This window comes from Protopterus annectens, chromosome 11.part0, assembly GCF_019279795.1.
Source record: "Protopterus annectens isolate FY-2018-M chromosome 11.part0, PAN1.0, whole genome shotgun sequence".
Classification (NCBI taxonomy): domain Eukaryota; kingdom Metazoa; phylum Chordata; order Ceratodontiformes; family Protopteridae; genus Protopterus; species Protopterus annectens.
Genome location: NC_056745.1, coordinates 1,483,459,167 through 1,483,531,255, shown reverse-complemented (window position 1 = coordinate 1,483,531,255; position 72,089 = coordinate 1,483,459,167).

Below are 72,089 nucleotides of genomic sequence, written 5' to 3'. Positions count from 1 at the left end.
CCTGAAAGAAATCTTTTCCAGTCTGCATAGATTTTGCCTTATCCTCCAACTTCTTTAGTACCTCCTCAGCCTTATTACCAAAAAGATTGCCCTTGTGCAAAGGAACATCCAGCAATTTAGATTTAACTGGTTCAGAAAGTGCTGCTCCCTGAGCCAAGCATGTCTTCTAATTACAGAACCAGTGGCTACTGCTCTGCAGGAAGCTTCCAGTGTCAAAACCACAATTAAGTGAATGCTTATTAACTAAAGTGGCAGAATTCAGTAAATCTTTGTTCTCCATCATGGAAGAAATATCTCCAAGTTTAGCCTTAATAGCCTCCAAAGTATGCTGCTAATACTTAAGCATGTGAAAAAGACAATTCACGAATCTAATGGCAAGAGTTGCAGAGGTATAGACTTTTTTACCCCACCTGTCCAAGTCCAAGGCCCTAGATTCCTTATCAGAAGGCACAGGGTTTTTAGCTGTAGTAGCCTTAACACTGTTGGGGCCTTGAGAAATAATTTCTGGATCAGCAGTAGGGTTTTTAAAAAGGAATTGATGAGAATCAGGAACCCTGTAATACCTATCCGTTTTTTCTGGGGGCAGAAGGAACAGAATTAGGAGTTAAAGAATTTTCCATGAAAACATTATCCACAACTTCCAAAACTGGAAGTATAGCCAGAGGCTTATGCTGTTGCAAGTCTAAAAATTCCCTGATTCTTTTCTTAGACTGTGGAAAATCCTGACATTCCCATTTAAAATGCTCCCTAAGAGTATTCAAAGTACCCCCAAAGGAAAAATCTTCTGGAGGGGAGGCAGAAGGGATAAGAGTCCTCAACATCAGATTCCTCAAAGCCAGAAAAAAGTTGAGAATTTCCTTCTTCACCAGCAGACATACTGGAAATTTCAGAATTTGAGACAGACAGAAAACATCAGGCGATAATTCCCTAGCCCTTTTTGAAGGAGGGGATGAGAGCCCCTAATCAGGGAAAGATCACCAGCCATCTTTACCAACTAGGACTGAGGTACAGGAGGGGAGGCCAACGCCTGCTTGTGAGTAGGTTTGCAGCTGGAAGGTTTACTAGCAATCTCGAGGGACTCGGGGAGGCCTAGCAACTGCAGAAGTCTGAACTAAGGTAGTTGGTCTGGTTCTGGTCTCATGTCAAAAAGAAGAGGCATCAGAAGCCGGTGCCTGCAAAGTGGCTCTGGACCCATCTGAGGCGGCGACAGGCAGAGGGTTTGAAGACGAAATAGCAGCCTGTGGCATGGAGGACTTTGTAAAGGTCTCGGCAGAGGCCTGTGGTTGAAAATCTGCGGACTGCAGGGGCTGCGAAAGCGCCTCACTGACTACCGCTGTGCTGACGACCAATTTCACCGGCGCATCATCAGAAGATTTAACCCTAGGCCTGTCGTGGTCCTTGTCTTTGCGTTCCCTAGGTATATCCGAAGTCGGGAGACCAGAAGACGCCATACCGACACTTAGGCCAGACACCGAAATGCTTATACAAAATCTTAGCTTTATGGCGTATGGTACGCGGGTTAAAGGAAGCACAGAGATCGCAGTTAGGGACATCATGCTCAAGGCCCAAACAAGTTATACAATAGGAATGGAAATCACGTTGCAGAATCTGTTTTCCACAGGCAAGACAGTTATTAACTTTATCTGACATTCGTTAAAGCAAGAAAAGAGGATCCCCAACAGGGTAATTATCTGAAGGCGTCTTCAACTTGGTAGACGGAAAATAAAACGAAGGTAAACTGCCGACCGGCACTAGTACAAATTCCATCTTCTCTGGGCTCTGCGGCAAGAAAAACTGAGGAAATGGCGTTGGCTGCCACCCTTTATACCTGACGTACTGGCATCAGTTTTACAACTGCTGCAGCTGACGTCATATACCAATGACTCTGGTATTCGGGCCGACTGAGGGCTACCGGGAGTCAGATAACCCATATGTGAGGATTGCAACAGTGAAACACTAAGAACATCATAGTCTTTTTAATAACAAGTGGTACATGTTTATCAAATCTCAAGCTGGTATTGATGGTGACATATAGTAGTTTGGTTTGAGAAACTGGTTTGATTAAGGTGTTGTTGGATGAAATGATCCTAAAGGGATGAGTTAAGGTCTTTGGACTTGCAGTTGTAATTGGAGAAGAGCATTAATTTGGTTTTATTTTGATTTAGAATAAGTTGGTAGCTGGAGAGGTAGGATTCAATGGCTAAGAAGGATTTTTGGATAATTTCTTGTAGTTGTGGGAGGGAGAGTGCAGCACAGATGTGTGTAGAGTCTTCTGCATATTGGATGACAGTGGTGTGAGGATAGTAGCGGTGTGAAGCTTGTTGGTAAAGATAGTAAACAGGAGTAGACCTGGAATTGAACCTTGTGGGACACCAACTGTAATGAGTAAAAGAGAGGTGAGATCATTTTGCCACTTCACAGCTTCTTGGTGGTCGGAGAGAGAGTTGTGAATCCAAGAGAGGGCTGCTTGTCATAGGTTAAGGGATGAGATCATTGAGGAGTTTTTGGTGGGACACTGTGTCGAATGCCTTGGACGTATCTAGAAAGATAGAGGAAACAAGTCCATCATTGTTGATTTATTGTGTTAGTGAAACTTAAGAGGGCAGTTGTGGTGCTGTGTCTGGGTTGAAAGCCATGTTAGGAATTGATTAGCAGGTTGTTAGAAGATGGTCCAATAATTGGAAGTGGATGCATTTTTCCAGAATTTTTGATAGGGGTGATAGAATAGATACTGGTTTGTAATTAGAGAGTTCTATTGAGGAGCCAGCTGTGTGTGTAATGGAATTATGTGTGAAACTTTCAATAGCGTGGGAATGTATTGTTCTGTGATAGATCTGTTGATCAGAATTGAGGCAGGATAGCAGATGGTGTCAGCTGCTAGCTTGAGGTATTCATTTGGTAGTGGTCAGCAGCGAGGCACATGGGCTTTAGCTTGTTTAACAGTTTTTATTGTATTTGTTTGGACAGGTTTTAGCGAGAGGCAGGTGGAGGTAGCATCAGTTCCAGGTGGAATGACTAGTGGAGCATTAGTATTAGTTTTTACTAGAGACAGTATGGCGTGGTAAAGAAAGAGTTGAATCGGGTAGCTAGACTACCATTAGAATTAGTGGGAGTTGGAGTTGAAGCTTGGCCTGGATATAGAAGATGTTTAATAATACCTCAAAAACTTTATTTTAGCATTTATTCTATTTTTTGTGAGAAAACTTTTATAAATTTTGTTCAAAGATTGGGATAAGTGCATGTAGTGCTTGTTACAGTGTTTTAGGGTGAAAAAACTACCTTTTTGATACTTTTTAACCAACTACTTCTGTTAGTTTTACCCAGACTTCAGGCTATCTGCTCAGCTTTACTGTGGAAAAACGTACCACTTTCTCAGTCCTTCCTTCTTCTAGCTAGAAAAAGAAGAAAATTTTGGGACAGCCTTTGCCCCTTCAGCAGGCTGCTAAAGTGCGTCAGCTACAGATGAGTGACTCTGCAATGACCGTTTCTTATTCCTCAGACCATTCATCATCTTCCTTGGTTTCCACCCCAAGAAACCCCTACGGCTTAACAGAAACTAACACTGGGATCCACAGGAGGGCAAAAGAAAAGGCACCATGACACTCTAGATTATAAAACAATCAGAAAGATAATGACTGACAACTGGGTAATGATTACGGAGAATAAACAACTGGAAAAAGTCCTAGGACCTCATCCTTGGTTTGTATTTAAGAGAGAGCCAGAAACATTAGGGACTGAGTAGAGTGCAAATTTAGACTGGAGGAGGAACACTTACCCTTTGGGCCCCCTTTTTGCACTTACTGCAAATACATGAGCAACAAAGACTTCTTTTGTTCAGTACACAGGAGAAAAAAAAACTTGTTCTGGTGATTAGAGCACTGCTTTTGTGACATACCCTGCACAGTGTATTGTTTTTATGTAGGGAGAACTGTGAATAAATTCAAAATCTGGGTAGCACACCACTTGTCTGACATCAGATTCCAGATCCTTGGAAACCAACTCGTGAAGCACTACCATGATTTCCCAGACCGTTGAGGTTTCCACTTCCACATCCTGGACAAGCTTGTTATGGGTCCACTCAACACAAAAATGCCTTCCTTGACAAAATGGAGTTAAGCTGGCAGATCAGGCTGGACGTCCACCACCACCATGGTCTAAACTCAAGCATTTCCATTAAAAGTGTACTTGCACTCAGGAAACTAAACCATAAATCATACAGCTAAAAAAACCTGCACTGTTTAACCAGGATTTGGACAAATGCTAATTGCTGCTGTTAATATAAAGAAAAAAATAATCAAGAAATTAGATTTGTAAATCCCAGCATCCACCTTCCTATGGTTTATCTGGTGAACTAGTGATATGGGAAACAAGCCACTCAGTTTATTTTATTTGTTCTGTGATCGCTACTTGTGTACATATCCAAACAGCAACTGTCGTGTTTGAAAATGCTTTTTATCTCATGATGTGCAAAGAGAGAACAGCAACTTTCAGTTATTAGAATTTTTATTTTCTGCTCCTTATTTGGGACTTGGGCTTTCCTTTTGGTGTTAGGGGTAACAAAAATGGTGGGGGGACAAAAACTAGCCTGCTAGTTTGATTGACAGCCAATGCCCATACTGATTACATTAGCCTCTTATATCATCTAATCCCACCTTAGGCCCCGTGGCACCACCCACCTCTCTCAGGGGACTGTCCTTCCACCTGATCCAATTTCCAGTCCTTTATCTAGCCAGGCACAGAGCTACCGAACTTTTTTTTTCACTAAATTCACCATTTGGAAAGAGGAAGAATCTAAAAAGAAGAGCCCTGACTTCACCACCTAAATTTGAAGAGAGAGAATCTGAATCGAAGATCCCTCAGTAACTCCTAGACTCAGGAAGAAGATTGACAAGTGAAGACCCCAGACTGGAGTACCATAAATCCATGTTCAGAGTCCAGGAGCATTTTCCCCCTCACTGCAGCTACCCCCAGCAACCAGGTATAGATACTCTAGCCACTTAACTTGCATTTAAAATGTCTGTAATCTGCAGTACAATGAAACGTATCTCAGGACATCACTCTGCACTGCTATATTCTTTACACCATAGGCACAATTTGGTTATGATCAAAGATCTGAGATTCTTATGTTTATTAAAGGTTTTTTATACTTTCCAGTTTACCACTTGGTGGATTTGTATTCAATGGACACAAAGCCTACACAAAAGGTTCTGAGGTCTCTTACTTTACCTATTTTTCTCCTAATTGTGCACGTCCATGAACTCTGTAAAATGGGTGCTGTGACTTGTTTCCACTGTTAGCTATTTCTCTGGATGTTTGTACTTTTCAAAAATGGGATTCACCTAGTGTAGCTTTAAGTGACTATGTCCTCTGCATATAAAAAGGTCTGTTGTCATCAGGAAGAAGAAGAATATGGGGGCTGGTCACATCAATAATATGAGCCTGTTATAAGCAGGCACTGTAAACTTTTTTATAAGCTTTTCATATTGTATTTCAGGAGATGAGCACTTCGTAAAAGTGGGCACAGCCTCTCATATTACACGTGATAGACCATATATAAAAACAGTTCTGTAATTAAGCTTTCAAAATTGGCTGCTAAGGATGTGAGCCCCACAGATACAGACAGTCTTACATATGTTACAAAACCAAATAATAAAAGTCTGGTGATAACCTCGTAAAAGCAGACGTTAATGATAAAGGTGGAAACCACTCCATTAGATGGACCTGATGAAGCTCAGGCAGAATAGTTTTCTTAAATATAGTTTTGTAGTGGTAGCTCATGGTGTCTTGTCATGTTTTGTTTGTTAAAAAGTTAAAAATAAAAGTTTTAACTAAGAATGAGGTTCCAAAGGCTTTGGGATTGGCTCCTTCTTTTTCCATCTCAGATTTTCTTACAATCAGCTCCCCTGGGCCCTCCCACCATTGTCTGTAATTGTCTTTAAATAACCGACCTGTTGAATGTAATGTATTAGAACAAGAACACTCATCCATCTATCTACATAACTGAATAAACTACTGGAAACTTCAACAAGGCATCTTTATTCCTTCCACAGGGAGGGTAGCATAGAGAGAAGCTCCTAGATCTGCTAGCTAAAAGTGGTTTTATCTGGACTAATCCTTTGTACTCTGTTTCTTGTCAGTCCTGTTATCCTCTGGGTCACAGGTGGGATATCAGACTTCTCTCGAGCCCTCTGGATTACCTCTGTCTTTGGTTTCCTCTGATTTAGTCCCTTCAGCCATTGTGGCACGGGGGTTAGACATGTATTCTGCAGCTGTTGAGAGTGTACTTGGAGGGCATGGGGAAACCACTCTTGTCTGACTTGGAGGAAGAAGTGGGGAATGCTTCTCTGCCCTACCAGACTTGGATACTTGCTCCCCAGGGTGATTTCCCTGACAATAAGTCTGCTTCTGTGGAATTTCCTGTTAAAAGCAGCAGAAAGTTAAACATTTATCTTCCTGTGTGTAGGTTGCTTTTGACAGGAATGATTTATGGGGCTTAGAGCAGGGCTTAGTTCAGGCTGTTAACCCTTCTTGTTCCAGGTTAACTGTTGAGATAAAAAGGAATTCTTCTTTGAGGATTCCCAGTGTGATGAGCCTGGAAATGATTATGAGGGAAGAGCTTGTTTTTTCTCCTCCTCAGGAAATGGATTCTGATTTTCAGGAGAGTATTTTTTATCATAGTCACTTAGAAAATTTTCTTTTTCTGAAACCATATCTAAAGTGAACCAACAGTTTCATTGTGAACATAATGACATTCATGTTTCCGTGAAAAAAATGGAATTTCCCTCATCCTATTCATGTTCCTTCTGTTGTGTCAGCTTTGGAAGATGTTTTTATTTCACCTGGCAGTTTTGTAAAGTTTCTCAGTATTACAAAACCTTATATGTTAAGTTGTCAATCTCGCCTTCATTCTTGCTTGATGGGTTCGGAGCCGATCCTCGGCTCCGACTCGGCACTTGCTTTAGCTCAAGAACTCCTTTTACCAGCTCGAGGCAGCCCCATATCCCATGATGCAAGGCAGTAAGTACCCAGATCTCGTTTGCCGCTTCGCTTAGGAGGTCTTCTTTTTACCAGCTCCTGGTAAGTTGTTCACTTTTGTGATTTTTCAAGCCCCTTTTTTAGTCTAAAACTAATTTTTTCATAGTTTAAATTTAATTTCTATCCCTTTCTGACAGAAATTCCCTGTCTCTCTTAATTTTTGTTAGTCAATTCCCTATCCCATCCCCCCCCTGTTAGGGTGTGTGTGTTGGTGTTTTATAGAATACCTCTTGGTATTTTGTTTAATTTAATTTAATTTGACTGGTGTGTGTGTATTGTGTCTTCGGCACCATGTCAAAGGAGAGGGTTTCAGGTTTTAAGAAGTGTGACTCGTGCTGTCAGAAGATGTCTCTGACAGACGGTCACACTTCTTGCCTGTATTGTCTGGGCCCTCTTCACCTGCAGGACTCCTGTGCTATTTGTCACTCCTTCAGCCAGAGAGTCCTGCAGGAGAGACGAATAAGTTGATTCTTAGGGGCCTTCTGCCGGAGGGCTCTCCGCCAAGTCGGCTCCACCAAAATCAACAAAACCTGCCAAGGCCCAGGCTTCTGTATCTAAGCCTGCGGCCTCGGCTCTGACTCGTACTGAGTCGAGATCGGCTCCGCTGGAGCCGATTCTGATTGACAAAGCTTTCGGCACCGATGGCTATCGGTGCCGAATCTGTATTGTCCACTTCGATGTCGGGGCCGGTCGGGTTCGGCACCCATGTGGCACAGGCATCGGTGTCGGCCCGATCGGCTCCGACACCGTTATTTGGTGGCTGTATCGGCTCGGCTGGAGCCGATACATCGAGACGCTCTGTCAGCTCCGAAGTCGGCTCCGACAGGATCTGTAGTATCGGCTCCGATGGCTCATTCCAGGAAGAGGTCGAGGTGTCCTTCCCTTGGGCCGATACTTTCGCCCGGCTTCACCTCTTCTATCGAACGGAGCCATCGGAGCCGATCTTCAAGGTCATCCAGGTTGTCAGATCATGACCTAGAGAGAGTGGTCAGTAGATTACTCAAGTCACAGGTACTGGCCCAAATGTTACACAGCCCGTCTCAGCAGACGACTGTTGGTCCACACCCCGTTACAGTTCCTCCTTCAACTCTACCCCAGAGCTTGGAGTTGGAGTCTTCGGGCATGGTTACTGCTACGGCTGGAGGACGGATCCCCCTTCCTGTTCCTTCAGCCTCTACTCTTATCTCCTCTTCCTTAGAGGGATTCGTGGTCGGGCTTCCATGGTCTCCTCCGAGGGGTGAGTGGCATCGGACCCTTGTCCGAGCCCGCTCTTCCCCTTGGAGCCTCGGCCTTGGTGAGCTCGGCTCCGACATCTGCCTCGGAGACTTCCCTTTCGGTGGCCCCTGGAGTTCCTAGCTCTTCGGAGCGGGTTCTCTCGGACCTGCCTGGGAGGGAAGCATTCGAGGTGATGAAGAGTGTACTGGCCACTGGTATCAGTCAGCAGTCTGTTCCCGTAGCTCCTCCCTCTATAGTACCTGTTGACATCTCTGCCACTTCTCTTGCTACAGGACCCAGAGATCCTCCGCCTCAGGTTTCCCCATTGGGAATTTCCTCCTCTTCCGAGGATTCTCCTGATGTTTCGGGAGATCCTCCTAGGAACAGGTCTTGTAAGAGTATCCATGTAGACTCCCACGAGTCTGTCACTGGATACTGAATTTGATGAGTCAGAGGGATCCCCTAGATCCCCCTCTGAGGATGTCTCCTTCTCAGACATCCTAGAACTTCTGAAACAGAGGGGAAACTGGCCCACCACCAATCCCTCTGAGGATGAGTCAGTATACCTAGAGGCGTTTGGATCTCGGCCCTCCACCTCCTGGGTGTCTCCGCCTTCGACCCCCTTATGCAGGTTATTGCACGAAAGGCGTGGGCAGCTCCTGACTCTGTAGAGCCAGTCCCTAGGAGGCCTTCTAAATTTATCACTGCCCCTAGTGACAAACAATTCCTTACCAAGGGTGTCCCCGCTGATGCCATGGTGGTGGCTGCGGCCACCAAAAAGGAACTTGCAGATCCTTCCGTGCCTGTCCATCCTCCTAATAAGGACTCTAGGACCATGGATAGGTACGGTAAGCGGATGTTTTCCTCAGCGACCTTTGCTATGCGTTCGCTGAATTACCTATGTCACTTCACCAGACTCCAAAGAGATATCCTCAAGGAGCTGGGAGAAGTAGTTCAGGATCCTACAGCTGCAGGGGCTCAAGAAAAGATTGCTTCGCAGCTAGGAACCCTCAATTCCATTGCTAACTCCTCCATGCGGCTAATATCTTATGCTGCGGATGGAGCGAGTAGAGCCGCAGGCACAGGTGTGGCTCTTAGACGCCAAGCCTGGATGCAGCTATGTGATTTTATGGATCCCTTTAAGGCCCTTCACAAATTCTCCCTTTGATGGGTCAGCTTTGTTTGGCCCTCAGGTGAAGGAAACCTTGACCAGGTGTGAGCAGGACGGCAAGACTCTTTCTGCTGTTGGAGTCCGTTTTTCCACCCCTTCTAGGCCTTATCCCAAAGGACAGAAGGGTGGGAAGATGTGGTTCCGTAAATCCCAAGGAGTCACGCCGGATTCACGTGGTCAGTTTACCCCTAGAGGCAGAGGGGGTAACAACAACAGACGCTGCTCTAGAGGCAGAGGGGGTCCGAAGAACCAGGGAAACAGGGAGCCTCTCTCTGATAAGCCCTTTCAGCATCCCTGAGGTGTTGCCTGGCTGTCCCTCCTTGGAGGCAGTCGGGGGAAGATTATCACTGTACCCAGAAGCCTGGCATTCCCTCACTCAAGACCGATGGGTACAGTCGATCATATCCAAGGGTTACATAATTCCTTTCGAGGAAAGTCCCTTCCCTCAAGTTCCCTTCCAGATGTACCACCCGGTCTAAGGGACATTGCAGAGTTAGAAATCGCAAAACTACTGCAAAAAAGAGCCATTCAGCCAGTTACAATAGACCATTCAGAGCCCGGAATCTACTCAAGGTTCTTTTTGGTCCCCAAAAAGACGGGAGACTGGAGACCAATATTGGATCTCAGCAGACTCAACAAGTCTGTCAGGAAGACAAGATTCCGAATGGTCACTCTTCAGTCAATTCTGCCCTTCTTACAGAAGGACAACTGGATGTGCTCAATAGATCTTCAGGACGCGTACTATCACATCAAAATTCACAGACGCTCCAGGAGATTTCTCCGCTGGCTGGGGTCCAGTCACTTCCAGTTCAGAGCCCTGCCCTTTGGTCTCACTACAGCCCCCAGAGTGTTCACCAAATGTATGGCAGTGGTCACGGCTCACCTGAGACGTCAGGGATTCCAGGTGTTTCCGTATCTCGACGACTGGCTCCTGTCAGCCACCACCAGGCATCAGCTTATACAAGCCAGGGATTACACAATAGACCTGTGTTCTCATTTAGGCATCTCAATCAACTTCGAAAAGTCATCCTTATCGCCCTGCCAGTCTATTACCTTCATAGGCGCAAACTTAGATACTGTTCGGATGTCAGCTACCCTTACAGAACAAAGAGTTTCAGACATTCAGACTCATGTCAGGATCATTCTGGCCAGCAAGAAAGTACAGGCCAGAATGGTTCTAAAGGTATTAGGTCTCATGGCTGCGGCCATTACTCTTCTTCCCCTGGCTCGGTTCTACATGCGCCTCCTTCAGTGGATGCTGTTCACACAGTGGTCATACCAGCAACTCCCAATGCGTCACCAGATTCTGGTTACACAAACATGCAAAGAACATCTTGCTTGGTGGATCACATCGCCTCAGGTTCACCAAGGCAGGTGCTTTGTACCTCCGTCCCCGATAGCCACTGTCACCACGGATGCCTCCCTGATCGGGTGGGGGGGGTCATTATCAGGGCAGGATGGTTCATGGGACGTGGCAACCGTTCGAGTACCATCTGCACATAAATGTCCTGGAGATGAGAGCAGTGCTTTTAACGCTGCAAGCCCTCAACGACTTTCTTCCCGTAGGGACAATTGCAGTCCACACAGACAACATGTCTGTAGTTTGGTATATCAACAAACAGGGCGGAACCAAGTCCTACCCCTTGTGTCGAGAAGCGCTCAGACTTTGGCAATGGGCGATCTCCTCTCATCGGTTTCTGGTAGCAACGCATATCCCTGGGAAAACCAACATTATAGCGGACAGATTGAGCAGAGCTATTCTCATGCCTCACGAGTGGTCTCTCAAACAATCTATAGCGGAAGAGATTTTTCTGGAATGGGGTCGTCCATGTTGCGATCATTTTGCTACTCCCCAAAACAGCAAATGTCCAGACTTCTTCAGCCTCTTCCTCTATCAGGCCATCCCCCCAGAGACGCTCTGACCCAGGATTGGCCCCAGGGACTTCTTTATGCCTTCCCTCCATTTCCTCTGATCCCTCAGGTGATCCAGAAAGCTACCGATTTGAGAGCCAAATTGATTCTCATTGCCCCTTACTGGCCTCGACAAGTTTGGTTTCCGTTCCTCCATCATCACCTTTTGGTGCAGCCGTGGCATCTGGACCCAGTGCCAGATCTACTGATTCACCAATCCGGTCAGCTGCACCGGTCAATCCCTTCTCTCAACCTCACAGCTTGGTTGCTCCACTTCCTTCCTTAGCCAGGCTTCCTTTGATCTCTAACCCAGTTAGAGACATCATAGTAGCTTCACTAAAATCCTCTACCAGGAGGATTTACACAAGCAAATGGAAACGTTTCTCTTATTGGGCTAAGGCCCAAAATATTGATCCCTTTACTGCCCCTGTTCAGGCAGTTCTGGACTTCTTAGCAGAGATTTTTCATGCAGGCTCCTCTTCTTCCACAGTCAGAGTTCAATTGGCTGCTATTTCTAATTTTCATGTCGGGATAGCAGATCATAATATTATGTCCCATAGGCTCTGCAGGGCCTTCTTGAAAGGAATTTTCCTACTGAAGCCTCCAATCAGGAATCCTCCTCAGTGGGATCTAAATTTAGTGCTGACATCCTTGATTCTTCCCCCCTTCGAGCCAGCTGTTTCTTGTTCCCTGAAATATCTTTCTTGGAAAACTTTATTTCTAGTGGCTATTACATCTGCCAGGAGGGTGTCTGAACTTCATGCTCTTTCGGTTCGACCCCCCTATTTGATTTTTCACAAAGACAGAGTATCTTTGAGAACTAATCCATCCTTTTTACCTAAGGTTGCTTCAAAGAACAATCTGAATCAATCCATTGATCTCCGGTATTTTTCCTAACTATTCAGATAGGGCTGAACAAAAGCTACATTATCTTGACGCCCACCGTCAACTCAGATATTATTTGGACAGAACAAAAAATTTAGAAAATCTGATCAACTTTTTGTTTCCTATGCGGATAATAAAAAGGCCTTCCTGTTTCTAAAGTGACTTTGTCCAGATGGCTTTCTTCGGTCATCACTGAAATCTATACTCAGGGGAAAACAGCTGTGCTCAAAACCTAAAGCACATTCAACCAGGAGTTTAGCTACTTCTACAGCTTTTCAGGCTAGACTTCCTTTGGACACTATTTGTGCAGCGGCCACTTGGGCCACTCCTCACACTTTTGTTTCCCATTACAAATTGGACTTGGCCTCCAGGGACAGAGCCAGTTTTGGCTCTACAGTCCTCAAGAGTTTGTTCCATTGAGCCACCCAGGATAGAGGTGCTAGGGACGGTCCCATCAAGCAAGAATGAAGGCGAGATTGACAACTTAACATTAAGAAGTTATGTACCTACCATAACGTTCCATGTTAGTTGTCTTCTCGCCTTCTTTCTGACCCTCCCTCCTTCCCCTGGCCTGGACAGACCTTGTATAAGAAACTATTATGCTAAAGACCATTCAGACCTGGTCCTTTTTCCATCTGTAAGTTTCTTCTTCCTTTGGGAAGTATTTTTTGCTTGGTGTTATTGCCCTTTGTCAGCAAACGAGATCTGGGTACTTACTGCCTTGCATCATGGGATATGGGGCTGCCTCGAGCTGGTAAAAGGAGTTCTCGAGCTAAAGCAAGTGCCGAGTCGGAGCCGAGGATCGGCTCCGAACCCATCAAGCAAGAAAGAAGGCGAGAGAAGACAACTAACATGGAACGTTATGGTAGGTACATAACTTCTTATTTCTAATCCCAGATTTGAACTTCCACTGATTCACTGGCAAACCTTTCTATAGCTAAACATTTAGTAAATGTACCCCCCCATATGATAAGGATGGGAAAGCTTTTGATAGATTTTGGAAACAAGTGTATTCCTCTACCGCTCTTACTTTTGGTTTCTTCATTGTCAGGTTCACATGTTAAAGTTTTGCTTGCTTCATTTGAGAATATGAGGAACATGATTGTAACTTTTCTTTCTGAATTATTTTATTGCTTCTCTCTCTCAAATCTTCCTACCCAGTGCCCATGTCTGCGCTGGGTCTGGCAGCTTCTCCATTTCCTTCAGACATACTATGATGCAGCTGGGCTGTTTGTGGAACCTAAATAGTGTGCTAGTGGGGCTGTTTGTGGACCTAATAGTGTGCTAGTGGGCTATTTGTGGAACCTAAATAGTGTGCTAGTGGGGCTGTTTGTGGAACCTAAATAGTGTGCTAGTGGGACTATTTGTGGAACCTAAATAGTGTGCTAGTGGGACTGTTTGTGGACCTAATAGTGTGCTAGTGGTTTTGTCTGTTACTGTCAGCCTAAGGTTTTACACTTACCCCCCTCTCTCCCATAGTGGTTTCCTTGGTTGTGCCCAGTGGGCATGCAGCATATCATCTCAGCCATGCCAACCACCCTTTCCCCTCAATGCATACCAGTGTAATGCTCCCCAGTGTCCATTAGGGATTGGGCTGGGAGCTCCCCAATAATCCCTCCCGATGGATGCTCTCATCCCTCCCTGCCACTCCATCAGTGACACAATCTACTAGTTGAATTCAGGTTGGCAGGCACATAGGGCTTTATCCATGTATGCCACCAGAGCAGCTTTAGATGACTTGCTTATCATTGCAGAGTCTTTTTCAAAGTGTCAAGAATCTCTTAACTTGGGTAAGAAATCTACTTTGCAGACTAGGTTTCCAGGGAAATGTTCTAAAGGTTTGTTTTACTGTTTTCCACAGACTTGTGTTTCTGGGGTGACTCCTAGATACTTCAGTTCAAAGGGGTTTTCTTGCACAGGAAACAGTAGAACTATGTCAAGATGTATTCCTGCATTTATCTACTCAGACAAGTACTTTAGCAAGGCAATTTCTCAGGATAATAGGATTCATGGCATCTAAGATTCTTATGATTCATCACTCCACAAGAAAGATTCAGTGGTACATAACATCTGTGTGGTCCCAAATCAACACCCCCTTATGTTTCAAATTCCAGTTTTGGGATTTGTAAAAATGGAGCTGCTTTGGTGGAGAAACCAGTTTTATCTGAAGGCAGATCTCCTGTTGTGTCCCTTCCAGCTCCAGTATAGTCTATAACAACAGGTGTCTCGTACTTTGGCTTGGGGAACTGTGTCTTGGAGATAAAAGCTCAGGGTTTTTGGAACAAAAAAGACAGACTAAAACAACAAGCATAAAAGAGATGCTGGAAATTATAAATGTGCTGAGCTTTCTCAATCATTTGTGGTCCCCAGGACCCCTGCAAATAATTAGAAAATTTTATAAAAGAGGGAGCCTCCAGGTCTTACCCTTTTTGCAGGTTAACCTTGGTAGCCTGGGCTATAGCTATTTAGTCAATACAATCTCACTCTACAGGCATCTTACATTCCATCAAAGCAAAACATTATGGCATACAAGCTGAGTAGGACCAGGTCCAGGTCCTCACAAATGGAAATTGAATTGGGATCTTCCAGGATTCAATTCAGTTGTGGGGAACATCTTGGATAGATCTCTTAATCTGCTTCAAGACTCCTTCCCTGGAAAACAGATGCACACTTACAAAATCCAGTGATATCCAGGGTCATTGTGAAGATTAGAAGGATACTCAAAAGATCATTGTGAGGACTCCCTTCTGGTGAAGGCAACAGTGGTTTCCCCTTCTTTTGTAAATGGCCAAGCACAAGCTTCATCCCAGACTGGACTTACATACACAACAGGTGTTGTTTGATACACTTCAACTAACTACCTGGATGATACTGTTAATACTTTTAGGCACCCATCTCAGAGGATGTGCTGCAGGTATTAAAGAAGACAAAGCACTCTGCTACTAGGAAATCATATAGATTCATGGGTAAGTACTAGGCTAGCTGCCCTTGTGGTCCACTTTGTCTAGCCAAGTTCCCTTTTTTGTGCTCAAAGTAACCTATCCCATTTGGTTATAGATTGGTCTTCCCCATCCTATGGTCAGTAATTACATATTACCCCTAATGTGAATAACTTGAATACAATAGATAATTGGAGTGGGCCCATGCACATGATAAAGCATTTAGGAGCTGCCTCTGTCCCTTAGTGTTGTGCAGGGGGTAGTCCTGTGGTAAATTTTGTGTTCCCTACCTATAGATCTTAAGATCTGCTTGAATATGGACTGGGACGAACTTTGTTTTATATGGATGCGGAGTCCGTTCCAGAGCAGTGGTATCTTCTGTAAGATGTATCTATCCCTCCAAACCATTCTGGTGATGTTGCAGAAGAGATTTAGATCCTTATACCAAGTATTTCTGATGCTATATGACTTGCTTCTGTGCAGTAAATCCATCATTTTGTTAGAGGATGCACTGTATACCAGACACAGGTCACCTCTAAGCAATTTGTAGGATACAGAGTATAGTGACACGGTTTTGGGTGGATCCATGTAGGATATGTGATTTAGACCTTCTATCCTTTTTAGTAAGGTACCTCTGTGGGTGATGCAGTTGTTGCATGTGTCTGAACAGAGGTGGCATTATATTCATTGGCCTAATGACATCCCTATATCTAGACAAAATTCCTTTGTTTATAGGCTGTGCAGTATGGAATAACTTTCTTATAACAGATACATGTTCAAAATGTAGGTCACTCTCCACATAAGCTCCTAAATCCCAAACAACTGTAACACTTAGGGTCGTATTGTCAATGTGGTATTTCTCCTGGGCAGTTGACTTCCCAAAGGATACAGTAATGCATTTTTTGGCACATAGTTTCAGTCCATTATGTTGGCACCAGTTATTCATTTGGGAATAACCTTCCTGCAGGATGGCTAATTTAATGACTGCTCCTAGCTTGCAGTCATCTGCAAATTTAGTCATCCAGAGCCCTTTGGCCAGCACAGAACCCTGGGGGAATCCACTAGTGACTGCTGTCTTGTTGGAGGTAACTTTCCCTGTTTTGATTATCTATATCGTATCTGTGAGGCAACTGTCAATCCAGTGGGTGACATAGGGGTTTATTCCCAGTTTAGTTAGCTTTTCTACTATGCCTGATTGAGGAATTCTGTCAAAAGCTTTGGCTAGGTCAAGGTTTGCGGTGTACACCATTTTGCCTTCATCCATTGCTTTGGTGATCTTTGCAAAAGAATCCTCCAGGTTGAATAAGCATGGCCTGCCCTTGACAAACCAAAGTGAGAGGAATCCAGTGTTTGGCAGGGTAGGAAGTATTCTAGAGGCAGCAACTTAGTCTTCTGTAGATACTTAAACAAACCTCTACAAACTAGACTCCCTTTCTAGGTCTAGGACTGGTTTTGCTAGGGGCATTCTCCAGGGGCACCAGGACCCTCAACCCTCCTCCTCCCAATCCTATGGCATTCTACCCATACAGGTGAGGCTACTGCATAAGCGGTGAAAGGATGAACATAGTACTGTGTAAGTTTACATTAACAGTAGATGTTTCAGTGATCACTAAAAATACCACTAGTGACAACAGCCACAATCACAGAGCAACGCTGGTAGAAAATATATTTATTACACTTAGCGCTTCAGCTCCCAGACCTTCACAGAGTAAAAAACATTATTAAAACACAGATTTAAATACAAAAGAACATAATCCATCCCACTGCTATTAAATGAATCAATTAAGTAATTAAATTACATATTTCCAGTTGCATTCTTTGTTTAACCCTATAGGTTCCAATGTATTAAACTTAAGAATATACATAGTTTCATTCCTCAGAAGTTTATACTTTAAACTTACATTTTCACCCATCAATATTAACACCTTTTCCAAGATACAACCTAAAATTCCTTCAGGGTTAGAATTGTGGAATTCAGAAAATTGATTGCCCAAAGGGCTCTCCACTTTCACATTTCTAATGTCCCTCACATGTTCTTGAAAACGTACTTTGAAACTTCTACTAGTTTCTCCAATATAAAACTTGTTGCATCCACATTTTAGAGCATAAATAATATCTACAGTGTTACAATCAAAATTTATTTTAACAGTAAAAGGACATCCATTAATTTTGATAAAGGAGCTAACAATATGTGTACATAAAGAACATTTTTTTTGCAAGAAACCGTACTAACAAAATTCACTTCTCTATTTAAATATATTTTTTGTCTTTTTTTATTTTGGTGGTGGTTGTGTTTCAGTGATCACTGCTGAAGTAAGTGCTTCCTCCACACTACCCTTATTTTATGAATGATATTTGATGACATGAGGACATTGTTTGTTGTTACCTAGCATCGTCTTCTTTCAGGACTTGTTCTCTCTCTCAGTTGGCATGAAAGTTCTGAACAGCTTGGCACCCTGACCACTTATTTTCTCCAGCACTGCTCAAGTTCTCAACAGTATGGGTGCATGAAAGGTGCCCTTAAGCATTTGAAGTTGTCTGCCTGTTGCATCCTAGGCAAGATAGCTAAGGCCACTGAAGTAGTGATCATTCAAATATCTTTTGGAGTCATACTCAAGAATTGCTCACAGTGCTTTCTGAGAACTGGCAAAATCTTTAAATCCACCTAAAATACATTCTGAATATCACAGGATAAAATAGTCCAAACTTAAGCTTTCTTAGATGACATCTGCTCACTTACATCAATAATTAATATTCTCTGCCTCTGAGTATGAGAACTGTAGTCATTGCCAGGAAACACTTGGTTATTTTCCTATCTTACAATTTCGTGAGCATCAAAGCAAGAAGAAGATCTGGTGTTTTACTTTGTAGATCTCACATTTTACCAATGTGTATCTCAATTGCCTTGCAATTTGTTTGTACCAGAAGTAAAAGTATTTGAGCTTTCCCAGTTTTAATCTGTCCCATATGAAAACCAGTCCAGTTTATTAATTTATTTTCAAACAATCTCACATAATTTTGTCCCTTTTCTTTTTCGGGCAGTTCTACAATTTTAATGTTTTCTTTCAAGATCTGTCTTCATAGTCCCCATGCCTTTCCATCAGTCTCTCTAACACAGAATATATAAAACATATTTTTCTTTAAATCTTAACTGTCATTTAGCAACCTGAGACTTCATGGACTCCCCCTGTCCTTGACAGCTTTGCAGTTGGGGCAAGTTGCCCACTCACTTTTCTGATCAGTTTTAAACATTTTCATTAACTTAATCAAGGCACACTGGCTGCTACTCTGCCTTGTGACTCCTTTTGCTGGCCTTCCTGCAACCTCAGCATTTGGTCTTCATTTGCCATATTATCTGCTTTCATAGTCAACCATGTCAGTAAATCCCACTTTTCTGCTACTTATAACAGCAATTGAAAACAGATTTCACAAAGAAAAAACATCTTGAAATTACAGGTGCAACCAAGGAATACATAATCTCAGTAGTTGCACAACCACTGGAAGCCCAGAATTAATATGGTTTCTTAGCGGACAGGACTTTAGGCCTTATTCCTTACTTTCGCCACAATATGCTGTGCTTCACTGAGACATTCAACTACTTATTGCTTTCCTGCCTTGGTACAGGAAAGTCACAGTTCTTCAAACCACACAAGTTTTTATGCACAGATATTTCACGGAAATAGTAAAGGTTACAGCAAATTTTGGTTCATATACCCAGTGCAAGTGTCTTAATGCCAAATAAAGGATTTGGTGTGATATTTATTTATATTTTTACCAGGGTAGTGCACTGATCAATATTGACCAATTTCAGGCTCAGCCTAGGTGAAATACAAAACATTTTGGAAAAAAAAATACAGAAATGTAAGCAATAACAGAATAGTTCAGACTAATTACATAGAAAAAAGTATGTATATAAATTCTAATGTACAATCAAGCAGAGTGTAATGTACAATATATGCATTAGTTTCTAAAGTGGGTCAGTCTTCAGTAGAGAAGAGATTCGCAAAGGAGATAGGTTAGGTGATCTATCCTGTGTTGACGCAGAAGCCTTTGGCTCGAATGAATTTGAGTTGCATTCTGAATTTGGATTAAGGGTTGGATTTCCTTAAATATAGCTATGGTTAAGAAGTAACAGGAATTATTTAGCGGGTTTGACAAATGTGAAAGTACTGCAGAATAGGGGGAATCTCACAGAACAAGAGGAGGATCAACTGCAGAATGCTAGGCAGAAAATAAGGGATTACCTCGATAATATGCACAAGCTTAGAAAGATTGCTGTTAAGCAGCTGTTTTTTTTAATAACACTAGAGCACAAAAACACTTAGCACAACAACTCAGGCATCAGAAAGTAGAAAGGGCTGTCGCCAAACTTGGAGAGCCGGTAACAACAGATCCTGTAGAGGTAGTAGAAATACTTCGGAAATTCTATGAGTGTCTATAAAGCAGAGAAATATGAAAATCAAGAAAAGGTACAAATGGAAATGTTTATGGAAGAATTAAATATGCTAAGTCTAGAGGTAGATGAGGCTCAATTACTAACCATTAGGATAGGAGGAGATGAGATAAAAAGTGTAAAAGTGTGATGTATAACCAATCTACAGGAAAGTCCCCAGGAATAAATGGTATTCCTGTGGAAGTTTGGAAGATAGGAGGAAAAGAAATGATAAAATTCTGGAAGGTTTTGTTTAACAGTATCTTAACAGACGAAGTACCACCATCCTGGAAGAAAGGGGGTAGTAGCTGTAATACTTGTAGGATAAAGAGCCATCTTCATACAAGTCCATTTCAATACTAAGCTATGATTATAAAGTGCTCATGTCCATAATGGCTAAAAGAATGACAAAAGTAATGCCAAAACTGATAGATATACATCAGTGTGGTTTTGTATAGGTGAGGCAAACATCTGACAACATTATCAGAACATTGATCCAAAAGGAAGCACAATGTAAGAAAATACCATTGTTGGTGGTGGGTCTTGATGCAGAAGAAGCATTTGCCAAAGTAAAGTGGGACTTTTTGAGCAGGGCAATGGAAGCATTTCAAACATTTATCATTTAGTGTGTTTATTGTGACATACAAAATCCATTTGAGAACATGGGTCTAAAACACTATTATAAATATGAATTTATGCTGGACAGTTTACTTACATGTCCTTAGTAGTAGTTTTGTCTAAGAACATTTACTCACACTGTATGTTAAGCTGATTTTGTCAAAAGCTTAAGAGTTGCAGTGGAAGACAGAGTTAAGTTTCAGGTACTGCCCTTTGCATCATATTGCGTTCTATGTCTGTAGCAAATGATTTAGCCTATTGACAGCCAATTAACAAAAGATGCTTTTCTCTGTTTGGATAGTTGGTTCCTTGCACTCCACCAGCTAGGGGAAGATTTTTATGATTCAGACCTTAGATTTGTCTTTCCACAATACATCATTATAAATCTTTAACACTTGTTTGAAATCTGGTCAGCATTTTCTTTCTGAAATAATTTCTTGACTTTGAGGGACACAGTATACCTTCTCCAGATGGAATTAAATTTCTCCATTGACAGCTTCAGACGGGCATCATGTTAATGAACTAGTTAACCTCTCTGCAGTCACACAAGCATGCAAAGCTACAAGGACTCTATATATGTGTAAGGTACAACATGTAGGACTGAGAGTAAGCCTACAGTTTAATTTCAGATCGCAGATATATACACTGTATCTGTGTTACATATCTTGGTAAGTCACAGTTTTACTCAACACTCACGTGGTCAGTGCCATCTAATCATCCACCTACCTGTCTGTCAACTGTATGCAGGTATCTCAGGGTACAGACCTAACACTTATACTATCGTTTTGATATGACCATTTATATATAACTTGGAGTCAACATATCAGTTGTGTAGAGGAATTTGTACACATGATCTGAAGACCATGCCTTTTATAGTCTACTGCAACCAAGACATACAGAAGTTTATGCTTGGAGAGTGCTGAAAGAGTTGCATTTTAATCAGATAGGATGTATTTACCATGTTTAGACATGGAATGGATTGTGCCTCCTTTGTACATCGGTGTATGGAGGCTTTGCCCCCACACTACTCCTTATACCAACACTGAGGGCATGACCCTCAGAGAAAAACATACTACTGGTCATTGCAGCAAAACATTTCCACTTATATTTGAAATGTTATCTCAGTATAATTTAGTATCAAGGATGGGTGAGTTTTTTTTTTCCTTCCACAATGGGGGTGCACCTTGTGTGCATTCCCCTTGCTAAAATAATTTTACGACTGCTGTTTAATACAAACCAGTCCATTATTAAATATTTGATTTTGTGAATTCCTTTACTATATATAACATAAACTGACTCAACTTATAAAGGAACACTGCCAATACTCAATTTATGTAGTGCCTAGTGAGTAATACACCATGTGCCATTTCTGATATATCCTGTACGCTTGTAGTAAAGTTCTAAAAAAACTACAATAGAGTTTTTGTGCAGTCAACTATAAATTTAATCAAAAACACATAACTGGCAAATCATAAGTTGTTGCAACAGTTACCAGTTTAGCAACATTCATGCCTTCTCTGAAGCCTACCTTCATGGGGCGCATCTTAAACTGTATATGCTTTAAGCTACTCAGAGAAAAACTGTGGAGTCTCTCTGCTCAACAGTAGAGGTCTATCTTCTCAGTCCCAACTGTATCTTCCTTCTCTGAGATATTGTCAGTGGTTATCTTCTTAAACCTGCAGCACTGAACCACTTACATTAATCATTTGTTGAGGATCCTTTATTACGATATTCCAAGTCACTTAGATTCATTAACTCCAACGTACCTAAAGTTTGTGGGGATTTATAAACTCTCCAAATACCTGCTGCCTAAGATTGAATGACAAAATTAAATTTGGAAAAAAAACACTCATGCAACTCCTGTAGTTACTACTTGGTCTAGATTAATAGCTGTAGTTCTGGTTCAAACACTGACTGAGTTGTTTTGAAGATCCAGAATTTTGCGTTTTTTTTCCCAACAGTCACAGAGCCATATGGTAAGTTTGATCATTCTGCCTTAGAATTTCACATACACTGGAAAATTAGCCATGAAATTATACATGGGTAATTTTACTGGCAGATGTCACTTGTTAGGTACTTGTTTCTGGGAATTATTATAGATAAGCTGTCACAGCAAACTCTCTTGGAGTAAAGTATATCAAATTTTTCAATGCACCAGACCGTGTGGCACACAAAGATAAAGCATTTCCTGTACCCCAGCCAACATGTGTTTGATTAATGGCATGGGTGTCAAATGGGCTGCAGAGGAAGATGGGAGGGACCTGTCTGTGTCAGCGTGTAAATCCTGGGGGTGGGGGGTGGAGGCAGCCTAGGTTTGTCATAATAAAGCCTTGTTACAAGCCTGGTGGGCTCCATGCTGCACAAGTAGTGCACCCCTTAGGAGTTTGTGCATGTGTGGAAGCAAACATGCACCTCCCAAAAACAGTAACTGCAGAGCTTGCAAGGCTACTGTGGAGTTATGGGAGTTAGGGCACACTCCCCTGCAGCAGTACAATGCTGCACCAGCATCCTCAATCTCAACTGCCCCAGATATGGGTAAGGTTGGGTTTAAGGCCTTTCAGTTCTATCTTAAAATCACTCTGTTGTATCCTTTTCATGGCTGGATGGCACTGTAGTTCCAATACATAAATTCCAAATTAAGCCCACTAATCATATTAGTCTAAACAACATTTTAAGTTAATGCTTTGAATGGTCTGTTGCTAGTTCACAATCAGGATATATAGGATTATTAATGGGTCTCCCATCATTAACTAGGATATAGGTGATTGTAAACGTAATCACTGATCATCACTAGGGTGCAGATTATGAATGACTAATCATAATTAAAATACAGAGGATTGTGAATGAGTCACCAGTCATAAGTAGGATACAGAGGATTATGAACAGGTTGCCGATCATAACAAACAATGGATTATGAATGGGTCGCCAATCATAACTAGGATATAGAGGATTATGAACAGGTTGCCGATCATAACAAATAATGGATTATGAATGGGTCACCAATCATAACTAGGATATAGAGGATTATGAACAGGTTGCCGATCATAAATAATGGATTATGAATGGGTCGCCAATCATAACTCAGATATACATGGTTACGAATGAGTCTCCAATCATAACTAGGATATAGACAGTTATGAACTATTCTCCAATCATAACCTGCTTATTATGTGCTTGAGACACAGATACTAGCACGAGTATAATTCTTTGCCGTGCATGGAACTTTATCTGTTCAATGGACTATCTAAGTATTTTGCCAGCTTTCAAAGCCATAAAGCACTTTGGGAGTGGTGCCAGTGAAAGAGATTTTATGTTAGAAAAAGTCAGGGGCACACTACTGGCACAGACGGCAGGCAGAAACAAACTGAAATAAGTGTAATTTTCTAATAACTTCACTTTCAGTTCCCTTCTCCTAAACAGCACTACTTTTACTTAATGAATTACTGGCATGAGTTGTATGAGCCTTTCTTCATCCTATAGTATCTTAATACACAGATTTAAAACCTGTGTATGACCTACTGTTGAATGCAGTGCCACATTTTGTGCATTTTCTAAAGGGGATTTCAAAGCTGAAAAAATCTAAGAAATGCTTACTGTGGCTTTCAAATCTGAACAATGAAAGACTGAGGATTCCAAAATGTTTTCACTCTGAAAAGCAGGTTGATTAGAGCTGTCTTTGTTGAAATGTGTTAAAAGCAAGTAAAAGTTAATTTGGGGAAAAATCACTTACTGGCTAGTCACCACAGTTCCTGCTTGTCAGCAAACAATAAATCTGGAGAAAGAGAAAATTAAAAAAGAAAAAGCTTTGGTAGGGAAGACCCTTGCAGCTTTTCTGCAAAAGCAGTTTGTGGTTTCAGCTTTGTTATAGGAGGCAGCTTCCAGTAATTTAGTTGAAAAATAAACCAAATGCATTTAGATACGTTTAAAATAAGTTAGACACTACAGGAATATAAAGTCAAATGACAAGAGGCTGGGAAGAATCTTAATGTAGCTATTCAGATTACCTGAAAAAAATGCAGATATAAGAGACTGAAATGAAGGAAAAACCAGCTGAATACGAGGATTATCAAGAACCATTTAAAAAATAGAGTTAGAAGACAGAGCACAAAGTGAAACTCAAAGGTATAAGTATAAATAAGCACTGGGACTGGTATTCCAAAGCAGAATTTAATTGAAATGTGTTTGCTCCAAACCTCACAATGAGAAAGTAGCCAAGACCTGTATTAGTAAAAATGCAATCATACTAGCAGAAAGACCTGCTTATGACAAAGGGAGTTTTTGTACCATAGCCTCCCACTTCTTTGGTTCTTAGAATAAGGCCACTGAGGAGTGGAAAAGCATATGGCCATGGCAGAAAGGGTCTCACATCTTTTTCACTTCTGGCTAGAGTCTCTAAATTTGGGACCAAATAGGGATGTTCTGTCAAACAGAATGTTGACGAAAGAAGACTTAAATGGCTCTGCAAAATCACATAACCTCATCCAGGCGTGTCTCCTGATTGCTACACCTGAACCTGCAGCTCTTGTCACCCCTTCGGCACCATGAGCAACTAGCCTCATGGATGAGTTGGAGATAGATCCTAGGGTGGCAAGCTGAGAAGACACTTTGTCTTGAGCTCCTTCAGCTACTGCTCCTGAAAAGTATCTAGTAGCTCTTCAATCAGATCTCTTTGAAGCCTTGTAGAATGTGTCATGTAAAATTCATGGACTGGAGAGTGAAGGTTGATGAAGCATGTATGTGCTTCCCAAATCTATCCATTGTCCTAGACTCTGTTAGGATGACTAGGACTTTCATCAGCAAGCCCCTTCTTGGTGGCTGCCACTATCACAATGGCATCTACAGGAATTCCTTTGGCCCAGTGTTGCTGATCCTGAGAAGCAGGGAGGATATAGTCAGGTCTCTTTGGTTTTCAGCTCGACAGAGTCAAGTAACCCGCTGAGCAATCAACTTAAGATTGTCAGCAGGCAGAGAGGGCTGGGCATGAAAAGCCTCTAGGAATACAGATTCCTCTGAGGAAGGCTGAAGGGTAGTCCAACCACCCCACTGTTTAAGAATTTCTAGGAAGTCCCTGAAGGAAACATCTTCAGGGGTGACTTAGGGGAACCTTCCCTCTCATTGAAATTGGTATTTTCTGTGAAGTACTCTTCAGGGGAGTCCAAGTGCTTCCTCTTCAAAGCTACCTCTTTAGTGGGGTGTGTGATGCCTGTGCACTGGCCCAGTAATCAAGGACCCTCAATCCTCATCACTAGCACCAGTGAGGGGCATGCACATAGGGAAGGATAACAAGTACACACACACACAGTAAAGTACAATTTCCCTTAAGAGCACACAGAGATAAGTCAGTCAGGGGCTGGTTTCTCCTTAGAACCCCAATAAGACTCCTCACTGTCACGGCTATAGTGTACAAATCTCAGCCAAGTGGTCAAGCCAAAACCTCCAGCACCCTGTCTGTCCAACCAGTGCTTCGTGTCCCTGCCCAAGTAGCTGACACACACACACTTTGAGATATGAATTGTGTGCAACACACAGACACTCCTGGGGAAGGCTGGCACAGGTTCTCCAGCTCTGTCCCCTTCTACCCAGACTATAAGGTAATACCAACTGCCACAAACCACCCTTATCAGCTCCTATAAAGGCCTTTTATCAAAGGGTGCCCAATTCTACTGTGCAATATTATCCAATTGGCAAGTGTAATGAACAGCAAGACTAGTGGAGTGGCTTGGACAGTATCACCAAATACATGCAAGTACTCTTAAGAGCTTAAATTATCTCTACACAAAACCGCCACAATTGAAAGGTTTACAAATATTTAATCTTCTTCTTTCGGCTTTTCCCGATTAGGGGTCACCACAGCAGATCACCTGTCCGCTCATGATTGGCAGTGGAGTTTTACAGTGTTGAGTTGCCAGCCTGGCGCCCAACCTTCCACAGAAAGCACATACACACAAACACACACTCATGCCAATTTAGTGTGTCCAATCCACCTACAACATGTCTTTGGGATGTGGGAGGAAACCAGAGCACCCGGAGGAAACCCACGCGACCACAGGGAGGACGTGCAGACTCCGCACAGAAGGCACCCCAGCCGAGAATCGAACCGGAGAACGTCTTGCTGTGAGGTGGCAATGCTAACTGCTGCACCACCGTGGCCGCCCATTTAAAAATATTTAATAATAAATAAAAACATAAGACAATACTCATTGATTATACGCAGTGCTAATAGTTCAGAAATCACAGGAAAATACTTTAAAACAATATTGTAGGATAGTCTGGCATAAATATAGAAAACAGCTAGAGTAATCTGGCTATATTCCTATCTTGAAGAGAAATCACTGTTCTAAATTCTACTTACAGAGCAAAGACAACATGCTGGTGAGGTGATATGTTAAGGTTCAGACAAAATACTATTCTTTCTTTCTGTCCTTAAATTGATAATACACAGCACTGCTGAGTCATTTCAGATTATATCATTTTTATCACATCTACTTAAGTTTCCCAGGCTCACAGAATTCAACATTTTAACACTTCTTTTTGTAATCTTCACTTGCCAGGAAGTCAAAGCAATAAAAGACACTTTACAACAATAGAAAGAACTTCCTGGCTCAGACATCTTGTCTCCAAGCTTGAGATCACACAGTTGTAAAATGCTTTATTTATCAGCTTATTTTCATAGAGTTTGCCAGTTAAATCTGTATGTCCTAGTTTTCCACCATGAAAATATACATTACATATGCACAGAGTTTATACACATTTCTGCTTTCTTCCAGCAGGGTGCACTATGGTTACATTTTTGAAGCTCAGCACATAAGTTTTTTTTTTTTACGTTTGTAACACAAGCCTGTGGATCACACTAATATTTACAATGACATAGAATTATTTGCAAAATTCTATCTAGCTAGGTTGGCAGGGTTTATCACAGGGTGTTCCGGAGAGGTATCTGAAGATGGCATAACCAACATGGTTTGATCCTGAGACTTTTGTGCCCTCTGTCCCAGGTAAATGGACAAGACAGTTGGTCCAACAGGGAAGGCATAGACTGTTTGCCCACAATAGACAAGGCCCCCTCCATGGCTTGGAAATCAGCCCCCCATAGAGGAATGTGAGCCTGGGACTGAAACAGACTCCTCTTGCACCATGGTCCCACCTCGTAACAAGGAGGCCATCTCCAAACCTGAAGCCAGAGTCTAGCTTACATATGCAAAGGACTGAGGGGCATGGAGGGCTCCGAAAGTATCGAAGTCAAACCATGGCCCTCAGAACCAGCAACAAAGCCTCAAACCCAGGAGGTCTCTGGGTCTGACAAACCCGAAGAACTGAAGCTAGCTGTTGGTGCTGGAGAATAACTCTGACTAGCACAGAAACAGTCAAAGCTGGGAAGGTCAGTACCATGGGCTACAAAAACTCAGCTGGAGTCGAAGGAGGAATAATGTCTGACCCAGCCCTGTTAGAAATGCTACATCTAAAGAAACCTCAATCCCTCTGCACCACACTCTCCAGTAGCCTCAACCTCATTACCATAATCAACAGAACATGCTGGAGGGACAGGTTCATAACCCAGAGACTGCCCATGCTATGGAATAGACTTTCCCATACATGTCAAGCAGAGCACCTCACTGGCCCTCTTCAAGAGAAATCTTGATGAGTGGATGGGAACTAGAACATTCACCCTGGGGATCACTCCAGTGGGTCTACTTGACAGAGGCATTGGGAACGAAGGTCGGGTCTCATGATGCAAACGGGCTAAAACATGGGAACCATGAAAATGGTATTTTTGGCATTTAACTATTTGTTTGTTGCATTTGTAAAGCTATTTGTGTTTTTTTTTCACTAGCAAAGACTTGCAGTTGGTGATGGTTTGTCTACAGGTGTGGGCAATTAATCAGGAAATGACTGAACAATGAATTCTTGAGGTATTTATATAAGAAACACTGTAATTAGCATTTAAAGGAAAGCTGATAAGCAGTTTAGTGAAACTAAATCAAGTTTGTCACTGATGGCCATGACACTTTTTGCAAGTAGATTCATCCCCAGCAACCTATATAACACAGTGCATAATTTAGCATATTCATTTACATGCAACCAGTGCACTTTTTCTTAAGGATAAAAATTGATTGGGTTTCCAGCATGATTAAGCCTAACTTTAGAATACGTAAAGCCTTTGGGTGTATGTGTCTGTTTGGGGCAACTGCCCATATAGTGAGGGATAACTTATTTTTGGAAACAAATTTTTTACACTCACTGTGATTTAGAAGGGGGATGACAAATATACTTTTTTTTTTTCATTGAGTGTTTTTATTGAAGTAAAAAGTCTGGGAAAACATAACATAGGTTAATACAGAGGTGTGAAGTAGCAACTGTATACAAGATCAGCCTACCAAGCATTAATGCATTCACTGAAGTTGCAAGTTGAAAACATATATTCAGAAAAAAAATCACACAGAATATATTAAAGTAGATGATTTTTATCTGAATGACTGCCTTATCAAGTATAACATGGAATTTAAATGGCACTATAGGTACCGAAAATAAGTGTGGGGCACAAATAAAAATTTATTTGCTAGAAAAAAAGATCAAACGTTAGGTGGGATAAATGGTTTCTTTCTATATAACAACTTGGTTTAGTATTACATGATTTGAAGCAATACTTGGTAGCTATGCAGTTCAAGCTCATGTGTAACGCAAGCAGAAGGTTACAAATCAAACTAAAAAGGAATGATGATTGGAGGGGGAACAAGAAATAATGAGAAAGTATGATTTTTTTTTTTTTATGCAGGCTAAGAAGAATACAGAATATTATATTTATAAAGTAGCTAAAAGTATTCTAAGAACTAAGCCAAAACAGGATTAGGGAAGGAGTTTTTACCACTAGGGATGACTGCAAGTAGGGGAAATAGGAACGAGTGTCTGGAATTTAATGGAGAAAATTATCAAATGAATGAAGGAATTGTGAACAAATAACTGGTGAGGGAAAGGCAACAGAGTGGGATGAGGCCGAGCAGAAGTAGGAACTGCTTTTCTTGGCAGGGATTGTAAAGTGATAGATGACTGTTAAGTGAAAGACCAGTTCTGGTTGAGTTTTTTACTGCAGTCTAGAACATAAGCAGCTATTAAAAATATAATAATTAGGAGGTCGTATAAAGTAATGCATAACTGTAACAATCATAAGACTTTTTGAAAAGACTGGTAGGAGAAGAATGGAAAAGCAAAGGAATAATATACATTTATATGACTCTCAGATATGCAAGAATGCCCAAAGGGTTTAGGATTTTTGTATTAAGTGTTTGCATAGGTATTTTACACCCCAAGCAGACTTCAGACAATTTACTCTCCAGTACACAGCAAGCACTGGAGGAGTGATGGGAAGGAGGTAATTGTGGACATATTTTTAAGACTGTAACAAGCTGTCATAATTTAAAATTTCCCTACCACGTACTCTTGTCATAAATGTAGTGAGAGCAAGTGATTGGGGTGGGAGTTTGGCTTAATGGTTAAGGTATTTACCTTACAAACACAAGGTACAGGGTTTGATTCTCACGTGGAGAAACTGGCTAGGCTTAAAATAGCCCACAATGGCAGCTAGCCTGGTACTAATATATGAACCTAATGTATGATTGTAATTAATGAAATCACTCTATTAAGCTACAATACAGCAACTGAATTGTTTACATATACACTAGGGCTTTACTAATTTCAACACTATTGGCTGCCAGAAAAGCAATTACTACAAAATGGAAATCAATATCTAAACCGACCATAACTAAAATACTGAATATGGTAAATAACATAAAAAAAATGGGGTAGGATATTTAGAAAGAGTAAGGAACAAATTGCACACAAATCAATGAAATTTGTGGGAATAATACATGCAGACTAGTGTTCAAAATGAGTAAAATTTATGCGAAGGCAATACTTAAGCAATTTTTGTAATGTTAGAGTGAATGTTAATTGTTAAAATAGAAAACGTATATATAATGTATGTTTACAATAGCTTGTTTTTTCTATTAATGTGTATGTACCTATGTCATTATTCAAAATGTGTAAATTTAATAAAGATGTTTAAAAAAAAAAAAAAAGACTGACTACTTTGGACCTAGTATTTATCAGGCAGATACATCTCTCAGCAATTGCCACTCCGAAATAAGCTCCCGCTCCATGTGAAGCACACCTCCACATTGACCCTTTTCATGTGCAACCTTGACAACTGGATGGGTGATTCACCCTGGGTGTGGCACTGAAGTCAGGGAGATAAGTTGGATTGTCAACTTACAAGCGAATCATCCACCTGGTCTAAATGTGGTGGTCCATTTTAAACCTATATTGAAGACCAGACAGAACACTGCTGGACACTAATATTTCTGCAATATTTTTGCAATTTTTAGTTGGAAAGATCTGCGTCCTTGCTTAAGTTTCATGACATGTTCGATCCAATACTAAAGCACATAACTGCTATTTTGTGCAATGGCAAGCAATTACAATGTTTTCATTGGCTACTCGTATAGGTGGCCCTTTAATGGTTTAGTTAGGAAGAGCTGATCGTGGTTATGAGTAATAGTCTGGAAGATATGACTGATGATTTGTTCTGAAATTTCTTCAGTATTCATTCACTGGCTATAGAGTTCCAATTATTTTTCTGGTTGTAGTAGGAACTTGGTTTAGTTCCTCCAGCCCTGCGATTGACTCTGTTACTAAAGCACAATCTTTTTAAATCTCACCCCTTGAGCTACGAAAAGAAGAAATATATCTGCTAAAGAGTAATTCCTGCAAAAGAAGATACACAGTTTTATAGCTGCGCTCGTATTGCTGAGGCTATAGCATTTTATGTTTTAGCAGTTTTGTTTTCATTGTTAGAAAAAACATACAATAGATAAAGAATTGGATACCAATCTATGAAGGGAATACTTGGAAAAAGGTGACTTTCGCCTTGTACAACTGGATTTATTGCAATGTTCTGGTTGGATATCCATTTCACAGATGGCTTCTGAGTGGGCGTAGACATGAAACACTGACTTTGGATTGTGATTGGTGATTTACCTATATGTCTAACCACTGAAATGAAGCATTTGTTACCATCCGTCAATTGGTTTTTACATCGTGATACTGGTTCTTATTGGCTAAGACATATGAGCTAGTCTTGGCCTTTTTGTCTCATGCGATTTGACTTGCCGTATGGCTTTTTTGCAGTAGAAATGAATGTAGGAAAGATTTTTATCATTTTTCTGATGGTTTCTAAGTGGTGTAGTCATGAAAAGCTGATCTTGGATTGGAACAACATATTGTAAGACGTGATTGGTGATTTACCATACTGTTTAACCAACGTAATGAAGCACATTTTTCCATCTGTCAATTGGTTTATATACCGTGATATTAGCATTGATTGGTCAAAGTATATAAGTTTGACACAACTTCCTTATCCTATGTGATTCGACTTGCCATATGGTTTTTCCGTACGAAAATATTAATTTTTTCAAAAAACTTTGGATTTTGCTACACAAAAGAAAGCAATGTATAGCATATGCTTATGAACTATTTTACATCTATGTATGCTGTGCTTTTTCTATAAAGATGTCATCATCTTTTACTAAAATAACTTAATTTTCTAATGACATGATAAATATGGGTGTACTGGGATAGAATTTCCCATACCATATATTCAATCTATTATTACACTTAGTGATTTATTTGTTTATTGACATTGGATATGACATGAGATGGTTGATTGTTTGCTACCTGGTATAAAGATAGGGCTCTTGGCCTCAGTACGGAAAAGTCCTCTGTAACCCATAGAGATTGGTGGACCATTCGTCCTTCCTTCTATTATTGGTTTATTTTAAATGCATACTAATTTGGCACTGAACTTGAGGGGGCTAATTGGCTGCTAATAATATACTTGGCCTATGTGGGAGAATATGTAATGCTATCTTGACTGGCCATATGCGATTAAGTATGCTGATTGGCCCATGAATTTATTGAAATGTATTTTGATTGGACATTAGGCTTTTAAATTCTGATTTTTATTTTATGAATTCTACGATCTGAAGAAGGTATTTTTTCAGAAAGCGCTTATCAGAATTCTTATTAAGTTTATTAAAGAGAAGATTTTAACAGTTATTTATCCGTGGTGGTTACCAAAGTTTTTCAGCACCTATGTCCCTCATGGACAGGGGCAGTCATTGCTAATGACTTACTATGCTCAATAAGGGGACTCGGGTTATTACACAGCTAGGCTTGTAGAGGCCCTAGGGCTATTAGTCTAGTAACCTCCTATCATAGGATATAAAGAGAAAAAAATGAGACTTTACTGTATAGCATGTTGTTGTCTTTCAGCTTTTCCCAGTATAGTATGAGGAATACTAAAGGGCTTAGTTGAGTACGTTTTACATTGAACAATCAAGAATTCTCAGGAACTCCAACTTTAGGTTTGAACTAAATCAGTCATTATTAAGCCCAAAATCTAAAACAACTTACTGGAAGCATTGATGTACTTCTGTACAATTTTATCTTTTATGCTTGCTCTGTGTGGATAGTATTGAGGCATTGTTCATGAACATAACAGTTCATGTTTCTCAAGTCAAAGAGCACAGCTTCCATGGGATCTGATAGTATCCCAGGCTGTATTCTGCACCATCTTCAGCAAGAACTAGCCTCACCATTGAGCACCCTATTTTACCACAGGCTTCACTGTAGCAGAGTGGAGAACTGCCATTGTCATCCTCTTGCACAAAGGTGGTGCCACTACTAACCATGGAAACTATCACCCCATTAGCTTGATAAGTCTAATCTCTAAAGCCATGGAGCATATTATGGATCTCAAACTACAACAAGGTCTCACAGAAACAAATGACTGGTAACAAAGTCATGGCCTTAAGTTAAATGCAAAAAAATGTATCATCATACCATTTGGCAAAAAAACACAGCCCACACTGATTACCACATCAATGGCAACCGCATAAGCACACAACTTGTATGAGAGACCTGGGTACACAAGTTGACGACAAACTCGCATTTGACCATCATGTAGCGCCAGTGGCCAGAAAAGCCTTTTACTTGGTTCATCTCATAAGTAAAGGGAGCGCATCCAGAAAAAAGGAGGTTATTACTTCTCTGTTCTTCTCCCTCATTAGGCCAATAATTGGGTACAGTGCCCTGTTTAGTATATACCTCTCCAAACACCTACAGCAGCTGAAAAGGCCACAGAAATACCTCACAAAGAGAATCCATGTCCTCCAACACCTGTCCTATGTGGACAGGCTCAAATCACTCTCACTGTACTTGGTATCCTACAGATTGCTCAGATGTGATCTGTATCTTGCCTACAAGGCAATCTCAGACCCTGTCCTACTAGAGATGCTCCACATCTGTAAGTCTAACTCCTTGCGCATTATCGCATTGAAAGGCCTAAATCTAATATGTGACACTAACAAAACCTGCTTGAGAGACAGGTTTGTCTCCCAGAGGCTGCCCCATCTCTGGAATAGACTCCCCATACACATCAAGCAGAGTAAGTCTCTGACCCTCTTTAAGCATAACCTTAATAAGTGTCCCTCATTGACAGGTGCTGATTAAGGTTTCTTTTTTGGGAATGAACTCTTGGCTAGGCTTATAAGGGCCCCAGGACCATTGGCCTAGTAACCTCATATGATTCTATGATAACAGCATGACCTTACCTTTTAAGAACCTATGACCATAGGTAATGTGCCAATCAGCCTGTTTTATTTTCATACAACAGCTGTCTAGTGGACATTGCAAATACAGTGGAACAAGCAGTCAGCCCTAAAGAACATAATTATGGTCTCTACCTCATTCAGAATGGAACTAAATCATAAGCCACAACTGTCAAATTTAATTGACAAATGCCTGAAGTTCTCCCCTAGTTTCATAGCTCTTGAATACTTTTCTTCTCCCAAATATCATTCTCTATAATTAGTACTAGAAAGTACAGTTGTGTACACTTACCATAAATGTAGATGTTAGAGTGTATTCACTATTGCAGTCATCACACTGCCTGCAGGTAGCCCTCAGTCGGCCCAAATACCAGAGTCTTAGTATTTCTGTGTTGGATGCTGTCATTTCTTCCATGATGTCAGGGGTATAAATCAGGCAGCCGACATCATTACATCAGTTTTTCTTACCCCAAATGTCAGCTGCCCCCATATATGGAGCTAGTATATGGTGGGGAACACCCACCAGTAAAAAGTAAATACCAATGCCATTAGGAATAGCCATAGAGAGGAGAGGTGGATAGAAAGCCAGGGGGCTGGAGGGAGGGAAACCAGGACTGCAACAGTGAATACACTCGAACATCTACATTTATGGTAAGTGTACACAACTGTACTATGTTATTTTGTGTTTCACTGTTGCAGTCATCACACTTGGGTTGATTCCCAAAGCTGAGGAAGGGTGGAGGTGTTAGGGCTGGCTAGTAGGACTTGCAAGACTGCTGTAGCAAATCAAGCTCTGGATTTGGAAAAGATAGGTAAGTGGTAATGTTTGGTGAAGGTGTGTACATAACTCCAGGTTGCAGCTTCCAGAATGTCCCTGGTAGGGACTCCCCTGAGAAATACTGTAGAGGTAGAAGTAGCCCTAGTGGAATGTGTTCCGACCCCCTGAGTGATTGGTTTCTCATGATGCTGGTAGTAGAAATAGATGTAGTGTGCTATCCATTTGGAAATGGTTTGTTTTGAAATGGCCTTACCCTCTGTCCCTGTAGCAAAGCTGACTAGCAGCTGGTCAGATTTTCTGAAAGGCTTAATCCTATCAAGGTAGAACCTGAGCTGTCTGTGCACCTCCAGAGAGTGCAGGATCATTTCCCCTTTATTATCAGGGTTGGGGAATAAGGTTGGTAAATGGATGGATTGGTTTAGAGCCACACTAGACACCACCTTACACAGAAAGGATGGGTTAGTCCTGAGGGAAACCCTGCCAGCATGGAAAATAATGAAGGGTTCCACAGCCATTAGTGCCTGTAACTCAGACACTCTTCTAGCTGAGGTTATGGCTAAAAGCAAGGCTGTTTTCTAAGAGAGGAATTTTAATTCTGCTGAAGCAGCAGGTTCAAAATGGGGAAGCATAAGCTTTTCCAGTACAAAGTTAAGGTCCCAGGCAGGGGTGGGTGTTCTCCTTGGGGGCCTTGTTAACCCCTCTCAGGAACTATTTGATGAGAGGGTGAGAAACTCGAGGTAGCTCAATATTATAATAAGCCGAGATGGCAGAGGCCTGAATCTTAAGGGAGGAGAAGGATAGGCCTCTGTGGAGTAGCTCAGCTAGGTAATCCAGGATTAGAGGTAAGGAGGCACAGCTGGCAGTGTCCTTTCCTTTAGATGGAGTCCAGGAACAATATCTTTTCCACTTTTCAGCATAGGATTTCCTAGTACTAGCCCTTCTGGTTTCAAGAATGATGTCCAGCACCTGTTTGCTGAGGGTTGCTGGTGGGGTATTCAAGGGATAAGCCAGGCTGCAAGGCTTAGGGTTTGCAACTGTGGATGTAAAATCTGTCCCTCCTGCTGAGACAGCAGGGTAGGAGTCTGGTGTAGCTGCCAGGGTGGCACTGTTGTCAGGCTGCACAGGAGTGGGTACCAGTGCTGGCATGGCCAGTCCGGGGCAGTCAGAATTGCCCTCTTGAGAGAAGGGTCAGAGGAGGAAAGGCATAGATTGAGAGGTTTTCCCGTAGAAAGGATAGGGCATCCACTTTCCAAGCCCTGCTGTGAGGGTTCCTGGTGCAGTAGTTGCTTATCTGGTGGTTCTTGGGGGGGAGGCAAACAGATCCACCTCTGGAGTCCCCCTACCTCTGGATCAGAAGGTTGAAGGTGTTGGGCTCCAATTTCCACTCATGTGGGTACAGGAGATTACTGCTCGTCATCTGACAGAGAATTTTGTTTGCCTGGCAGGAATTGAGCTTGTAGATGGACTTGGTTGCTCAAGGCTGTGTTCCACAGGGCCATGGCAGAGGGGGTAAGAATGGGTTCCCCCTTGCTTATGTACCACATGACTGTGGTGTTGTCTGTTTTCATCATCAGTTGTCGTGGAAAGATTAGGCATTTGAAAGCTGTCCGAGCATTCTGTACAGCTAGCATCTCTTTTTGATTGATGTGCAGGAGAATTTGGCCTGTGCTCTAGTGGCCGTGAATGCATTTGCCTGCCATGTGAGCCCCCCCCCCCTGCATAGTTTGATGCATCTGTTGTCAAGGTTTGGGCAGCATTGGGATGAATGAAATGCAGTCCCTTGTTGTGGTTGCATGCTTCTGCTCACCAAAGGAACTCTGCCCTTAGACAAGGTATGACAGGAATGACTATTTCCAGGTCCTGAGAATGCTGGCACTAAAGACTTTTTAAGTACCATTGAAGTTTCCTCATATGCATTCTTGCATATGGAATTAGCAGAATACATCAGGCTATGAACCCTAGGGCTTGCAGTATTTTTCTTCCAGATAGCTGGATTCTGATGGACATTTGTTTGAAGTAGTCTGTCTGAAAGACCTGTTTTTCTGAAGTAAGAAATGCCATCTGGGAAGTTGTGTCCAAACTTACTCCCAGGAATACAATCTTTTGACTGGGTACCAGTTGAGATTTATTTTTGTTGGTGTACCCCAATGAAGTGAGGCGGCTTTTTACAAATGCCAGGTACTGAAGCAGCAATTCCTGACTATCCGCCTGAAACAGGCAGTCATCCAAGTATGGGTAAATTTGGATATTTCTCTGCCTGCAGTATGCAATGGCTGGAGCCAGGCATTTTGTGAATTCTCTGGGTGCAGTAGATAAGCCAAAGGGAAGTGTCAAAAACGGATAGCCCATAGATCCTGCACTGAAACAAAGACATGTCCTACATGACTCCCTTATGGGGATGTGCAGACAAGCTTCTTTTAAGTCTAGAGTGACTAACCAGGCATCCTTGGTTAGCAGAGGGAGAAGCTGTTGTAGGGTCAGCATCTTGAATTTTGGGACCACCAGAAAGGTGTTGAGAATTGAAAGATCTGGGATTGGGTGCCAAGAGCCCTCCTTTCTGGGCACCAGGAAAAGTCTGGAGTAGAAACCCTGACCCCTTTGTTCTACTGGAGCAGGTTGAATAGCTCTGATATTGAGCATGGAAAGTATTTGCTTTTGAGCCTCTGCCCCCTGGTTTGGAGGAAGGTCTGGAAATCCGCTTGGGGTTGGCAGTGAATGGAAGTAGAATTTGTACCCCTGGGATGCAATTTTGAGGACTCAGTGGTCCTGAGTGATGGACATCCTTTTTTTGCATGAAGGGCAAGTTTTCCCTCCTAGGGGCACAAGCAGTTGGGCAGGGCTGGGAAGTAGAATTGAGAAATCATTGTGAACTTTTTCCATAGGGGCAGCTTACCACTCCCTGTTTTTGGGGTGGGGGCACTCCATTTCTTAGATCTCTGCATATTCTGAGACTGTAGTTTGGGTGGCTCATTTCCCCTGGGTCTTGCCTGGGAAGGGCTGGAAAGGACCAGTGTTTTGAAGGGCAATGCCTACTTGAATCTAGGAAGTTGCAGTTGTAAGAATTCTTTAACAGTGTGCATAGATTTTGCTTTTTCTTCCATCTTTTTAAGAACAACTTCTGCTTTGGTGCCAAACAAACAGTCCTTATTTAAAGGAGCGTCTAGTAATTGATTTGACGTGATCCGGCAAGGTTTGCTCCTTCAGCCAAGCATGTCTTCTCATTACAGAACCGGTGACTGCAGCCCTACAAGATGCTTCTAGGGGATCAAAGCCACACTGCAAAGTATGCTTACTAAGTTGGTTTGCAGAATGCATTAGCTCTTGTAAATCTGTATTTTCTGCACATTCTGGAAATACCATTTTTTGTTTAATTAGTTCCATAATATGTTGCTGGTACTTCAGCATGTGAAACTGGCAATTTAATGCCCTGATAGCAAGAGTTGCAGAGGTATATACCTTCTTACCCAATCCGTCTAAAGCTCTGGAATCCCTGTCCGAAGGGGTAGGACTTTTGGCTGTAGTAGCTTTAATACCTTTACGTCCCTGGGAAATGGTCTCTGGATCCGCTGTAGGATTCTTGAAAAGAAACTTATCAGGTACTCTGTAGTACCTGTCAGGTTTCCTAGGGGCTGGAGGTAATGTGTCTGGAGTAAGACTGGATTCCATAAAAACATCTACAACATCCAGGGCAGGGGGTATAGCTAGAGGCCTGTGCTGAGGTAACTCTAAAAATTCTCTGAGTCTCTTTTTGGACTGAGGGTAGTCTTGTCATTCCCATTGGAAATGCTCTCTTAAGGTACATAAGGTTTCACCAAATGAATAATCCTCTGGAGGGGAGGTAGAGGGAATGAATTCCTCTGCATCTGAATCCTCATAGGCTAAGGCCATGTCTTGATAATCAGAAGGGTCAGAGTCATTGGACTCCTGGGTCTGCAGAATCAGAAGGTAACTCAGTTCTTTGTCTCTTAGCAGGGGAAGGCTGGCTTCCTCTAAGTAGCATAATAAGGCCTTCAGCTATTCTAAGCATTTGCTTTTGTGGCATGGGAGCTTGAGCATGCGTTTTGATCGGTTTTCTAGGCGTAGTGTGTACTCCGGGCCTAATAAACTTGGTAGTTTTAGCTAAAAAAAAGAAGCTGTCAGTTTGATTCAAACATTGGTAGGATGGAATACACCCTCAGAAGCTGGTGCCTGCATAGTGGCTCCGGACACATCCAAGGTAGAGACATCCGCTGGTTCCATAGTCGACTAAGCATCTCATGGCATACTGGACTCTGAATGGGTCTCAGCAGAGGCCTGCAAATCCATAGAAGTGGGCATCAGGGGCTGAAAAGGCACCTCACTGAGTACTGGTGGACTGGCGCCTAGCTTAACAGAAGCATTGTCAGCAGTTTTGGACCTATGTAGTCTGTCTTTACTTTTTTTTTCAGAAGATCGGTAGTCGGATGGCTTATCAAAGCCATTTCAGAATACGGAGAGCGAGAGCAAAAGAATTTAGCGACAAAGATAGCCCAACAACGAATGGTTCAGGCGTTAAACAAGGCACAAAACTGACAGCGAGGGACGTCGTGGTCTGGGCCTAAACAGGTGACATAGTAAGAATGAAAATCTCAGAAGTGTTTGCTTTCCACAGGCAAGACAATCGTTATCTTTTTCTGACATCGGTTAGAGCAAGAAAAAAGGATCCCCAACGGGGTACATAGCTTTAGAAGACTTCAGGATTATCAGCTCGAAAATGAAAATTTCAGGTAGCGGACAACCAGTACTAGCGAACTGCTTCTGCTTCGGGCTCCTCCATGGCAAGAAAGACTGATGTAATGGCGTCGGCTGCCTGTTTTATACCCCTGAGGACCTGACGTCATGGAAGAAGCGACAGCATCCGACACAGAAATACTAAGACTCTGGTACTTGGGCTGACTGAGGGCTACCTGCAGGCAGACAACCCAAGTGTGATGACTGGAACAGTGAAACACGAAGAACATCTGTAGTTCTTTACTCTCTTCAGGCTTTTTTTTTTTTTTTAGTTTCTTTTGTGTGTTGCATTAGTCAACAGCAAGGAATCCCCCCCCCCAAAGGCTGCCAGTAATATTATATAATTAGTGAGTGGTACATAGTCAATTTCTCAGTCTGACAGTTGCCAAAGTTAAGAAGGCACAGGCAGCTCTTCAATAGCTACACATGAGCTGGGGTTAGAGATAGATGTGAGCCTTTGGGTTGCCTGAGCCACATGGGCAGAAATTAGTTGCATCTTCTGTCCCATATAAACTGAATTAGTGGTCTGTACTTTAGTAAGGGAGGGCACAGAGATTTAAAAAAAATTAAAATATATGTGCAACTAGGATAAGCCTGGCCACTAGGGTTGTAGATCAAGAGGTGTGGGGGGAATCAAAGTTTATAGGGAAGCACTGATTCCAAAGTTGGTCCTTAAAAATTGCTGGTCCAGGTTAAGTGGCTAGCAGTGTAAGAATGACACCATAAATGGAAAGCACAGGGTCGGGAGTTTATCATCCCTCCTAGTGCAAAAAAGGGTTACCTTTGCGTCATAAATGATTTAAAATAGTATTGAAGAATAAGGGTGGGAATTAATGTGCACCTCTATTATCCCTGGGTTGCATGGGCTGGAATGTGTTATGCTCAGTTTTGTGAAGTAGACTTACATGCAGGACTTTATTTGGAGCAGCTTAAGGGGATATAGAATCTACAGTGAAGAAGTGGGTGTGGAGGAGGTTGACTTTGCAATTCTCTGAAGACCTAATACTGCCAACCCCATTTGCCAAGACTAATTGGAAATGATTCATATCAAAACCATGGGAAACCCTGGTGTAGGCTGTTAAAGGTTTGAGTTGCTACAGATGGAAGTATGTGGCTGGGAACTGCCAGCTGGAAGGGGCTCAGGGTTGGAGTTAGGCTGAACACCCATGTAAAAGAGCCTGTGTGGTTCTAGCCTGCAAACAATGATTTGGAAAATTGGATAAAGGCAGCTGAGTAAACCATAAGGAGTGCTCCTTCCAAATGTAAGAGCATCTGAAAAATGGTGAGTGCGTCAAATATCCAGCATGGGTGGCTCATGAACTATCCAAGGAAAGTAAGTGGTGCAGCTCCTGGGGGCTGTGTGCTGCTAAGGATGTTCCAGTGCTGGAGGAGATGAATGCCCAGGGATTGTAGTGGGGTGAGGGGTTTAATGGGATCAGTGGATGCCGCAGCCATGTAATGACAAATCTGCTACTTCAAGTGAATAAGCTTTTGGGTGCTTTTTGTGCAAAAGGTGTGCCTGACTACAGATATTATGGTAGTGGGCATAAAAGCACCATATACACTAGGCCAGAGACACTTGAATGGTGTCTTCTTCAAAGTTAAAGAACTCTGTAAAATGCAGGTCTTATTACGTGCACCAGGGGCCAATATTCCCTGGGGATTGTCCAAGCTCAGGGTGGAAATGGAAATCCAGAGTAATCTAGGTGTCCCAAATGTAACTACCAGGGTTGGGGTAGATTTTGGGACTGTGGGATAGTATATGTCTGTGGAATGGTACAAGTTTACCATATCATGTGGTGGAGCAGGATAGGGATACTGTAGGAGCCCAAAATGAACTGAAGACAAAAGTCAAATAAAATATATCAACACGAAAATAAAAAAAAATGACTGGTGTTATCAGGCTATGCTTGCATATCAAGCCCAAAAGGTGGAACGTAGTACAGAATATTAAAAAAAACAACTGAGTCGTGTAGATGTGGGTGTCAAGGAGGTTCACTTGTCCATCAGGGTTGGCAGTATATAGTCATCAGAGAGTTGCAATTACCTGCTGGAAATAATTCAGGTTTGGAAATGTGGGAGAGTCCGTAGTTGTCTGTTAAAGGCTTGGGCTGTTATGGGTGGAATTATGTGACTGGGAACTACTCAATGGAAGGGGCTTGGTGTGGGGTAGAACAAATGCCAAACTGTAAGTTTAGAATTTGTGGTTCTAGGTTGTAAAAAATTATATGGAACATCATACATTGCAGGGTTGTGAGTAGTAGAATAAGCAGGGAGGATAAACGCATAGTTCAGTGCCAGCCCAGACAACAACATTAATGCCCAACATAGGTGTTTCATGAATAATCAAAAACAGTTCTGCATTCTGCATGCCGCTAAGGATGATGTGGTCGCAGAGCCATTAGTGAAGGTGGAATCGCGGGGATTTCCAGGATTGCAAGGGACTTGCATCTAAGCTAGGAAACAACTTGCTTCCTGAGAACTTTTCTCCAAAATCCTCGTCTGAAAACACACTTGATTTATAGCTCACAAATGGTGAGAGTTGCAAAAAATGTGAAATATGACCGCTATTTGGTAGCTGATGGGTTGTATACTAGTGTTAGTGTCAAAGGTCTGTCTGTAGATGCTGATTTTATATTGTAGATTTATGAAAGAAAGGCTATTATTTACCAAAAAATGGTAGTATATACAAGACATCAGTGAGGGGATTGTTCACATGTTCAAGAGTTTTCCAGTTACGTATGACAACAGGAGACCGCATACCACGGCTTACAATTTCACAATATTTCAAAACAATATTACTATACAAAACAATCTGTATTTATTTGATAACAAGTTTCAGTGTCATGAAGGTGTGCCTTAATGTTTTGCATAAGGTGGCAGCATTTGTTTACCTGTAGGGCACACAGCTTTGTGAAATTAATGCAGTTATGAAAATAACTGCTTTATATCTCTGAAAGCCTTCATATTACTTTCCCCGTGTTTTAATGCCATTTTTACTCACATAACACTGCTTGAATATACCACCTCGACAAGGCAGTATCGCGCTGTATTTTTGTATTATGTAAAGTTATAAATATGTCATTTTTCATAAAGTTTTGCATATAGTTCTTAAGTACTCCAGCTGTGCACAACCCATGCTGAACATTTCACAGACATACTTAGCAAACTATATGATTTTATAGATACACCCTTGCTGCCTTAGTTTTATGTTTCTACCTTCACTTGGACTTCAGCAGTTATTTAAACAGTGATTAGTATCCTCATTTCAGGACTGCAGGAAGTCTCCTGTAAAGCAGAGTACATTCTTACGAGATACACAGGCACTCTACCTTTCTGATGACCGTACTGTCGTGGGAAGCAATGAGTTAAGCTTACAGATGCTCCAGAATTGGGGATCAAAGGTAGTACACACACTTTTGGAGCAGTGTCGGCTGTATTTGTGGGTTATCCTTCGTGAAGGTAAGAATGGAGAATACGGACTCACATAAATTCAGTTCAGTATATGCTGCGGCAATATCATCATAATGTAATAAGCTGGGGGCTGTTAGTTCATTAAACTAAACTGCATAGCTAAACCTTAATCTGACCTGTAAGGCTGAATCAGAACATTTCCCTAAACACAAAACCGGATAATTTAAGTAAACTGAAACGAGAAGCATGCTGCAAAACCGACAAGACACTTTTGTTCATTCACATTAATGTCCATGCTCCCAGATATGTCGTGTTGAATTGGGATGTGTCCATTTGCAAATCTTCTGCCAGATTTAACAGCATTTGAAGACTTGACTGTATGCTTTTATGTTATGGTTATCCTTGTCCAGTGCCATATGACTTCTCATTATCAGTACTGCCATGAAGGCTGTGCCTGCATACATGACCTTTCACAGAAAAGCACTGTATATAACTCAGATGGCATGGCTTCTAAATCCCTCAAGTTACAATCTGTAGCTAGAAGTGCCATTTAACTTGCAGAATCCTTATAAAAGGAAGTGACAAACTAGTTGCATTAGCAGCAACAATTACAGATTAAATTCCCTCTGTGACTGCTTACTCTCTAAACGTAAGTCTAAGCAATATGAATCTTCATAAAGCTGTACTAAATGGTCACAAGTTGAAGTTTTCTTACTATTTGGCAGAAAAAAGAAGTTATGTACTCACCATAACATTCCATGCGAGTAGTTCTACTTCATTTGTTTTCAACCTGTGGGTATCGGATCTGTAAGGGATCCAAGCCAGCAACTTCACAAGCATCTGCTCCAAGCTCCTCCTCCCGCTACCCATAATACACCACCACTACCTTCCAATTCTCAAATCAAGTTTGCAGCACCTTACACTGAACAACCCAATCCAAAACAACTTACACAAAACAAACAGGTGTGAGCGCTGTCCATATGGTAAGGCGGGAGGGATGGTTGAAGACAAATGAAGTAGAACTACTCAGATGAAACGTTATGGTGAGAACATAACTTTTTTATCTGAGTTAGTTTACTTCATTTGATCTACAACCTGTGGGACATAGTCTCCAGCTACTAAACACCTGGGTGGCCCTCATGGAAGGATATTCTGGAGCACTGTGGAACCAAAGGATGCTCTCCTTGGAAAATCAAATCCCATTTATAGTGAGAAATAAAGGTATAAGATGAGGACCAAGTAGCAACAGAACAAATGTCATCTAAGGATACTCTCGACAAAAAAGCCGCAGAACTAGCCATGGACCCTGTCAAGTGAGCTCTAACCTGACCTGGCGGAGACAATCCTTTATCTTTGTAGATCTGAAGGATACATGGAGAGATCCACCTGGCAATGGTCACCTTGGAAATAGGTTTACCCAAAAACTTGTCAGATTTACAAAAAAGTTTTGGTCCTGTGCAAATAGAACCATAACTGTCTATGAACATCCAACAAATGCAACTTGTATTCAATTTTGTTTGTAAAATTTGGGAAGAAAAACAAGTAAATTGACAATCTGATATTAACCTCAGATGCTACTTTTGGAAAAAAAAAAAGGATTGGTGCAAAGAGAAACCCTGTCCTTATGGAAAACATGTATGGGACCTTGACAGACCATGGCTGAAATTCTGAAACTCTCCTAGCCAAGGTGATAGCCATTAGGAAGGCTGTCTTCCAAGACAAAAACTTAAGAAATGTGGTTGCTGCAGGTTCAAAAGGAGGGGCAACCACCACTTGTAGTACCATAGTAAGGCCCCACAGGGGGATGGGATCTTTGACGGGAGGACGTAAGAGGAAGTTACCTTTGATAAAGGCTTTGCACAATCTGGAAGAGGCCAAAGAAGCAGAGTTCACACCAACGTGAAAATGAGAAATGGTGGCTAGTTGAACCTTGACCATAGATGAACTAGCCCCTTGTTGAAAAATATTTGCCAAAAAGTCATGGATAGCCGGAATGGGAGCCATGAAAGTATCTAAACTCCTTTGAGAGGCCCAAAAGGAAAAACGCTTCCATTTGCTGCGATAAATCTTCCTGGTGGACAACTTATAAGCTGCCACCAGAATAGACCTGACCAAAGAAGACAATCTGGGAGTCCTGCAGCAGCCAAGCTGTGAGCTTCAGACTGTCCAGATTCAGATGAGGGACCCTCGAGGGGTGAGAAATGAGATCCTGAATGGAAACCAAGGCAGAGCTAGAAGATGAGACCAAAGGAAGGGAAACCATACTTGGTGAGGCCAAAAAGGGGCAATGAAGATCACTTTGCTCCCCAGTCGACAAGCCTTCTGTAGGAACTTTGGAATAAGGGGTACAGGGGGATAAGATACAGATACACTTCTGCCATGTGCATCCTTAAATACAGATTCAGATACACCCCAGGGATCACTTCTGTGTCTCTGCTCAACAGTGGCACTTTCTTTGGTGGCATAAGCCAAGGAACCTTGTTGGCTAGGCTTACGTAGGCCCTTGGGCCAATAGCCTAGTACCTCCCTATGATAAGCATACAAACTGGGAGGCCAAACATGGACTAGAGCGTCTTCTGGGGGACTCCCCTGGCAGGGGGTTCAGAGCGAAGAACTCGCACTCAGCGTTGGAAGGTGATGCGAAGAGATTGCAGCAAGGCCGACCCCACTCTAGAAAAATCTGCTCTGCTACTGAAGGATTCAGAGACCACTCATAAGGCATCAGAATAGTCCGTTTTAGTTTGTCCGCCAGAATGTTGGACCACTCCGGAATATGCATTGCTACCAGAAAATGACAGGTGGAGATTGCCCATTCCCAAACTCTCATGGCCTTGTGACAAAGGGGGTAAGATCTGGTCCCTCCCTGTTTGTTGATATGCCAGACCATGTTTGACTGGATTGCAGTGGTTCCCAGAGGTAGAAAGGCATGAAGGGCCTGCAATGCTAAAAAGACTGCCCTCATCTCCAGAATGTTTATATGCAAACTGGTCTCGATCGGGGACCACATGCCTTGGAGTGTCCTTCCCAAACAATGCCCCACCCTAGTTGGGAGGCATCCGTGGTCACTGTGGCTTGAAAAAAAAAAGGTCATCCTTCCAAGATTTCCGAAGACTGCATCCACCATAGAAGGGACGACCTGCAGACTTTGCTTATGTGTATTGGGTGCGACAATGGAAGATCCAAAGACCATTGCACCGCTAGAGTCCACTGTAGTACTCGCATATGTAAGCGAGCACATGGCAGAAGTGTTATCGCTGTCATAGAACCTCGGGCACTTAAAACTAACTCTGCTGAGGGAAGATGAGATTGGTACATGAAAGCGACATGCATCCTTAAATTTCGAACTCTCTTGGAGGTCAGGAAAACTTTTGTCTGTAACGTGTCTATCCATGCTCCTATGTATTCTATAACTTGGACAGGGTTCAGAAGAGATTTGGCTGTGTTGATTGTAATCCCTAGATAGTGTGCAAGACGTAGGAAATAGTCTCTGGTCCGACAAAGTAGACGCTTGATGGGAGCAGTAAGGAGCCAATCATCCAGGCAAGGGTAGACCTGAATCTCCTGAAGCCTCAGGTGAGCCGCTACTACTGCCATCACTTTGGAGAACACCCTGGGGGCTGTGGTGAGACCAAAGGGTAGGGATCAAAACTGATAATGTCTAGCTACTAGCCGGAAGTGGAGAAACCTCCTGGAGCTTCTGTGCATATTTATGTGATAGCAGGCATCCTGGAGGTCGAACAAGCACATCCAGTTGCTCTCTTGCAGGTACGGCAGGATGGACTGTAAGGTGACCATCCGGAACTTCTCTTTGGCAACTGACAGGTTCAGAGTAGACAGGTTTAGAATGGGCCTTAAGTCCCCCATCTTTTTTGGAACCAAAAAGAACCTGGAGTAGAAGCCCGATCTGAACTGATCTGGGGGGACAGGTTCGATGGCTTGTTTCTTTAGCAGCTTGGAAACCTCTAGCACTGCTGCCTCCCTTGCGCAGTTGGTTCATCTGGGAGGTGTTTGTAAGGTGTAGGGAGAGCCACAAATGGGATTGAATAGCCTCTGGAAATTATCTGAAGTACCCAACGGTCTGATGACATGGACTCCTATGCTGCCAGGTGCCAACGATAGGCGACCCCCGACTGCCTGCAGAGTGCAGCAGTCAGGCAACCCCTCAGGGTTGCTGTGCGGGCCTGTCCGAGAACAGTTCTTGAGACCCAAAATTCCTCTGACCCCCCTCTGCCACTGGGCTGGCATCTGTCCTGTCCCACTCTGCCTCTAGGAGAAGGGCTCCGAGTGTCCCGGGAATACTGAGACTTCCGGTACCACATCTCCTTTTGCCCTTGCTGATTCCGGGAAAAGGAGCTTTGAGGGTTCAAGAAGCGGATTCTGATGACAGTGTCTTCCTCACTCTGGACCAAGGTGTCATGGATGGTCTTACCAAAGGGGGAAGAGCCGTCATATGGGGCATTGCAAAAGACACCTTGAAAGGTTCTGTGAACTGACATAATCTGAGCCAGGCAATACGCCTCATGGAAATGCCGGACCCAGCCGCTCCTTCGGTCGCGTGTGAGGAGCCACATAGACGTATTTGAAACTGCTGTCAAGGTAGCCATCCTCATGGAGAACATAGCCTTGTCCTCCTGCGACATGGACTTTAAAGGAGACTCAGCCAGTTCCTTAACCAGGTCGCGCTGTAGTCGAGTAACATGGGCTAGTCAGTTTAGTGCCCTGACAGAAAAGGTTGCCGATTCATAAACCCGCTTCCCTAGATTATCCATCATCCTAGACTCACGGTCAGGAAGATGGACCGAGGAACTCTCCTGGGATAGTTCCTTCTTGGTGATGGCTGCTACCACCATAGCGTCTACCGAGGACCCTTTATTCCAAGCTGGTCTGTCTGCAGGGGTGCTCAATATTTTGTCCGGGCATTTAGGGATTGGTTCCACAGTGTCCGGTTCCTTCCAAGCCCACAAGGTGACCAAGTCCACTAGTGAATCCATGGGAGGGGTCACCCAGGAAGTAGACAGGCCCATGTTGAAAGCCTCCAGTAACATCAATTCGTCCAAGAAAGGTTTTGGGGTAGACCAACCTCCCCGCTGGTGCAAAATTTCCATGATATCTCTGAAGGAGACATCCTTGGGAGGTGATCTGGGGGAACCTTCACCATCATCCAAATCAGTGTCCTCAGTGAGAGACTCCAGAGAGGAGTCTAAGTGCCTCCTCTTGCATGTATGCTTGTGAGGATCCTCTCTTGTGGGGCTTTCTGGAGGGGGCTCACAAACTACTTGTTCCTTAAGGGAAACTGCCTGGGGTTCCTCGAGCATGGGCTGTCCCTGTGGTAAAATGACGGGATTCACACACAAAGAAGAGGGAGTCGGGGCAGAGTCCAAAGATATAGTCAGGGGTCTCAATCCATTGGAGAGAACCCTTTCCACAACATCGAATGCAGAAGGAGAGCAAGCTTCCTGGGACACCATTAAGGAAACCACTCTCCCCAGATCCGATGTGGCAATTGGTGCCGGGCCTGAAGTAGACTGAGCGCTGAGGAGGTGGCCATGACATGACGAGGTCGGAGCCAACAACAAACTCCACCCCCTCAGATCCGACACCCAGGCTCCGGCTTTGAGAGCTAGTCGGATCTGACATGCTCCAGGCAGCTGCCAGCGTTGAGGAAATGGGTACCGCCGATGCCCTGACTAGGGGAACTCATGGATCCATGTACTCCAAAACTGGGGGTCAGATTAGAGGAAAAAGATATAGGTGTAAAGAAGGGAAGCGAGCTCCCCCTCCAAAGGGAGAGGGGGGCCGGCGAGGCTCCCATCTGAATTTGTGTGCAAATAAATCTCTGCATCATTTTATCCATGTCAGCTTCTGAGAGACTGTGGGTAGACCGCGACAAAGCCACGGACTCCAACCTGGCGGGTCGAAGAAGCGAAGCTCTAGAAGGTAGCTTGGGCTCCCCTGGCTCCGGAGAATACCTAGGAGATCGAAGCCAAGGGGAGTCAGGTCGGTGCAGAGACTGAAGTTTGGGGGGGGCAGCCCAGTTAGGGCTGAAAGGTCCAGGGACCACTTCCTTTTGTCACTCCTATGCTCTCTCTCCTTCTCTCTGCCCTTTCTACTCTTTCCTTCCACAGGCTTAGAGGCAGGAGGATGAGTCCCAGCCTGGGAGGGAGGAGAAGCAAGGGTAGGTGTCGAAAGACAGGCGGTCACAGCCATGACCGAAGCAGAAGTGGAGGCGGCCACCTCCATACAAGGGAGGAGGCCCTTCATCATAAGCTTAGCCCTTTGGTCTTTAAGGGCTCATGGGTTAAAACCCATGCAAATATTGCAGTTCGATAGATGGGCAGCACCCAAACAAAGAACACAGAGTGTGGCCATCAGCAGGTGACAGTTTGTGGCCACACTCAGTGCATCTTTTGAAGACTTGTTTTGGGAGATCAGCCAGAACTAGTCCCAAGAAACAAAAAGGGAACTTTTAGAAGACACACTCCGAACCACAAGTACACTAAAGGCTGGGGGGGGGTGGAGTCTAAATACTACAGAACTACCTGAAAACTAAGGAAAAGTACCTACACTCAATGCACCAGTGAGGGAGAGGAAGGAAACCTACACTACCAGCACACACACTGAACACTAGGAAACGGGGGAAAAAAAAACCTTCAAAAAGTTACTCACAACCTGGAGCTCAAGAATCACGATGCATTGGAAGGCATGGCAAATGAGATATGAGGGTTGGAAGGTAGTGGTGGTGTATTATGGATAGGGGAGGAACTTGGAGCAGATGCTTGTGAAGATAACGGATCCGATACCCACAGGTTGAAGATCAAATGAAGTAAACTACTTCAGATCCATGGTTTGCACTGAGAATTAAACTTAGCATCTGGCATTCTTGAGACCACATCTTCTACTGTAAGCAAGCAGTACTGTCTTCATTTCTGTATTAAGAAATATGCACATTACTTTTCCTCCCGATAGTAACCATATTATTCACCCATTCTGTTGGTGAGTTAACTGCATCTTAATGACATCCAGCCCAGAGTGCTACAGGAACTTCTCAAGGCATGAATCAGTGGCAAAATACTAAATTTTATATTCATCTGACTAACTTCCTAAACCTGTCAATAAATCACAACAGTCAGGTGGGATGTTATTGCTGTCTCTGGGACACAAAGATTTGAATTCCCACATTCCTAGCTTCTACATTTTTTTTTTCATTCCTAGCTTCTCATAAGCCACATCACAAAGATTGGGGGAATAACCTCATTTGAATGCAACTGTTTGAAAAAGACTGATGTACTTCCTTCATGACAAGTCCGTAGTTTCTGACCCAGTGGTGCCATCCTCTAGTGAAAAGAGGTTAATGTACACAGTTCTTTTCAGTGGCAAGTACACCCAAAAGCTTTAATATGATTGTGTGAGAAGATATGGCAATCGGTACTAGCATTTGAATCTCACATTTTGTCTACTAATTCTTAATGTTTCTTTCTAGCACTAAGCTTTCAGGCACATTTTACAGACTTCAGTGTTGTCTTTTTTTCACTTCTGAAGTACAAAAAACAGTCTATTTCCATATTTCTGTCACAGATTAGAAGCAAGCCTAGGAGATATGCATGATTTCTTCCTAACATAGTTACATACTGCAACCATTTATTAGAAGCATGAAAACATCTCCATCTTGGATATTTTATTTTAAAGCCATAGCAATTCCCAATACATCCTGGTGCCAACTACAACCTAAACCTGAGGACCAAAAGGACTTCCCAAAGTTGAAGCCTCCCTCCCCAAAAGAGGTCTAGCTACTTTAACTGTAGCAAGCACCTTGCTGTGACTGCAACAAGCACACCCTGCTACAGTTACAAACACCACATCTAGCTGCAACCATGAATGCACTTACTGACATTCACACATAAAGCCACAATATCCTCCTGGCTTCATAAATCAATGCCTGTACTATAATCGCTCCTTACTGGCAATTGTGCCCCCAACAGCTTGAACCAGGAGCAGCCACTCCCTGCAAACTGTCCTAATTAAGGATCTGCCTTTTTTTGCTACAGTACATTGCCTCATGGCACTCTTTCATATCCCTTACAATGCTTCCTGCATTTATTCATTTGTGCCTTATTATCTGACACACATGTACACTCACATTCTTTTTAAAATGTAATGCTTTTATTTATGCACTAAAATGCCACTTACTCTGCACACATCAACAACTTGTCGTGAAGTATTTTCTCTTATCACCCTGCTACTTGATTCATCTGTTATTTATCCATCCTTTGTCGAACTGATTAGTCCCACTAGGCTTGTTGCTCTTTTTAGGGGAGACCCAAGGTGGTATTTATACTACTAGGGGAAATTTGGTCAGCGCATCTGGGAAATCCTACTCTTTTTGATAGGTGCCATGAGATCTTTTACACTGATATGAACTACCACCAACTCAAGCAGATGGGGCTTCAGATTAACATCTTACTGAAAGACGGTACACTCAGGAGTGCACCACCACCCTTAGCTGTACTACAATGTCAGCAATCAATTTACCTGGTTGGGTAATATAACTTCTTAGCCCTCTGCACCAAAGGTGACCGTGCTACCTGTTGTGACATTGTTATGCAACTTACTGTTCTATTTCTTATCTAAGAATTATATAGCTTATCAAATTCACTGTCTTTGGATGGGATTCAGAAATGGCTAATAAAACCGGTAAGCCCTAACATGGCCAGAAAACCACTGATGAATGCTCCTCCTGATTCAGATTCAAGCTCTCCAGAGTGATTCTACATAGCCAGTAGGTTCAACACAGTAGGCAGTCTCCATGGCTATACTATGTGCTAATGAGGCATCGCAGGGACTGGCCTATGATAATTATCTATATGCTCTCCAGCAGAAATGCCTGCCAGGAAGGACTTGTGCAACCAGACATTAATGAACACTGACAAAATGTTGCCATCCCATACTATAGTCAAAGGGAATTACTGAAGTATATGTCAGGTGGTTTAGTGAAGAGGTGTAGTGAAGGGGCAGAGAGTGCATGCATGTGTGTGCAAGTCTGCAAGGGTATAAGTGATCCCAGGTGACTGTGGGTGTGGTCACAGTAGGGGTATTAGTGAACAATAGAACAGTTGTGTGTATGGGTAAATGTGCCAGTATGTCTGCAAGTATGAACAGGTGAAGGGGTATGCATTTTTCACAGTGAGTGTCTTTGGGGGTGGGGGTGGGTTCTATACCACATAGTGCTCTTGCTCAGGACTTGAACCTCAAGCCGACACTAGGGACACTTTTTAAATATTAATGCAAGTCATTTAAAAAGTTAATAGACCAACAGGTTTTGCATCAAGAAGCATTTTCAGAATAAGAATCACAGAACTCTAAAGAAGTATAATCCTCCATGATTTATGAAGGGTGTATATATCATACCTCCCAACCGTATCAAATTACTAATTTTTTACCGAGTTTTGGGGTCCAAATAATGGGGTGCCACCTTCATTTACGATTTTTCCCCAGCTTTTGGTTTTAATTTTTTTTTTTCTTTTGCACTTGAGCTGATGTCATCACGTACGTGATGACATCAGCCTGTCAGATTTGAGCTTACGTGCATGCATTTCCGGCTGGCTGCTACTCTTTGAATGGATTTCCAGCTGTCATCTGCGAGCGAGAACAAGAACAGCGTGGGTAATTGTACTGAAGAGTGGATTTATTTCCAGGTTCTTTATCGTGCTGTCATCTCTGATGGAGAGCTAAGTATTTATTTTCATTTCCAGAGCTGTCATCTGCGAGCAGGAAATGGTACTGCATATTTTCATTTTCCAGAGCTCGTTTGGAGGAGTTTTTTCTTTTTTTTTGCTTCGATGTTTCAAGATACGCAACTGAATTAATGTACAGGTTTGTTGTATTTAGCAGCAACTATTTGACTGATGTTATAAACTTTAAATTTTCTGTTGCTACTTAACCATATGAATACGCTGGGTGAAAGTAGTATTACATTTTTGTAGGTAGTGTGTAACTGTTAGGTAGTTCAATCTTTAAGTAAAGTTGTAGTCCAAATTTGGGGACTCAGTGTCAATACTGACACTGCAGATGCCAGTAAGTCATCAAATAATCTTCCAAAATACATGAGGGGCATGCAAATAGCACAAAGGTCTAGCAAAAGAGGCATGATGTGCGAGGCAGCAACGGTAACTGCTCATCACAGTTTTATAGTTAACACATTAGTTTTATAACAAAAAACATGGTTATGATATTGGATTGGAAGTGTCTTGTTCCTGCAGCATGGACTCAAATAAATTAACAAACAGTGAAGGCGCTTTCATCATATCTCTCCGGAGCATTATTGAGCTTAAGGTATTTTTTGCAGCACAGCTTTTCCTGTGATATCAGGATTGGAGTTAGCTATTGATGTATGTGTGTGTGTGTGTGTGAAAATGCCCCCAGGTGAATACACCTGGTGGCTGCAGGTACTCAGGCTCAAACCCTGTTGTAAAGAGAGCCTAAAGTCCCTAGCCGCCACCACCACCACTTGTGAATTTATACCTCATATTAAATCTCTGGTTTTCAAGATTTTTGTGGCAAATCACTGAAGGATTGAGTTCATTAAATAATGACAAGCATTTGAATTTCAGACCTCATATTCTTCAGAAAATAAATGGTAACACAAAACCTTTTATTGTAGAAATTTTATAAGTTTATAAGATGAGTATTTGAAATTTGTCCCTATTTGGGGGCTACATTTCCCCCATTACTGGCTTTGTCTAGTTTTTTTTTTGCTAAGAAATTGAGAGCTATGGTGAGAAGTGAGAATTGAATTTTGTATTACCCTATTATTGGCTTTGTCCAGGTTTTTTGTGCTAAGAGGTTGAGAGCTATGGTGAAACATGTGAATTGAATTCACTAAATGCTAGCCATTTAAGTTTCAGTCCTCCTATCTTTCAGGAAACTGCTGATTTGGCATAGTGGTGTGTTGCTCTGACTGTAGTGCACAGGGTTCCTGGGTTCAAGATTTGGCAGTGAAATGCATGGTGGTAACACATTTTATTCTAGCAACTTTCCAAAATTATAGAAGCAATGTTTAAAATGTGTCCCTGATTTTTGCCCCCCCCCCCCAAAAAAAAAACTGAAATTGAAAATAAGTGCAAGAAGCTGTGCAAGATGCCTATGGCTTACACTATTGCCATTCTATTTATGTGTGTGTGTGTAAGTAAACTTTTATGATGGAAATATTCAGAATTGGGCAGTTTTGTCATTATTGGTTCATGCATTTTGTTTTATTGCCTACTGGAAAAACAAATTTAAAATGCGCTCTGACTTAAGTCTAACAAGTGCAATTTAATAAAGTCAGGAAGGTGTATCAAAGCATGCATGTATGTTTCTTGTTTTGTTTGCAAGGGGGCCTATGATTTGAAAATAGCCCAAAGGTAACCTTTATCCACCACTGGCCACATGCATTTTCTTTGTGGGGTGGGTTTCAATGCTGTTTCAATGAATGTGAATTTCAAGGGCAGAGAAGTTTTAATGCCAAGTCTATTTTCATAGTGGGACAGTATTGCTTTGTTTAGCAGATATCTATTAGTGTTTGTGCATTGTGCTATAAAATGTAAAAATATAATCCAAATAATCATTGTAGAAGTAAAGCAGTATGCACATTAGTGTTTATGGTAAATGAGGTGAAATAGGCAGGTAATGGGACATTGGAATGGCTGTGGGAGGACTCTGGTGCCATATTTTGGTTGTCTGTTTTTCAGTTTGCATTTGAAAGCTGGTATCCCACAATTCCATTGAAGTGGGAGGGGTTACATCATTATGTATGCAAATTTTACATTAATCAGCATACAGATTTGTATCTATTTTTCATGGACCTTGTCCAGATTTTTGATGTTTCCAGGTATGAGATATATATATATATATATATATATATATATATTATATAAATAAACACATGCGCATATCACAACTGATAATTCAGTAAAGGGGTGTGTGTATGTATATGTATGTATATATATATATATATATATATGTGTGTGTGTGTATATATTTATATATATAATTTTTTTTTTAATGTTTGCATGTGTTTAGAACAGGAATAAGGCTGTACTTTTGCCAATGCCAGAGGTAATTATGGCCACATAGTGCTGTTCAATATTGGCAGTAATTACATGATTCAAAGATATTAAGATTTGCCAATAATGAGTTCTTCCTCATTATGGCTAAACATGTCTCTGTATTGCAATTCCCGTGATCGTGGAAAATGCAACTTTTGGCCACAGCAGTTTTCTTAATTGCAGAGAGAGTGTTCTAAATCACAATTTTTTATACACATCTATAGTCTATGAAGGACTCTGTGTCCTTGTAAATTATTTCTAGGCTGACAATAATTAAAAAAATTCTCTCCAAGTAATTCAATGTTCTCTCCTCTTTATCAAAGAAAAGAGACAGAATGGGAGGACAAAGTCTAGAAGATTTAGGAGTTTTGCTTGGAAGTGGTCACATAGGTATTTTTATACCCAAAGCAGACTCCAGAGAATTTTTCCTCATGTAGATGGCAAATGTTGGAAGTGTTATGTGAAAGCAAGTGCTTACTGGGAACATGTTTTGAGAGTATAATGAGTTGGCAGACTTAAATATTATATACACATAGTGCTCTCTCAGGATTATTGAATGAGGAAATGGGTGTATCTAAGGAAATTATTTTTTTGAGCTGTAAATTCAAGCCACCTTTTGCCTATTTTCTTTACCCCTAATTGAAGTCATCCCTATCAGCAAATCGCCTTTCTTCATTCTCATGTTGGCTTAATTCTTAGAATATGTTTTGCTACTTTATAAATACAATATTCTGCATTTTATTTTTCTTAAATGCCTACATACAAAATTCTACTTTCCTTATTTCTTGAATTTCCTGTTTCATAATTTCTTTCCACTTTGAATTATAGCTTTCTGCTTGTATTATGATTACAAACCTTAATTATGTAAATCTAAAATATCCATTCAAGTCAGGTAATCCTAAACCCACCTTCTATTGAAAGGATCAACTTATCCTACTTGCACCTTGCAATCTTCTCTCCCAGATAAATTCTTTCAACTCTTATTTTTTTAAAGCACCTTTATTCAATTTCCACTTTTGACATTAATTACTTTTGTAAAATTGTAGGTTTGTCTAACCATACTAACAAGTTCACATCTAAAAACATTACAGACCACATATTTGTTATACATCATATAATCAAAACATTACATCAATTTTTTCAGTTCCTGCCTTCATTAAAACCTCATTCCTTCCCCAAAACAGTTTTCTGCATGTGCTGTTCCCACAATTTCCATTTTTTTCAATGTAATTTACTCCTGCCGATTTCTAAAGATCCCACTTATATTCGCTACTTTAAGTATAGTTGGTTTCGATTTTGATTTCCATTTTTTTCCAACAGTTGATTTTTGGCAGCCACCAGAATTAACTTAACATGGCCTTCCTATGCCTAGACAATTCAGATCCTGTATCCCAGCTTTAAAAAAATAATTTCTTTAGTTACACATTTGCCCACCCTGAATTCCAAACAAAGTACTATGAATGGAATTGTTTTGTATGTTTACTCATTACTCTCCCAAAAAGTACAGTTGTGTACACACCATAAATGTAGATGTTCGAGTCTATTCACTGTTGCAGTCATCACATTTGGGTTATCCCTGCCAGGGTAGCCCTCGGCCAACCTGAATACCAGAGACTTAGTATTTCTGTGTCACTTGCTGTCGCTTAAGGACTGACATCAGGTCGTCAGGAGTATAAAGTAAGGCAGCCAACGCCATTACATCAGTTTTTCTTGCCTAACCTGTCAGGAGCCCCCAAAGTAGGAGGCCAGGTTCTGGTGGAAGAACCCCTCCAGTGGAAAATAAATACCAATACGTCCCTTGTAAGGAAAGGAGAACAGAGAAGACTGGTAATAAAAGGAGAAAGAGAATAAAGGAGGGTGGAGGGAGGGAAACCAGGACTGCAACAGTGAATACACTCGATCATCTGCATTTATGGTAAGTGTACACAACTGTACTATGTTCTTCGTGCTTCACTGTTGCATTCATCACATTTGGGTAGATTCCCAAAGCTGAGGAAATGGGTGGAGGCAGTCAAGGAACTAGGGGCTGGCTAGGATTCCCTGCAAGACTGCAAAGGCAAACCCTGCCCTGGATTTGGAGAAGAGAGGCAGGTGGTAATGCTTGGTAAAGGTGTGAACAGATGTCCAGGTGGCAGCCTCCAGGATGTCCCTGGTGGGGACTCCTCTGAGGAAAGCTGCAGAGGAGGAGGCTGCTCTTGTGGAGTGTGTCCTGACCCCCGTGAGTGGAGGCTTTCCATGCTATTTGTAGCAGAAATGGATGCAGTGTGCTATCCATTTGGAAATGACTTGCTTGGAGATGGCTTTGCCTTCTGCCCCTGTAGCAAAGCTAACCAGCAATTGATCACACTTTTTGAAGGATTTAGTCCTGTCCAGATAGAATCTGAGCTGTCTGTGCACATCTAGAGAGTGAAGAATCCTTTCCCCTTTGTTCTGGAGATTAGGAAAGAAGGTGGGTAAATGAGTGGATTGGTTGAGGGCCACACTGGACACCATCTTTAGCATGAAGAATGGGTTAGATGTTCTTCGTGTTTCACTGTTATCATACTATGTGTATCACACTAGGGTTATCTGCCTGCAGATAGCCCTCAGTCGGCCCAAATACCAGAGACTTAGTATTTCTGTGTCAGTTGCTTTCACTCCAGGACTAATGTCAGGTCATCAGGGGTATAAAAACAGGCAGTTGATGCCATAACACCAGCCTTTCATGAGTGCCGGTCGGCCACTACCTGAGTTTTCGTTTCCGAACTGAACCATGCTGAAGTCTTCTAAAGCTAAGTACCCCATTGGGGATCCTTTTTTCTTGCTCTAACTGATGTCAGAAAAAGCTAACAATTGTCTCACCTGTGCAAAGCAAATACCACACTGAGATTTCCATTCTTACTGCGTCACCTGCTTAGGCCCAGACCACAACGTACCTCGCTGTCAGTTTAACTATTCACTATCAGGCCCTTATTGCCGCTAAATACTTTAGCTCTTGATCTCCATATTCCGAAATGGCTTTGGTAAGCCATCCAACTACCGATCTTCCAAAAAACGTAAGGCTAAAGAAAGAAAAGTACAGTTGTGTACCTACCATAAATGTAGATGTTCGGGTGTATTCACTGTTGCAGACATTACAATTGGGATATCCTGTTGGCAGGCTACCCACAGTCGGCCTGAGCTCCAAAGTCTAGGTCCGGCGTTCTAAAGGTAAGTACCCCATTGGGGATCCTTTTTTCTTGCTCTAACCGATGTCAGAAAAAGTTAACGGTTGTCTCACCTGTGGAAAGCAAATACCACACTGAGATTTCCATTCTTACTGCGTCACCTGCTTAGGCCCAGACCACGACATACCTCGCTGTCAGTTTTGTGCTTTGTTCAACTCCCAAACTATTCGCCATCAGGCCCTTATTGTCGCTAAATACCTTCGCTTTTGATCTCCGTATTCCGAAATGGCTTTGGTAAGCCATCCAACTACCGATCTTCCAAAAAACGTAAGGCTAACGAAAGAAAAGTACAGTTGTGTACCTACCATAAATGTAGATGTTCGAGTGTATTCACTGTTGCAGTCATTACAATTGGGTTATCCTGTTGGCAGGCTACCCGCAGTCGGCCTGAGTTCCAAAGTCTAGGTCCGGCATCAGTTGCTGTCGCCTCTTCCCTGACGTCAGTGCGCCAGGGATATAAAAGATGCAGCTGATGCCATTTTCTTCAGTTTTTCTTGCCCCAGATGTCAGGTGCCCCTAAAATGGTAGGCTAAATTATGCCAATAAGCATACATGCACAAAAAACTTTTTCCTTCATCTACAAGCAAATACACCACATAGGTTGTATAGAGTACGAAAGTACAGACAGGCCCCAGCAAGGAAAAAAGGGGGATGGTGGGAGGGTAACCTGGACTGCAACAGTGAATACACTCGAACATCTACATTTATGATAGGTACACAACTGTACTATGTTCATCGTCTTTCACTGTTGCATTCATTACAATTGGGTTGAATCCCAAAGCTAAGGTTGGGAGGCTGGAGATAAATAGGATTAGGAGAGGCTATCAAGCCCTGCAGAACTGCAGTGGCAAAGCCTGCCCTGGATTTAGAGTAGAGGTAGGTGATAGTGTTTTGTAAAGGTATGCACTGAACTCCAAGTTGCGGCCTCTAAGATGTCTTTGGTTGGTACTCCTCTGAGGAAGGCTGCTGAAGTGGCTGCTGCTCTGGTTGAATGTGGCCTAATGCCCTTAGGCACTGATTTGCCATGCTGTGAATAACAGAAATGAATGCAATGGCCTATCCAGTCTGTTTTGAGATGGGCTTTCCTTGTGATGCTGCAGCATATGCCACTAGAAGTTGTTCAGTCTTTCTGAAAGCTTTGGTTCTGTCCAAGTAGAAACGTAGCTGTCTGTGACTGTCCAAAGTATGCAGAATTGTCTCACCCTTATTCTGTGGGCTTGGATAAAAAGTAGGCAAATTAATTGTTTGGTTAAAGGTCTCACTGGACACTACCTTAGGCATAAATGTAGGGTTTGTCCTCAGCGAAACCCTGTCAGGATGGAAAATGATAAAAGGTTCCACAGCCATAAGTGCCTGTAACTCTGAGACTCTTCTAGCGGAGGTTATTTCTAGGAGCAGAGCTGTTTTTCAGGATAACAATTTTATATCAGCTGCAGAGGCTGGCTCAAATGAAGGCAGAGTGAGGTTTTCCAAGGCATAGTTGAGGTCCCATGCAGGTACTGGTTCTCTCCTTGGAGGTCTTATGTTTTTGGCCCCTCTGAGGTACTGCCTTAGTAACGGATGAGAAAAAATAGGTGGTTCTGTATTGTAATGAGCTGAAATGGCAGAGGCATGAATTTTAATTGATGAAAAGGAAAGGCCTTTATCCAGCATCTCAGTTAAGTATTGCAAAATCTGAGGAATATTTGTCAATACCTTGTGCGTGATTCCAAGCACAGAATCTCTTCCATTTGTCTGCATAAGATTTTCTGGTGATAGGCCTCCTGGCCTCCATCACTGCTTTAGAGAGAGGTGTGTCTTGAGGCTACATTATCTGCCATGCTGCCAGGTTTAAGGTCTGGAGTTGGCTGTGCAGTATCTGACTGTCTTGTTGGGTTAATAAGTGAGGAATCTGAGATAATGTCCAGGCTGGGCAGTGAGACAAGCTCTTTAGTACTGGGTACCAGTGCTGGCGGGGCCAGTCTGGGACAATCAGTATCATTTTTGGTTTCTATTGTCTGACCTTGGGGAGGAGAGGCAAAGGTGGAAAGGCATATACTGTTAGATTTTTCCAGCTGAAAGATAGAGCATCCACTTCCCATGCTTGCTTGTGATAAGTCCTTGTGCAGAATCTTTGTAGTTGGTAGTTGTGCGGGGAGGCAAATAGGTCTTTGTCCGGGCATCCCCAGGTCCTTGTTATCATGCTGAAGACTTGTTGATCCAATTTCCACTCGTGGGGATCCATTAGGTTTCTGCTTAGTTCGTCTGCCAGATATTTGTCCTTCCTGGCACGAATTATGCTTGCAGATGTACTTGGTAAGTCAATGCTGTGTTCCACAAGTTCATGGCTAGCCTGCAGAGGGGGTAGGAATGTGTGCCTCCCTGCTTGTTTATGTACCACATGACTGTAGTATTGTCCGTCTTTATTGGTAGCTGTCCTGGATGAAGTAGATCCTTGAAGGCTGCCAGGGCATTCTGAATGGCTAGCATCTCTTTTTGATTGATCTGTAGATGCATTTGACTTGTGGACCATGTGCCCTGAATACATCTTCCTGCCATATGGGCCCCCCAGGCGGAATCTGATTCATCTGTTGTCAATGTCTGCCTGGCTGTGGGTAAGAATGGCTGTCCCGTGTTGTGGTGACAGGCTTTTGCCCACCATCGAAATTCCTGTTGCAGGCAGGGAATGAAGGTAATTATTGCTTCCAGGCTGTGGCAATGTTAAGTCCAAACACTTTTTAGACACCATTGAAGTTTCCTCATATGCAGTCTTGCATATGGAATTAGCAGAATGCAGGATGCCATGAAACCCAAGGCCTGCAGAATTTTTCTTGCAGATAACTAGGTCTTTGTTGCCAACATTTTGAAATAAGTAGTCAGTTGTCTGTGTTTGTCTGGGGTGAGAAGCCATCTGGGCAGTTGTATTTAAGCTTGCATCCAGGAATATTATCTCTTGAGAGGGTACGAGTTTTGATTTCTTCTCGTTTACTGTGTACCCTAGACTTGTCAGTAATCTTTTTACAAATGCCAGATGCTGTAGTAGAATGTCCTTGTTCTCAGCTTGAATAAGGCAGTCATCCAAGTAAGGATATATTTGTATTCCTCTGTCTGCAAAATGCAATTACTGGTGCCAGGCACTTTGTGAAGACCCTGGGCGCAGTAGATAAGCCAAAGGGCAGTGCAGAGAATTGGTAGTGCATTGAGCCAGCTTTGAATCTGAGGTATCTTCTGCATGTTTGTCTGATTGGGACATGCAGGTATGCCTCTTTTAGATCTAAAGTCCCAAGCCAAGCCTTCTTGCCCAACATGGGCAGAAGCTGCTGTAGAGTCAACATTTTGAATTTTGGAATATCCAGATATGTGTTTAGAATAGATAGGTCCAGTACTGGTCTCCAGGCTTTGTCTTTTCTGGGTATCAAGAACAGTCTTGAATAGAATCCTTGTCCCTGCTCTTGCTCTGGTACTTGTTGAATGACCCTCATGTCCATGAGGGATGAAACTTGTTTTTGTGCCTCTGCCTATTGATTGTGTGGCAGATCTGGCATACCGTTTTGCCTTGACAGGGTGTGAAAGTGGAACCTGTAGCCTTGTGAAATTATATTTAGAACCCATTTGTCCTGGGTGATCATGTGCCAATTTTGTGAAAAAGTGCTAGTTTTACCCCCGAAGGGGCTGCCAAAAGATAAGTGCTTGGTGCTGGAAGTGGAAAGTCATTGAGACTGTTTCCTGTATGGCTGTGATTTTTCCTCTCCACTCTTGGAGGTAGAAGTACCCCATTGTTTAGGCCTGAATGAGCCTTGGGGCTGTGATCTGCCTCTGCGGTGTCTGTATCTGCCCCTTTGTTGTCTGACACTGGAAAGGACCAATTTTTTGTAGGCCAGTTCCTGCTGCTAAATCTGGGAGGCTGTACCTGCAAGAAATCCTTGACAGTTTGCATAGATTTAGCTTTGACCTCCATTTTCGTCAACACCAAACCAAGTATCATGCTGTAAAGGAACATCTAATAGTTTTGCTTTAACATGATCTGGCAAATTTTGTTCTTTTAACCAAGCATGCTTCCTAATGACAGAACCTGTAAAAGGCAGCCCTGCAGGAGGCCTCAAGAGAATCAAAACCACATTGCAAAGTATGCTTTCCAACTTGTTCAGCTGCATGCAATAAATCCTGCATTTCTTTGTCTGCACATTCTGTACTTGCAGGCATTTTCTCTTTAAGCAAAGACATAAGATATTACTGATACTTAAGCATATGAAATTGGCAATTTAAGGCTCTTGCAGCCAAGGTAGCAGAGGTATAAATCTTTTTACCCCATCTGTTTAGGGCCCTAGAATCCCTATCAGAGGGGATAGGGTTTACTCCTTTGGTACCCTGAGAGATGGTTTCTGGGTCAGCTGCAGGGTTCTTATAGAGAAATGTATGTGAATCAGGAACCTATCTGGCTTAACAGGGGCTGGTGGTAAAGAGTCTGGAGAAAGACTGGACTCTGAAAAAACATCTACAATGTCTAAAACAGGTGGGATAGCAAGGGGCCTGTGTTGGGGCAATAAAAGGAAGTCTCTGAGCCTTTTCTTGGATTCGGAGTAATCTTGGCTCTCCCAGTGGAAATGCTCCCTCATAGTATGCAGTGTTTCCCCAAAAGAATAATCCTCAGGAGGAGAGGCTGAAGGGATAGATTCTTCAGCATCCGAATCCTCATAGGGAGGAATAGAGTAATCCTGTTCAGAGGAAGAATCAGAGGAAATGGAAACCTGGTCTGAAGATTCATATTCTAACTCTTGCCTAGGCCTCTTTTCAGGAGGGGGATGGGAACCCCTGATCAAAGTAATAAGGTCTTCGGCATGGAGGCCTTTCCAGGTGAATGCTGTACTTGTTTCTTTGTCTTTAGAGCTGTTTTAGTCTTTGCCTTTGTAGCTGAAGTAGATTTCACATATAACTGTGTAGGCCAGAAAACACCCTCAGAAGCCGATGCCTGCACAACGGCTCCAGACCCATCTGAGGGAATAGTTTCCGAGTGTCCAATACCTTGAGTTTCCAGAGGACCAGTCGGCTTTACGTGGGAGTCAGAAGCGGCCTGTGGCTCTGAGGTAGCGGGTGTCAGGGGCTGGGAAAGTGCCTCACTGAAAACCGGTGACAGGCCTAGAAGAATCCTCGTCGTCTGTTTTGGATCTCGGATGCCTGTCCTTTTCTTTTTCTTTTCGTTTTTTTGTAAACTCCGGTAGTCAGCTGATCCGACGGCATTATATAATTAAATCTTCTGCCAAAGTAATGGAATGCAAAATTGTACCGACGCTTAATAGTGCGTTCGTTAAATCTAGCACAAAACCGACAACTAGCAACGTTATGGTCAGGGCCTAGGCAAGGAATACAGTAAGAATGAAAATCCTTATGAGGTATTTGCTTCCCACAAGAAATACAGTTAACTTTTTCTGACAGTCTGGAGCAAGAAAAAAGTTTCCCCAATGGGGTACTTAGCTGTAATGAAGACTTCGGATCTGAAATTCAAATTTGAAAAACTTCAGGAGTTGGCCGACCAGCACTTGAACCGCTTTTGCTTTGGGCACCGGGCAGCAAGAAAGACTGAAGAAAATGGCATCGGCTGCATCTTTTATACCCCTGGTGCACTGATGTCAGGGAAGAGGCAACAGCAACCGATGCCGGACCTAGACTTTGGAACTCAGGCTGACTGCGGGTAGCCTGCCAGCAGGATAACCCAAATGTAATGACTGCAACAGTGAAACACGAACATCAGACTGCACAGTTCCAATAGTGCCGATGATGCTTCCTTTAAGCTAGTCGCCAGTTCGCCTGTACTCTGTAAGGCCCTTTTGCAACCCCTGATGCCCACTTCGAAGGATTCGCAGGCTGCTACCGAGACCCGTTCGGAGTCCGGTATGCTGCAAGACTCTTCTTTGACTAAGGAACCTGCGGATGTCTCTACCTTGGATGGGCCCCAGAGCCGCTGTGCAGGCACCGGCTTCCAAGGAGTTCTTCACACTACCGATATTTGACACAAACCAATGACTTCTTTCGCGTCTTCAGTTCTGTCTAAAACTACCGAGTTTCTAAGGCCAAGAGTACGAGCTACGCCTAAAAAACTGACGACCCAAACTCAAGTACCTGCTTCCTTGCCACAACATCAAATGCTTAAAATGGCAGAAGACCTGATTATGCTGATTAGGGGAAGCCAGACTTCCCCTGCAGAGAAAAAGAGACCTGTCCCCAGCAGCTTTAACAGACCAAGAGTCCGACAACTCTGAGTTTCTGAATATGAAGACATGCCTTAATCTGCTAATGAGGATTCAGATGCAGAGGAATCCATTCCCTCTGCCTCCCCTCTAGAGAATGTTTCTTTTGTTGAAAACCTACATACTTTAAGAGAGCATTTCCACTGGGAATGCCAAGACTATCCTCAGTCCAAAAAGAGACTCAGAGAATTTTTAGATTTGCCACAACATTGACCTTTAGCAATACCTCCAGTTTTGGATGTTGTGAATGTTTTTAATGGAATCCAGTCTAACTCCTGATACTTTATCCCCTGCTCCAAGGAAACCAGACAGGTACTAGAGTCCCTGACTCACAAATTTCTTTTCAAAAATCTTACTGCTGACCCAGAGATCATTACCCAGGGGCCTAAATGTATAAAAGCAACTACAGCTAATAATCCTACCCCTTCAGACAGGGATTCCCGAGCTTTAGACAGATGGGGTAAAAAAGTATACACCTCTGCAACTCTCGCCATTAGGGCATTGAATTGCCAGTTTCACATGCTGAAATACCAGCAACATATTATGGACCTTAAGTTTATTTTATTTATTTATTTATTTTTATTTTACATTTGTTGACCGGGCTAGTCTAGCTGGATACATGTCCATTTTCAGTAGAGGCCCGGGGAGAAAAGCTCCAAGAACTCATACATAGTTAAAAACAGAAGTTATTACAGATATTATAAAACAGCAAGTATTACAAAAGCTACTTATAATAAAATATATATATATATATTTTTTTAAATTATCTACCTTTCCTGACTGTGTAGAAAATAAAGAACTACAAGAGCTACAGGAAGCTGCTGAAGGGTGAGCATTCTGAATTTTGGTACTGCCAGGAAGGTGTTTAGAATGGAAAGATCTAGGATCTTTTCTGGGTACCAGGAAAAGTCTGCAGTAGAACTCTTGACCTATCTGTTCTGCAGAAATGGGTTCAATTGCTCTTATGGAGGGCACGGACTGAACTTGGTTTTTTGCTTTTGCCCACTGGTTTGGAGGAAGGTCTGGGAACCCTTTTGGGGTAGGCAGTGAGTGAAAGTAAAATTTGTACCCCTGGGATACAATTTGAGGACCCTTCGGACTTTGGTGATGGAGGTCCGGTATTTTGCATGATGGGCAAGTTTTCCTCCTAGAGGCATGAGCAGTTGGGCAGAGGTGAGGAGTGGAGCTGAGAAGTCATTATGAATTCTTTTCGTAAGGGGGTGGCTTAGCATTCCCTGTTTTTGAAGTGGAGGCACTCCATTGCTTAGATCTCTGCATACCCTGAGACTGTAGTCTGGGGGGGGGGTCTGCTTCCCCTGTGTCTAGTTTGAGATGGCCTTGAGGGGTCTGGAAAGGACCAATGTTTTGAGGGGCAATGCCTACTGAATCTAAGAGGCTGCACTTGCAAGAAATCTTTGTCTGCATAGATTTAGCTTTTTCCTTCCATCTTTTTTAGAACCTCTTCTGCTATGGCACCAAACAGATTGTCCTTGTTCAGAGGAGCTTCTAGTAATTTTGATATGACATGGTCTGGCAAGGTCTGCTCCTTAAGCCAAGCATGCCTTCTCAGTTCAGAACCAGTGACTGCTGCCCTGCAAGATGCTTCTAGGGCATCAAAGCCACATTGCTAAGTATGCTTGCTGACTTGGCTTGCAGAATGCATAAGCTCTTGTAATTCTTTATTTTCTGCACAATCAGGAAAGGTAGATAATTTTTACTTAAGGTCCATAATATGTTGCTGGTATTTCAGCATGTGAAACTGGCAATTCAATGCCCTAATGGTGAGAGTTGCAGAGGTGTATACTTTTTTACCCCATCTGTCTAAAGCTCGGGAATCCCTGACCGAAGGGGTAGGATTCTTAGCTGTAGTTGCTTTTATACATTTAGGCCCCTGGGTAATGACCTCTGGGTCAGCAGTAGGATTTTTGAAAAGAAATTTGTGAGTCAGGGACTCTGTAGTACCCATCTGGTTTCCTTGGAGCAGGGGATAAAGTATCAGAAGTTGGACTGGATTCCATAAAAACATCATCCACAACATCCAAAACTGGAGGTATTGATAAAGGTCAATGTTGTGGCAAATCTAAATATTCTCTGAGTCTCTTTTTGGACTGAGGATAGTCTTGGCATTCCCAGTGAAAATGCTCTCAAAGTATGTAGGGTTTCACCAAAAGAAACATTCTCTAGAAGGGAGGCAGAGGGAATGGATTACTCTGCATCTGAATCTTCAAGCAAATTAAGGCATGTCTTCATATTCCGAAACTCAGAGTTGTCGGACTCTTGGTCTGTTAAAGCTGCTGGGGACAGGTCTCTTTCTCTGCAGGGGAAGTCCGGCTTCCCCTAATCAGCATAATCAGGTCTTCTGCCATTTTAAGCATTTGATGTTGTGGCAAGGAAGCAGGTGCTTGAGTTTGGGTCGTCGGTTTTTTAGGCGTAGCTCGTACTCTTGGCCTTAGAAACTCGGTAGTTTTAGACAGAACTGAAGACGCGAAAGAAGTCATTGGTTTGTGTCAAATATCGGTAGTGCAAAGAACTTCCTTGGAAGCCGGTGCCTGTACAGCAGCTCCGAACCCATCCAAAGTAAAGACATCTGCAGGTTCTGTAGTCAAAGAAGTCTTGCAGCATACTGGACTCCAAAAGGGTCTCAGTAGCGGCCTGCAAATCTATTGAAGTGGGCATCAGGGGCTGTGAAAGCACCTCACTGGTACCATTGAAGTGGCGACTAGCTTAACAGAAGCATCGTCTGCAGTTTTGTTCTTGTGCAGTCTGTCTGTCTTTATCCTTACATTTTTTCGGAAGATCGGTAGTCGGATGGCTTACCGAAGCCATTTCGGAATAAGGAGATCAAGAGTGAAAGTATTTAGTGACAATAAGGACCAGATGATGAATAGTTCAGGCACTGAACAAAGCACAAAACTGACAGCGAGGTACATTGTGGTCTGGGCCTAAACATGTGATAGAGTAAGAATTCAAATCTCGGTGTGGTATTTGCTTTCCACAGGCGAGACAATTGTTAACTTTTTATGACATTGGTTAGAGCAAGAAAAAAGGATCCCCGATGGGGTACTTAGCTTTAGAAGACTTCAGGATGATTCAGTTCAGAAATGAAAACTCAGGTAGCGGCCGACTGGCACTCATGTGAACTGCTTCTGATTTTGGCTCCTCTGCAAGAAAGACTGCTGTAATGGCATTGGCTGCCTGTTTTTATACCCTTATGACCTGACATCAGTCCTGGAGCGACAGCAACCGACGCAGAAATACTAAGTCTCTGGTATTCGGGCTGACTGAGGGCTACCTGCAGGCAGATAACCCAAGTGTAATGACTGCAACAGTGAAACACGAAGAACATCTGTACTTTGAGGGATAACCTATCTGCATGGAAGATGAAGGGTTCCACAGACATGAGTGCTTGCAGCTCAGAGACTCTTCTGGCTAAAGTGATGGCCAGAAGGAATGCTGTCTTCCAGGAGAGAAATTTTAGCTCTGCAGAAGAAGCTGGTTCGAAAGGGGGCAGGGTGAGCTTTTCCAAGACAAAGTTAATATCACAAGCTGGTGTTGGTGCCCTTCTGGGGGGCCTCTAGTTGCTAGTCCTTCTGAAGAACTGCTTGATCAAAGGGTGTGAGAAAATGAGCAGACATAGCAGAGGCATGAATTTTTATAGAGGAGAAAGCAAGGCCACTGTGTAGTAGGTCAGCTAAGTAATCCAGGATGAGAGGGATGGAGGGCTGTGCCCTATAAGCTCCCTTAGCCTGGATCCAGGTACAGAATCTTTTTTATTTATCTGCATAAGACTTTCTGGTGCTATGATGTCTGGCCTCATGGATAACATCCAGAACCTGTTTACTGACAATGGCACATTGGTTCAGGGTTAGGGAATAAGCTAAGCTGCCACATTGAGTGTCTGCAATTGGGGATGCATGAATTCCCTTTCCCACTGGGTCAGGAGGTTTGTAATCTGAGGAAGATTCCAAGGAGGCAGCAGGGACAGGCTGCACAGCAAGGGGTACCAGTGCTGTCAGGGCCAGTCTGCAGCTATGAGAATGGTCCTTGGTTTTTCCTCCCTTATTTTGAGCAGTACCCTGGGGATGAGAGGTAGGGGGAGGAAAGGCATAGACTGATAGACTGACCCAGGGGAAGGACAGAGCATGCACTTCCAAGCCATGCAGTGATGCTCCCTGGTGCAGAATTTGCTGAGCTGATGGTTGGTGTGGGAGGCAAAGAGGTCAACCTTCGGGGTTTTCCATTTCCTGAGTTATTAGGGTGAAGGTACTTCTGTTGAGTTGCCACTCATGTGGGTCCAGAAGATTTCTGCTTAATTGGTCTGCCAGAGAGTTGAGAGAGCCTGGTAGGTATTGTGCTAACAAGTGTAGTTGCATGGAAGAGGCTGTGAGCCAAAGGGTCATGGCCAGCCTGTATAGAGGGTAGGACACTATCAAGGCGTGCTGCACAGCCATCATCTGTTTGACTGATGTGCACAGGGATTTGCTGTGGGCTCCAATGGCCCTGTATGCACCTGCCATCCAGGTGTGCACCCCAAGCATAGTCTGATCTGTCTGTGGTGAAGGTCTGAGCAGCAGTGGGGGGTGGGGATAAGGGCAGTCCCTTGTTGCAGGAGCATGCTGTTGCCCACCAAAAAAAAAAATCCTCTCTCTGGCAAGGAATTATTAGTAGAAGAGTTTCCAGGTCTTGAGAATGTTGACACCAAAGGCTCTTTAGGTACCACTGAGGTTTCCTCATATGTAGTCTGCCATATGGAATGAGTAGTACGCAAGATGCCATGAACTCCAGAGCTTGCAGGATCTTCCTTGCAGATAGCTAGGGCCTGGTGGCTAGTTGAGAGGAGTAGGCTGTCAGGTAAATTTGTTTCTCTGGTGTAAGGTATGCCATCTGGGATGCTGTGTCCAGACTTGCTCTCAGGAAGATTATCTTTTGGGTGGGCACCTGTTTGGATTTCTTTCTATTGATTGTGTACCCCAGGGAGGTTAGTACGGTCTTTACAAAGACCAGGTGCTTGAGCAGTTTTTCCTGGCTGCCTGCCTGAATAAGGCAGTCTAAGTATGGGTAAATTTGAATATTTCTTTGTCTGCAAAAGGCAATGGCCGGAGCCAAACATTTTGTGACAACTCTGGGAGCAGTAGAGAAGCCAAAAGGATGTGCAGAGAACTGAAAGTGCCGAGATCCTGCCCTGAAGCGGAGATATTTCCTGAAGGATTCCCTGATAGGAATGTGGAGGTAGGCCTCTTTTAGATCTAGGGTGGTTAGCCAAGCATCTTTGGAGAGCATGGGTAGCAGCTGCTGGAGGGTGAGCATTTTGAACTTTGGAATCACCAAGAAGGTGTTCAGAATGGACAGATCGAGGATAGGGCACCAGGTGCTCTCTTTTCTGGGTACCAGAAAATGTCTGGAGTAGAAACCCTGGCCTATCTGTTCTGCAGGAACGTGCTCTACTGCCCTCATAAAGAGCAGGGAAAGGATTTCCTTTTGAGCCTCTGCCCACTGATTTGGTGGTAGATCTGGGAACCCTTTTGGGGTTGGAAGAAAAATTTGTATCCCTGAGACACAATGTTCAGAACCCATTGGTCCTTGATAATGGTGGCCTAGGTGCTTGAGTGAAAGGAGAGTTTTCCTCCTAGGGGTAAGTGAAGGTGGGCAGGGGGGGTGGAGGAGGTGAATCACTGAGTTCTTACCATAGGGGTGTGGCTTAGAACTCCCTGGTTATGAGGTGGAGGTAGTCCACTGCTTAGATCTCTGCATTCCCTGGGGCTGCTGTCAGAGGTGTCTGTTTTCACGGGACCTAGGCTGGGCTGGTTTGCTCAGAGCAGGAAAGGATTTGTGCTTGGAGGGACAATGCCTGCTGAGCCTAGGGGGGTGTACCTGTAAGAAATCCTTAACTGTTTGCATAGATTTTGCTTTTTCTTCTATCTTTTTTTAAGACCTCTTCTGCCTTAGCGCCAAATAAGTTATCTTTGTGCAAGGAGGCATCCAACAATTTAGATTTGACATGGTCTGGCAGAGGGTTGTTCCTTAAGCCATGCATGTCTTCGAATGACAGATCCGGTGACTGCTGATCTGTAAGAAGTTTCTAGGGTGTCAAAACCACAATGCAAAGTGTGTTTAGTTACTTGACTTGCAGAATGCATTATCTCTTGTAAATCTTTAGATTCTGCCCAATCAGGAATGGAAGACATTTTTTTGTTTAAGGAGTTCCAAGGTATGTTGCTGAAATTGCAGCACATGGAACTGACAATTCAGTGCCCTGATAGCAAGAGTAGCTGAGGTGTATACTTTTTTACCCCATCTGTTCAAAGCTCGGGAATCCCTGTCTGAGGGTGTGGGATTCTTAGCAGAGGTTGTTTTACCTCATTAACCCAGAGTACCTTCTCAAGGCACCTCTGTGCAACACTGAGCGCGCCATGAGAAGATACTAATTGCAAGCTGTTACCCCCGAGTGCCTTCCACAAGCGTGAAACTGTCTTGCAGGTTAGTAGCTGATTTTAATGAAAAACACACTGAACTTGTAATTTATGTTATGCAGTTACGATTCAGTGTGTTTTTACATTAAGGTCACATTAAACTTTTAGTACAAAATCCGCTTTCAAAGTAGTTGATAAAGCAAGTGGAGGCAGCCAATCAGATTCTTGCAATCCAAGCCACCACTTGCGTCACACCTCCACCTCCATAATATTATTTTCTTTTGTTTTCCCCAAATAAATAGTCTCCAGTAGCAGGTTTTTCCTTTCTTTCTGCAAATATTTGGAGATTTTACCTGCTACTGGATCCCTCTTTTATTTGGGGACTCACGGGTTGCACAGATCACCAGAGCTAGAAGGAGTTTCTCGGTTTAGGCTTGCACAAGGAGTTCCTGGTCAGCATTTCCCTAACAACCAAGGTAAAATATCTGCTTTTTTTACTTGCAATGTGCAGTAGCTAGGTGAATGCACAGTTTTTTTCTTTCTAAATGACATTGCCGAAGGTGTTTTCTGTAGTTAGCACAACACATTGTGTGTCAAAGGTTCAGAACAAGGATTCTGCCTGCCTCCCACAACCAAGGCCAAGGTAACAGAAGCAGGAGTACCCAGGGTTTGTCATACTCTAAAGTAAATGTTAGAAACCGTTGCTTATTAATTAGCGAATGACTCTGATATCAAGGGAAAAAAAATGCAACTCTTATTAGAGGAAGTAAATCGGGCATTGCAGATACAGCTGATGACTGCTGGTATAAGGAATCAGATCTTTCTTCTCAAAGCTGAAACTAAAGTTATAAAAGTGCTAAATTCCTGACCTTTAATACTACCCTACTTCAAGGTTTGCAGATATTCTCCATTCGTATCCATTTTGCAGGCATATACTTTATTCCAAGTGTCATGCTTACTCCTTCTGTATATATCACTTCCAGTCCCATTGACTCTGCTGTATAAAACAGGTTGATCTTATACTAATAAATATTATAACCTATTGACAAACAAAACATAAAAGAATACTCAGACTTGTTAAAAAATCCACAAATTTCTAGTCCAACTGGAGCGGTCGATTCATGGAGACATTTTATGGTTTACGAATACAGCAGCTATGCCTGTAGCAAACAAAAACCTATGCCGAAAGTTTCAGGCAATGATTTCCAGCCAATGCCAGAATTGCTTCAAACCAGAACAGTAGCTTCTGAATGACCAGCATTTGAACCAGGTCCATGCCAGCTATCTGTTTTTTTTTTGTTTTGTTTTGACTACATACTGTAGAAAACCGATGCAGTTGCTGCTTGCTTGTGACGGAT